The following is a 72,089-nucleotide window of genomic DNA, read 5'->3' as shown; positions in this document are numbered from 1 at the left end:
AACGTAAATATCAGTTTAATCCAAAACTTCTGTGGCTCAAGAGATTTTCAATGGTAGGCATTTCATCCCCACTATTTCCTATGGTATGATACACTTAAGCCTAAGATCTGCCTCTTTGTGGCTCATGCCTTAAAATGATCTGTAAAAATGGATGGATGGCATGGACATATATCAAGTTGGGCCACACAAAGCCTTTGGAATGATCGTACTTCTCTAGCTAGGTTCTGATGGGGGTAGTACCCAATATGTTTGTTTGGGTGTTTATTGATTTTGATGATTTGTACATCTTCATAACCAATCGGTGGGTGTAATTGTGAGGTATCATACTCTTAACTCCTTGATTAAGAAAAGATAATAGTTAGTGTTGCTAATTATCCGTTCATTTAGATTCTCATATTGGCCCATTGGATGTGGATGTGGATTGTTGAGCCCCATGTTCAAGGACTTGGATTTAGTATTTGGTAGTGTCTCTTTCAGTAACCATGTCGGTACTAGTTTGTTCGGGAAAAGCTATGTGGGTCCTATCATGATGTATACGTTTGTATTAAAATTTGTATGCACCAAATAAACGGTCCGGATTTAGCCACGTGGTACAAAAGATATTGAGAAGCATGCATCAGGGATTGGGGGATTGATTCATCTTTTTTAGGGTGTTTTCACCGGTTCGAGTTTCTCCATATAATGGCGAGCACTTATTCCAGTCACGTCAGCTCTAAAGCACATTCTAAGCATACAACGAAGATAAGGTTATGATCAATGAGATGTAACCGATCTTTTCCAAGCTGGTTGTACAAAAATGTGCCATGTGCATGGGTGGTTGTTCTTCCATCTCTCCTTAAAATGTTATAAATAGCATAAGAAAATCCAGAGAAGCTCTCGCTGAATCCAAAAACTCAACTACAAATCCAGCATAACACTATGTATCTAGGTTTAGTTCTCCCCTACTTAATAGCATCAGACCCTTAATGTAAATCTAGACTCAGTCTGTCTCTACATATATACGCTATGCCATAATTATTAGTTGTAATTCCCTTCCATTTATGCATGCGTGTCAGATCTAAAGTAAGACCTTAACTTACGAATTCATTCGCCTACACTCATACGTTAGGCTAACCTTAGTTGTAATTCTAGGCATTGTCTTTGCCTCCCTCATCAGCACGCTACTATTGAAACCACCCTAATGCTCTCACCCAGGCCGGTGATCCCGCTGTATTGGTAAGATACATACACTTTTTTTTTTCCGAAAGTCCTTCAATTTTCAAGGCAAAAAAAAAAAAGCTCATTTAGAGGAAGAGACTCAACCTATACAATTGATTGAATAATGAGCGTATGATAATTGACTAAATAAACCAATGGTCGAGCCCACAACCGCACCTCACTCTAGGGGTTGGTGGTCATGGTTTGAATCGGACTCAATTGATTCCGGCGCGCCCGCAACCCTCACACATGTTTCACGTGGCCGAAATCGAGACCAACACGGTTTTGTCATGCCCATTGGAACATGTGTGCACTTGTTAATTAAATTTTACAACAATATGAGTAGCCGATCTAGTCCAATTAGTGGGAATATTGAATAACAAGAACACTAGTAATTTTGCATTAAAAACTTTCCACAAGGCATAAAATTTTTTGATAATGTGATCTTCCCATTTTCCCTTCACGAAGGTGTGTTTGACATTATCAACAGGTTGGATGGCAAATAAACATTATTGTGGTTGTATAAAGTTTTTTACAGTGAACTTCAATCACCATGGTTGTGTGAGAGTTTGTTTAACTTAAGTTTAAAGACACGTAAAGTGAGCTGAAAAAACAAATGAAAGGTGTGGATATACAACAAATTCATCATGGTAGGCTCCATAATATAATCAAATTTCATCATCTAGCAGCCAACGTGTATGGGGCATTATGGAGCACGCTTTGGGGGATCCACCTAGGTCCATGGCCCACTCTGATTTATGTGCCTTATATCTATACTTTCATACATTTTGAAAGCTTATTTTAGGACTAGGTTTTTTTTTTTTTGGTTAGTTTATCAGTACACCCCACTGTCAGTTGACACTTCACTGTTAGCCAAATGAAGAGGTTCAAATCTTAGGTGGACCATGCCATAGGAAATCATCCTGATTGAATCTCCACCCGTTAAAGCTTCATGGGTGCCACTGGAATGTTTATTTATATTCAAAACTTTTGTGGCCTATGACAGATATTTAATGGTCGATTACCACATTTTCTTGTATTATGATCCACTTGAGATTTGGATCAGATTTATATTTGGGATCATATTCTAAGATGAGCTTTTAAAACGGATGGATGGCATGGATATAAGGCACATAGATCAAGGTGGGCCCTATGGCTATGGTCATAGATCTCACCCACCTGAGTGGCTCCCGGGATCCACAAAAGCTGTGCCCGGCTGTATCCCATCCGTCCGTGGAGGAATGGCTGGGCCTGATTCCGTTCTTCCGCCCCACGGTATATGGCGTCGGTGAAATCATTAGATTTCATAAATTATGAGTTTCCCTTCTAAAATCATCCAGATAAACCAACACACGTGCACTAGATTTGGTCCATTTTAAGATCTTGGTTGAAATCGACATTTTCCTTTTAAAATATGTAGACTGGCCCACGTGACAATTCAGCTTCTTGCTTCCCATTACTAGGAACGACAGGGAAGCGGATTGCGTGGTGTGCCTCAATGATGTGTTGATGTCACCAAGTTCTCTGGCCCACCATGATATATGTGTTATATAGACACTGCTCGTACAGTTTTTGAAAATTATTTTAGAACATGTGCTAATAAATGAGACATTCAAAGTTCAAGTGGACCACACTATAGAAAGTAAGGGAGACAATGATGTCAGACTGTTAAAACCTTTTCAGAGCTCATCATAACATTTATTTACCAACATTTATTTACCATCCGACCTGTTTATAAAGTCACATAGACCTTGACGAAGAGAAAACACAAATATAAGTTTGATCCAAGCATCCAATAAGTTTTCAATTGTTGGCATTCAATCTCCGCTGCTTCATGTGTTGTAGTCCACTTGGGCTTTGGATTTATCTCGTTTCTGGGATGAGTAGCGTCGATATAACACATGCATATGATGGGGCCTACAAAACTTGTGACGTCAACACATCACTGAGGCCAGTGGTGTGTGGGACATCACGCAATCCACTTCCAAACGACAGGACCGGTACAAAGGTGGGTCCACCGTGTCACCCATTAGTGGTTCGTTAGACCACTGACCGACCGTGGCAAGTGGCACCACCTAAGTTGGTGGTACCTATGTGGTTCGGTGGCCTTCCGTCCCTTTTCCCTTACCAGATTGCCGTGTGGTGGGCCAGCTTGGGAATAGAGTCGGTTCAGACGGATGGTATAAAATAATGTACTTATCTTTTAAGGTCACATGCAATGTGTCACATGTGCAGGAAATCTGACCCGTACAAAACGTTAACCTAGTCACGAGTATCATCAAAGATGAAAGATCATACTGATCTAAGCATCAGGTGGGCCACACTAAGAAAATGAATTAACACATGACCATCTCACCCCACAAACAAGTTCAGCCTACATAGCAAACGGATCAGCCTTATTTTCATGTTAGGTGATCTTCATGGTGGGCCCCACATGTTGAAGGGTTCAGATGAGTTAAAAATATGATACATGAGCAGAGAAAGATATGCAGTACAGTAAGCATTGGGCAGTGAAGGGTACCTGATCGTTCCGGAGACTTGCTACTAGCGCCAGCTTCAGACACAAGTGCCAAACTAGCACGTGTGTAGGTCACTTATCTGTGTATTTGGTGTTGTATTTGGTGTTCGCCCCACTATCAGGTGGGCCACTCCTGCATGGGTTAAATTCATATTTATCTAGATGTGAGGATCTACGCTGTGGGTCCCACTTGATACACGGCCTAGATGTCAAAACAAGAGTGGAGGTGCGTGTGGCAAGCAGACCTTTTTTTTTGTACATTTCCAATGATTAAAGACTGCTTGGATGCAACGCCAAAATGAACCTAAATCATTTCTACCCAAACACCTGCCTGTCGGACTAAAATAATGTCTTGCGACTGATCACTTTGGGAAAAATGACTAGATTTCATCAAGAGTTTTGGCCCACCTATACATTATTTTGTATGATTTTGGTAGAAAGAGATTCTGACCGTTGGACCTACTAGATGAACCGCTTGAAACGTTTGTCACAAGGGCGGTACTTTTAAGTGGGTTTTAATAGAAATGTGTTCCACATGGCATGACCAGTCCCACATAAGCTAATAAAAAAATGGTTACCTACTAATACAGTGGAAACTATTGCATGCTAATATTTACACTAAGTCAGACCATGGTCAGCTCAAACGTTTCTAGAGGATGTCATGTGGCAGCTACACGTGGAGAGAGTAGTTCGTAACACATGTGAGAATATTAAATAATAGAATCATGTAAAAAGTATTTCTCTACAAAGTTAGTTTATTTGTAAGCATTAAATGCTAAACTTCTACAAATAACTCTTTATAAAATAAGAGTTTCATCAAAGTTGGTTTCTAAAAGACTCTCCATAGACATTAAAGGTTAAAAGTTACCTCGAAGCATTTTTACAACAAAGCTTTTTATGTCAAAGTTTAGTAATGATAAGACTCCAGTAAAGCTTCCAAAAAGCATTGCAATACCACAATGGCAAGAGGAATATACGATACACGTTTTCATAATAAGCTACACTTATGTGGAGAACTGTGCGGCCACGGCCTCTCCAAGTTTATAAAATCAACACTCAAAAAAGAGCTCGAGTCTACATGTTGACACAATCAAACCTAACTCTGCATTTCCTCTTTTACTATCCACCATAAACATTTATTTCATTACTTTATTTTAGCTTAGCTTCCATCGTTACTTATAGTATTGGGGCTCTAATTATTTTATCCTTAGTTTATCTTTTCACCATTTATCCATAATATTTTGTTAAATCATAAAGTCGCTCAGTCTTGAACGGAAGGCTATAGGGCTTTTTCGCTAAGTACTAAGTGATTCCTCTAGCCATTTCGTCATGAAGTTTGGTACACATCAGACGAATAAATAGTCGAATCACGACTGTCTCACTACGTGTTTGATTCTCACTAAATCCATAAATAGACTTTCACACTACTAGACATCTCAACATGAAATCTAATTTTCAACCAAGCAACAAATATGTTATCAAAGATCCACCTATCAATTGTCTTGCTACAAAGTCTGTTTTTATATTGAGCAACCAACAAACAATTATCCTACACATCACAACCACCTTGATACGAAGCTTAATACATACTGTGCAACGAATGAATGGTCATCTCTCAAGCCAATCATGAGTGTTAATATTGTAAATCATTAATAAGATGTTTTCAACTTTTATCTTCTTTCTCTATTGTTCTGTTGTTTAACTACGATTGCAATCATATGAATATGTACATCCTATTAACCGAAAGTATCCCATCAAAATAATTCGCTCTACAAGCATTAAATGCTAAAATTTTATCAAAAACAATTCTATATAAAATAAGAGTCTCATTAAATATAGTATTTAAAAGATTCTCTGCAAGCATTAAAGGGTAAGAATCCCTTAAAACAATTCTCCAACAAAGTTTCTTACATAAAAGTCTAGTAACAAACAACTATCCAAATTTCTCACGTTAAGGGAACTTATGCGCTTCTTTAAGTCTATAAAAACAATACTCAAAAGATAATTCAAGTCCACATGCCAACTTAATCAAAACCAGCTTTATATTGTTTCATCTATTTGTCTACTATGGACACTTATTTCCTTAATTTATTTTAGTTTAGCCTCCATCGATACTTATATCACGAGCTTTAGTTTTTTTATTCGTAGTCAACTTCTTCACCACTCATCCACAGCATCATGTCGAATTGCAAGTTACTCAATTTGGAACAGAAAGTTATGAGACTTTTAGTTACATGCCAAGTGATCTTGCTTGGCCATCTCATTATAGAGTTTGGTCTATACTAAACAATGAACAGAGACTCAAAGCATGGCCACCTTACTATGTACTTGGTATCTAATAAGTCCACAAATAAATTATTATATCACCGACTATTTGGCCATGACATAAGGTTTTCAACCCAATGACAAACAAATTGTCAAAGATCCATGTATTATCGGTCGTCTCACCGCAACCAAACAAATCATGACCGTTTGGTTAAAGATATGCTAAATCGAAAATGGGACCACAATGTGAATGGTCTACACGTGAGGAGTTACTTTCACTTTGAAATGGGTGGTAAACTAACATGGGAGTATCGCATATAATGGAAACATGTGGACCGACTCATCGTCAGCCTTCAAAAAGGAGAATCACAACTTTTTTCATTTGTAATATCCTTGGTTACCTCAGCATTAGAATGTGACATTTCTCTCTCTCTCTCTCACATGGTCACGTGGCCTCATTGCCACCGTTGGATGGCATTCATGTCATAGATCCAGACCATTAGTCAGATAATTTACACTGTCAACACGCCCTGGTCTGCTAACCGCTCATTTTTCTCATGCAAGTGTGATTAAACCTTATCAGCAGACTGATATTGTTTAATGGTCCAGGGAATTCTCGCAGTATACACTACCTGATAAATGGTTCGGATCCTTGACACGCATCCGATCCTACGGTGCAACGTGGCCACCACTGCATGGATTCTGAGATGTGGGGGCCATACTCTCTCAGAATCCCCTGTTTGGAAACGGATTGGCTGCTCCCCTTGCAACCAGCCCGGTGGCTGATGGTCGGTGCTCTGTGGGCCCCACCATGATGTATGTGTTTCATCCATGCCGTTCATCCATTTTTACAGATCATTTTAGACTTAATCTTAAAAATGAAAGGGATATAAATCTCAGGTGAACCACACCACAGGAAAACAATAGTGATTGGATCTTCACCATTAAAATCCTCCTAAGGCCCACTGTACTGTTTCTTTGACATCCAATCTGTTGATTAGATCATACAGACCTAGATGAAGGTAAAAAAAAAACAAATTTCAGCTTGATCCAAAACTTTTATGGGCCCCAAAAAGTTTTTAATGATCGGTGTTCATTCAAAACTGTTTCCTATAATGTGGTCCACTTATGATTAATATATACCTCATTTTTGGTATTATTTCTAAAATGATCTATAAAAATATATGGAAGGAATGGATGAAACAGATACATCATTGATTCCTACGGAGCACCGATCATCAGCCATTGGCCGATGGCAGGGGGATTAGCCAATCCGTTTCCCCTTGTTTTCTCTCATCTCCAGATGGGAAAGTTCTTTCTATTTTCTTTGAGTGACGTCCGCTGTCTCTTCCCTTTTCTCTTTTCTCTGCCATACTTTTGTACCATGTAGCACAAGTTTGGTACCCTGTCGATTCCATGTCTCAACAAGTAAGGATCGTCGAGGCAAATGGATCCAGTGGCCCCATGATCTGGACCATTGGTTTACTACATCTGGTTATGCATTGATGATGCCCTAAAAATCTCCCATATTAAAAGATCATGGTCACCGATCTTGGGATTTCTTCTCAGATTTGAGTTTTTGTGTCAACCATGACACTCCACGTGAAGTATCAAATCTCTCGACGGTTAATGCTGGGACGCCTTGGACGGTTCATATTCACGAGATTCTATGCCTTTCTTCAACCGCAAGAATAGGTTTTTTTTAGTGGTCCTGAGGATCGTAGTACGCAGAGTATATTTCACGTGGGGCCCACACATTGATTAGAATCGCTGATCTGGTGGCCCCACTGCGAACCGGTTATGATGGACTCGAATTTCGTAGTGGAGCACAAGCACCGACGTCCGTACTGGTCGGTGCTGGAAAAGCTGTGTTGGTACTGATTGGTGTTGGAAAAGATCAGCGGCCCCACCGGGATGTATGTATTTTATACACGCCATCTATCCATTTTGCCAGCTAATGTTAGGTTATTATTGAAAAATGAAGCAGATCTAAATCTCCGATGGATTACACCCAATAGGAAACAGGGTTGTTTGAACGCCTACCATTAAAAACATCCTTACTCCCACCATAATGTTCAACGGCCGTTTGGCGCCATGGATTGGAGGGGATCTAAGGGACTTTCAAATCCCTTCTAGCGGTTTCAAATTCAGAGGGTTTGCAATCCACGGTGAAAGCTTAAATTACACCTAAAATCATTTCAATAGTTACACGTGAACATGTGTGTCACTGTGCTATCATTCTGTTGGGTCCTTACTCTTACTCGGGTGATAAACTTCCGGGAGTGTCAACACCCGGTCAAGGGTTTGAATACCCATAGGTGGTGAAATTCCACTAGTATGAGTGTGTGGGGTGTGTGCCCACGTGTAATTATAAAATAAAAAATAAAAAAATACAATCATTCTATTATGTAGATGGCCCACTAATGATGATCAGCACCGGCCAAACATTGTCTATATTAATCAATGATTAAAATTTGTTGTTTAGTCACTCGGACATGATTTTGTACTTGTGGCTCATTTGAGACTTTTCATTATTTCAAGCAAAGCATATATTTCAGCGAGCTTATCATAAACATTGTGTTAAAAATTATATATCTCACTAATTAGATATATTAAAGTTGATTTAGTAATTAAATTCAAACCCCCGTGTATATATATCATGCATAGGTACTTTTAGATTAAAGTTGATTCACACTCCACGGTGCCAAACACACGGGGAGGATTGCAAATCTAAGGGGTTTCAAATCCTAGGGGTTCCAAATCCACCCTTCCAAACAGGCCCTTATTTGTCATCCCACATATTGATCAGATCATACAAGCCTAAAAAAGAAAACACAAATATCAACTTGATCCAAAACTTTCGTAACCCTAAAGAAGTTTTAATGGTGGGTGTTTAGTCACCACCCTTTCCTATGGTTTGGTCTCATAAGATGTAGATCTGTCTCATTTTTTGTTTAATGCTATAAAATGAGATGGTAAAATAGATGGATGGATAATACACATGCATCATGGTTGGGCTCACATAGCCTTTACAGCACCTATGGTTACGGACTGTGTGCTCCACTTCGCAATCCTAGTGCCGTGATGATGTAAATATCTTACCCAATGGACAATCATGACCACCCAATTCATGGCCCTGATCTGAATGTAAGTTGTTGGCTTTCTTACTTTAATAATGTATCTGAAGAGAATGAAAGGGGCCCACCAAATAGTGGAGCTGGTGGGCTTTTGACGCCGCGTACCATCTATGGCCTGGCCTACTCGATGAACAGTTCCAACGAGGGTGGGCCCATGCAAGGTCGAGTTACTGAAAGCTATAATTTGGCCTTTGGAGAATTCCTGCAAATCACTTACCTTCATTTATGGGACCCTATAATGTATCAGTGGACCATTGGTGATCCAAACCGTTAATCTAGTACTCCTCATCATGGATGACCCTTCCCTGAAATTTTTCCTGATTGGAAGATCTTAACCCTTTGATCAGCCGCCCACAAATTTACGGTTGACAGAAAGAATAAGACAAGGGCCCATCATAAAAGCCGAAGATTGGATGGCAAAGATCTTCTGCAATCCAATGGGCTCTTGGCCACACTTCATCAACACTTAGGTCCGTAAATCACAAAACCGCGGGCCCCACTTAAGTCTGTCTCCTCTCTTTTAAGTCATGACATTCAGCTTTCGAATATTCAGTGTGTTACACACAAAGAGCCATCTTCGATCGAAGAAAACAAGATAGAAAAGGCAAAGAGAGGGAAAGAATGTTATCACAACTTTCGGAATCTACTTTTCTTCAAAACGAAGGAGACTTTCATGATTCTGTATACTGAGAAATACCACCGAATGTAAACTTCCAGATACAGCCCTTTGTTTCCTGCCAGTCGTGTCAGTTGTGTAGAACATCTGAGCCGTGGGAAAGGTGGACCAGAAAATGATATTCATTTGGGGCCAAATTCAGGCCAGTTCATTCATCAAACTGGATAGCAAATAGTCCGAGAGAACGTACGGTTGTGGCTCATCTAATGAGTGAATTGGCTTGATTCAAGTAAGATAATCTTCATGGTGTGAACCATGTTTTACAGGTAATCTACAGGTGTTGCATGTGAAGGTTCATATACAATGGATATGTGTGGTCATTTATGTTAAATAAATAATAATTTTCTAATATATTTAGAATGCAAATGAACTTACCGTATCAAACCCTTCTCCGAACGATTCAGATTTTATTCAATTTTCTTCACGATTAGTGTTGATTTAATTTGTTTAGTAGTATTTATAACATTTAAAAATTTTAATGTGATTAATCCACACCCTTTTTATGCTCTCTTTATGCGTGGAGTGGCACTTCTTTATTTAGATGGTTTATATTTACTTTTTGTGTATGGCCTATATCTTTTTTAAATATTTATTTTTAATTTACGTGTACATTTATATAATTTGTGTGTGAGAATATTTTCTAAGAATATTTTTTAATATTCCGCATTAAATTGATACTCCAAAGAAAGGTTGAGCATTGAAGAAGATTTGGATCACATGAAAGAAGACGTTGGTCGTGTGAAAACGAACGTGAAAAGTCTATCCTTTTGAATGATGATGATTAGTTAATGGGGTCATTTTCCGAGCATCTTAATTTTTCCTTTCTATACCATTCCTATTGCACCGAATCATTCACGACACCTTTCTAACTTTATGCTTGAACATCTGAGCTTTTATAGGTCCACCATGTTGCATGCATGAATCTAATTTAACCATTAGGTGAGAACCCTCATTTGAATTGCACGTACAAAACATCTACCCAATCACAAACAATGATAAACTAGGAAGAATGTAAATTTGCTTCTGAAGCCCATATGGTTTGGATGGCCTAGGTTTTAGATCCTAATAATTAATATATGATTAATGGGTTTAATGAAAAATACACACCATGATGATTCCATATACAAATGTCTAATTGACATCCTACCCTAATTGTTCCTTGTGGTGTGCATGGCTTACTTAAGCCATTGATATGGTTTTATTTTATTTTATTTTATCTTTTTGCCCGGGGGTTTAGATTTAAGTATAAAACGTAGTGGATTAGGTGATTTTACACATTTGGGCTTGTTTGGTCCATGGGATTAAATGGTATAGATTTGTATTAGATGGAATTAACATCATTATTGAACAATGATTACATGTCTTAAAATACCATGGTATTTTGAGTATCCAATCTTCCTGTTTAGAATAAAATTTTTGATACGAGATAAACATTAGATTAAGCAAATCTCCATTTGTTAAACCATAGAATTATAATCAATGAACCAAAGTCACATCAAATGTCAGTCGCTTGTATGTGTGTGTGTGTATAAAATGTTATGTGTAAATGATGTATATAGATGAATGGCATAGATTAAACCAACATATCAATGTGGGGCTCACATGTATAGTGAATTTTAAAATTTATCAAAAAAAAAAAAAAAATCCACATGATACCAAATACAATTCTAGCCTATCTAATCCCAACCCTTCATGTCGTCTCCAAACATCCAATGAAATATACACATCATCTCCAAACATCCCATGTTTTTGATACCATTTGTTGAGAAAACGGTGAAATCATATAAAGATGAAAAAGAAACAATGGCACAAAGTGATAGAAATTCACTATAAAAACAAAAATTACAAAGAAAAAGGAATTATTTAATTCAAATAATCTCTAATCTCACCCTTATTATAATTTTTTGAAAGTATTTAGAAATCTTTATATTGCATCCCAATTCTATTTACCCCCGATATATATAGCTTAAGAAACAAATTCCATAATTTTACAGTTTTGTGAAAATATTCGCAAAATCTAATATTTACATGGGACCAAATATAATTCCATATGACTTAGTACCGATGAGCCCACCTACCAACCAGCACGGTGGGCACCAGAGAGCCTTAAGCGGTTTCAGGCACCGCCCGTCAAATACGTGTTGCAGAGGATTCAGGTCCTTTTCCAAATATCTTCGTGCATCTCACGGGATTATCTCAATGGAGGGCAACGATTTGACAGAGACATCTCTATCTTATCACGATATGATAGTGCCACCCTACACAGTCCGCGTGCCTGTGCAGGTGGTGGATCGGGACCTCACACCTAGTGCGTAATCCATGGATGGCCCATGACTAAGATCTCATTTTATAAAGATGATCCGGACCGTTAGAATGCTGGCCTTCCAATGGACAACCATCAGGGAAAGATGGAAGAGATTTATGGATACGATTCTATTCTTCAGTACCTGTTTTTTCTCTGTGCATGGACCATTTAAGCAGAACCAAGTAAGTGGTCGGTTCCGATCCGCTCTACGCTTTGCCACATCGACGGTGGGAGGCGACTCAATGATGCCATCGTAAATGACAGCTCTATCATGCCATTTCCTGTGCATGAACTGAAACAAGGTTCGGGTTCGGATTGGTATGAACTGAAACAAGGTTCGGGTTCGGGTTCGTGTCGGTAGGCGAGGATTAGCCGCCTCTGCGGGTCTACGACCCTGCCCAGTCCACACGGTGCTTGCGTGCCAGTACAGCGCGTGTGTGAGATCCTAGCTTTTCATAGTGTGGGTCAGACTGGTAAGATCTTCCGACCTTAATCGGCACGTGCTGGGTGGGTAGTAAATCCAGACCGTACATCTGGTGGTTATTATCTGTGAATGCCTATCGATTGAAACTCGGACAAAATGGACGGGTTCAATTTAGATTGAGACCCATCCATTGACAGGTCAGCTATTGGACGGTCTCGATGTGCCATTCCACCTGCGAAACGTTGGGTATTTGCCCAAGAACTCCCTGTCGGATCCTACCCGTGCAAGGTAAGACCTCTTGGCAGACACGATCCAAGCCATTCATAAGGTGGCTTTTTATAATATAAGTACCTATTCCAGAAAGTACGCTGGCCTGCTCATCTTATAGGGCACTGCCTTTTTGGTATATATCGAGCGCATCTGATGAACCGGCATGAGTTTTGAGCCACAGGAAGTAATCAATGGACCCCTCGAGATGTACAGCTTGGATATTTCGTACGTTTGCCATTTTGGTACGTGTGTCATCTTTTTTTATTGCAGCAACCATACGCCGACATATCCATCGAAGCCGATATTAAAATGGGCTGTGGATTGACCGTAGCCCTATCCTCTTGGGGGGCCGCTGATGTATGCATTATACCTACTTTATTCATCATTTTCAGCTCATTTTAGGGCATATATAGTTTCGGTATTTGCCATTGCTCTTTGAGGGCTGTTGTGATGCATGTATTCTACCCATTTCATTCATCATTTTTAGCTCATTTTAAAGTATATAAAGTTTTAGCATTAAAGTCATGAGTTTGAGTATTCATTGTGATATATGTGGGTGTGAGATTGCATACTTTAATATATATATATATATATATATATATATATATATATATATATATATATATATATATATAATTTTACTTGAAATATAAAAAATAAAATTATCTTAAATCATGTGCAAAAGTAAAAGCACTTTGGTAGAAAAACATTATGAGCCTCATCATGATGTATGTATTATATATCTGTCATCCATTCATTTTCTCAAATCATTTTAGGATAGCAGTTTAAAGGTGAGACAAATTCAAGGCTTAAGTATACTACACATCAGAAAATAGTGGATTCTATTGTGCGAGTCATTATTCCCACTATTTCCTTTAGTGTGGTCCACTTGACCTTTGTATCTACTCTTTTTTTGGGCTCATGTATTAAAAATGATTTGGCAAAATGAATGAATGGCACAAACTAAACAAATGCCTCGTTGATGGGATAATAGAGTTATTGCACTTAGTACTATAATGACGCCATGAAGATCATGAGTGGCCTTTTGAATTACTATATCGGTCAAATTTTACAAGAGTAAATGAAAAAATAAATAATTATTACTTATTTACCTTACTTTATCACTATTTACATTTAACTAAATAGGCTCTAGGCCTCATAAATTTAAAATAATTAGATTAAAATTCCTGGATTTGAGATACCCTAGGTCATATTTGACACCTTGGATTCAAAATCTCCTATAATCCAAAAGTAATTATGCATAATATATTTACAGGGATTTGAATTTAATTACTAAATTAACTTTAATATTCTTAATTAGTGTACCTGTGTAATGTTTGACACAATGATTATAATAAGCCCGTTGAGATATATACTTTGGTTGAAAATGATGAAATTCTAAGTCTCGGATGGGCCACAAGTATACGATTATAGTTGAGTGACTAACCAACGATTTTTTATTATTAATTTACATGTACAATGTTTAAACTGTGTAGATCATCCTATTGAAATAATTTTAATGATGCAATTGATAATCGAATTATGTTGGGATATAAACAGTGGGGCATGTACTCAATAAATTAATGCCCCATTACCATACATGTTACACATGCAACTCATGAGAGTATTTTAGATGAAATCCTAACTTTCACCTTGAACTTTAAATCCCCGTTTTGAGGGGATTTGAAATCTCTAGTTACTTTATTGTGCTAAAAAGACAGAAGATTTGAAATTTACTTGAAATTTACCTAAATCCTTCCAAATCTGTGATGTCAAACAACCCTTTAAAGTATCAATACAAAAATAAGGCAAAACCAAAACATAAAGAGTTGTTTGGCACCATGGATTTGGGGGAATTTCCTAGTTGTTTAGCACCATAAAGTAATTGAGAGTTTTAAATCTAGGGAGTTTCAAATCTCCTTATACAGGAGGTTTAAAATCCACAGTGAAAGCTTGAATTACATCTAAAATCCTTTCAAAAGTTAATCTATTGGACAAATGGCCCACTAATGATATTCCAAAATAATTAGATCATCAATTGCATCATTATAATTACTTTAATATGATGATCAATGCTATCCAAACATTCTCCATGTAAATCAATTATTAAAAATCATTGGTTAGTCACTCGGAGGCAATTTGTGTTTATGGCCCATCCAAGACTTGGAATTTCATCATTTTCGGGCAAAGCATATATTTCAACAAGCTTATTACAACCATTGTGTCAAACATTACATACGTTCACTAATTAGAGATATTAAAGTTAATTTAGTAATTCAATTCGTACATTAATTAGAGATTAAAGTTGATTTAGTAATTAAATTAAAACCCCTATAAATATATCATGCATAGTTACTTTTGAATTAAAGTTGATTCTGAATCAAGGTGCCAAACACCATGAGAGGATTTGAAATCCAAGGTGTTCTTCGAAATCCACGCTCCCAATTGAGCCTTAAGCTAACCACACCATAAGAAACAAAAGAAATTGAACACCCTCACTAAAAACCTATTGGGAGCCACAGAAAGTTTGATATTTTCCTTTTTATTTCATCCAAGTGACAATCAACTTATGAACTATGAGATGAAATAAACATGATAATGGACACAAGGAAATTTCAACGATAGATGTCATTATTGTCATTGTCTTCTAAGGTGTGGTTTACTTTAGCTTTAGATCTGCCTCATGTTTGGGCTCATGACCTTAATTGAGCATGGGAAACAGATAATCATCATTAGAGCTGGGCAGAATCTGGACCGATTTGACGGATCCAACCCAATCCGATCCGAACCAAAGACCAGGATCGGCTCTGATCGAGTTGGCCCATTCAGATCCGACCGTACATCGGATTGAGTTCGGACTAGTGGTCAATCCGGACCGAACCGATCAAATTCGGTCGGGTCTACATAGGAGAGTCCTTGGTGCATGACGCAAATATCTTCTTATCCTCAAGAGAACTCCAAAACAACCGCCATTGGTGAAAAAATAAAAATAAAATAAAGAAAGGTGTAACCTTTTTGACTCTCTTTACAGCAAAATGATGAAATTTGTTGTAGATTTTTTGCCCCCTCTTTTATCTCTCTCTCTCTCTCTCTGTCGCCGTCTCCTGCAGAAACTTTATACTCTGGCCAAGTGCAATGGATGATACACAGTACTCATAGATTATTAAAAATCGCCTATATATTATGTACGATTAATTCAATTAAACTGTGTAAAATATATATCCCAGCTTAGATTTATCTTGAACCAAAAAATTCCCTTATTTGATGATTTGATAAACAAATTAGTGGATATTTATTAGACGATTAGAAATGAGAATGCCGAACGATGTTCACGAATCAGAGAGAGGATTATCCAACCAATTTCATTCTTTGAATTTATCTAAGTATTAGTCGATTCCACAGTCTAGTCAGTTTTATTTTAAGTTAATACACACTATCTATATCATTTTTAAGTGTCTGCATATCAATCTTCATAGGCAGTCAAAGTATCAAACAACTCTCTTAAAAACCATGATGACATGACTGGGCAGGGATGCGAATTTCCTGCTAAAGCCTTCCACAGGATGTTCTAGGTGGGCCCACTGTGATGTTTTTCAAAAATCCACTCCGTCCATATATTTTTTGAGTTCATTTTAGGAAAGTAAGTATACCAAAATTGAACAAGATCCAAGACTCAAGTGGACCATGGCTCATTGTTGGAATTTTTATTTTATTTTTAAAAAAAATTTCAAAAAAAAAAAAAAATAGAAGGACGGTTCCAAACTGTACCTAATTCAATCCGACTCGGTTTTCACGACCAAGTCGGACTCGGATGAGATCAGGCCAACAGTGTACCGGATCGGATCAAGTCAGATGACCCCGACTCGGTCCCAAATGAGATTAAGTTTGGGTATGTCTATGGAAATTTTGGACCGAGTCAAGTTGGACCCAATCCGGTCCGACTCGACTCGATGCCCAGCTCTAATCAGCATGAATATAACACATCCATCACGGTAGGCCCCACAGAACTTAGGGCTGTAGGAGTCCTCTCCAATGGGGCGCTGCAGGCAATCCGTGCCCATTAAAATGGCCACGGGTTTGCATGTCCTGTACGCTACTCTACACGACTTCCACACGAGGCCACGTGAAGACGTGTTCCCCGTCCAGTACGTCCATCATGGGAGTTGATTGCGGGCCGTTCATCTTTTGCTATATATGTGTCCCACGTGTGAGTTGACCGAAGGTTTCAATCCAGGCAACCTCCACCCGTTGGGTCCCATCTTGCAGTGGCCACGTAGAGAGTAGTCATAGGATTAATTGGACGTGGTTTGCCCAGTGACCCCGACACTAGCTAGCTAGATAGTGTAAAAGCTCTGTGAGCCCCACCATGATGTATATGTTTTATCCATGCAATTCATCCATTTTTCCAGCTTATTTTGGAGCATAAACCCAGAAATGAGGTAGATTCAGATTTAAGATGGACAGCACCGTAGAAAATAATGGAGATTAAATGCTTACCATTAAAAACTTTTTAAGGCTAAAGAAGTTTTGGATCAAGCTAACATTTGTATTTAACCTTTGTGACCTTGTCAATAGTTGGATGGCGAATAAACATTACAGTGGGCCCCAGGAATGTTTTAAAGGTGGATATTCAATCAATATTGTTTGTCTGTAGTGCGGTGCACTTGTTATCCTGCCTCATTTTTCTGCTCATGCTCTAGAGCTCTAAAGTAAGATGGAAAAAATGGATAGACGGCGTGGATGAAACACATACATCATGGCGGGAACCACAAGGCTTCGACACTAGCCAGGTGGCTGGTGTTGGGGTCATCATCTAAACCGCGCCCGGATTACAAGCGGTAGGGTACAGTGGCAATGAGGAATTACCGACCCTAGATGTATTGTTGTTTGCTGCAGCTCCTAATCATGTGTTTGCGTGACCCGTCGTTCCATGATCCAGACTAGTGGTCTGGATTACAGAAACATGGGTCCCGCTTGTTAGAACTAAAAACCTGGCAAGATGTGGGGCCCACATCTCAGTGATCTGAACAGTTGGTTTTTTGGGGCCAACTATGAACATTCAATCCCAAAAGCTCTTGGGAAGTTAAACGGTTAAGATGGAAATATTAAATACTTGCTTTCGAGATCCAATTAATGGATTTGGTTTTTCAATGTCCCCAATTTCAATCACCCAAAGACTCTGAGAGGAAGGGAACATCGCTATATTGACCCTGACCCAACCTTGATTTTAACCCTGACCCAATCTATAACCGGGTCACCTTGACCCAACCGATGCCACTCTAAGCCCCCATTTTTTGCTGGGTCTCATGGATCTGACCTGTGTAGACTATAGCCCCATTTCTACACCCTGACATGGCATGTTTTCTAGACAGGTTTGAAGTGGACCAAGACCTATAAAAAAACCTAATTGGGTCCATGGGCACCTGTTCCGAACACGGATTGGGTACTGCCCCGGGTCGTGTCAAGCTCCTTCTGTCACATGACATGATTTTATGGTTAGCATGCCATGTTAGAGATGGGGCTGTAAAAAACTTGTTGGAAAGTTGTTCGCTCTAATTTTGTATGCGGTGAAGTCTCATGTTTAACAATAACTTGTTGTCTAATCAAATTTTGCCACATGAAGAGTGGAGTGAGCTCATTTGAAATTAGGGCAATACTCGATCAATATCTGTCAGCAGCTCTCATCTCAACTCGAATGCAGATTGAGCGTGACCATAAGAAATTCCCGTGGCTGGAATCTAAGTGGGCCACTCAATGTTCGCAAGGATCTATCTATTTTGCCAACTTACAATAGGACGTCTGCATAAAAAAATGAGATGGATCCAAAATTTGAGTGGATGACAATAGAGGAAATAGTGGGAATTGGACAGCCACAATTGAAACATTTGTGAGGTCAAAATGTTTTTGATAAAGCTAATATCATGCGTTTTTAAGTTTATCCCAAGTATCCTTATGAGTAGTTTGAATGACTTGGAAATATCATAGTGGCATTTCTCTCTCTATTATTTTCTGTAATGCAACACACTCGAGTTTTGGATTTATTCATTTTCGTGCTAATGCACTAACATCAGCTGGCAAATGAATGAAAATGGTGGACTTCTCACAAACATCATGGTGGGCCTAACCTAACTTCCTACCACGAAGCTTCCTATGCATTGGGGTACCACGAAATCTGGTCCTCTCAACTTGAAAGAGCACCATTTGCTTACACATGCGCCGGGGCAGATCCATGTGCAGGCAAACTTTACTGTCGACCTCGCACATGCGGCCAGCATGTCATGTGCATACTGCATTTGGCCATCTAAATGGTGGGTCCCACCTTGAAGCTCACTGAACCTAAACATTAGGTGGCTCCATTATTTTGGATCGACCAAACCGTAGAAAACAATCAAATGTCAATTAGTTGACGGGCTGTACTCATGTGGGCCACCTGATGAGTGGATCGCTGTGATTTTTGTGCCCAATAATCTCAAAGACGAGGGAAGCTGAATGGGTGGTGACCCCATCACCTAGTTGTGGGGGCCACTGGGATTGTGTTTTATATCCATGCTGTCTATCAGTTTTCCAACCCAATTCATTTTAGGGCATGAGCCTAGAAATGAAGCAGATCCAAAACTTCATTAATGGCACTTGACTCGCTGCGCTCGTAGGAAACGGTGGCATTAATAGCACTGACTGTTGAAACCTTACTACGGCCCGCTTAAAGGTGTATTTGCCATAGGGAAAACGCAAATATCAGCCTCATCTATAATTTTTGCAGCCCTCGGGGAGTTTTTAATAGTGGCAGTCAATAACTACTATTTCCTATGTGCAATCCTCAAGGAGTTTTTAATAGTGGCAGTCAATAACTACTATTTCCTATGTGCAATCCTCAAGGAGTTTTTAATAGTGGCATTCAATAACTACTATTTCCTACGTGCAATCCTCTTAAGCCTTAGATATGCTACATTGAGTCACATGCCCAACAAGCTGCCAAATGAGATAGATGGCATATATAAAACACATAAGTCATGGTGGGCCCCACGGGATATATGGCTTAGATAAACACATAAGTTATGGTGGGCCCCACTGGATATATGGCTTAGATAAACATGTAAGTCGTGGTGGGCCCTACAACACCGGACTCCAATTGCTTAATGGCTCATTGAAGTGACATGGAATAAACTTATTGGTGCCCTATAAGCCCTATGTATTTTATCTATTCATTTTAGGCGCGGTAAAAAATAAAAAATAAAATTTCAAGCATATCCAAATCTCATGTGAACTGCACCACAGGAAATGGTGGTAATTGAATGCCTCTAATTAAAAACATATTAGAGGCACAAAAGTTTTGGATGAATATGATATTTGTGTTTTCCCTTCATCCTAGTCATCTTGGCATAATCAACAAGTTGGATGGCAAATAAACATTAGGAGGACCCTAAGAAATTTTTAACGGTGGCTGTTCAATCACCACTTTTTCTTACAGCGTGGTCCAATTGGGATTTGGATATTTCATTTTTGGGCTCATGCCCCCAGGTGATTTGAAAAAATAGTTGAACGGTACGTATAAAACACAAACATCCTCGCGCACGCCCCATCTAGCATCATCAGTAGCCACCTCGCTACTGGCAACTTAGTAGGCAATCCATGTCCCCCAACACCGTAGCGGTGTTCGCATTACCACCCAGTCCGCTTCCAAAATGGGGAAACCTTTTTAGAACTGGGATGTCTTAAACTCGCGAAGCGCCGGCCACAGGACTTCAGTTGGGACTTCTTTTCAACCGCCTATCGGTAGCAATCTCATATTTTCTCTTTTCAACTGCCTATCGGTAGGCTACAATTCGAAGGGTTGAAACCGTCCACGGACGGAGATTCCAGAGAAAAAGTCCATTGGGCCAACCAAGAAAACGCATTAATGGTCTGGATCCCCGAACCACAGGCCCCGCTTGTCAAACAGACAACCTGCGCATGATGTGCGAAGACGTGGGCCATTTATTATTATTTTTCGTCTCACTCAAATCCAGGAAGACCGTCCAACTTTCAGTCCAACGCCTAACCAGACAATTACAAAGATGGATATAGACTACGAGGAAAGCTAGTATCCAACTACGTAAAAGGGATAATCTATTTTATTATATCAACACACATTTTATTATAAGTATTATTATTTATAGCTTCGTTCATGCGACTTCATATACGTTGAACCTTCTTTGGGCCCACCATGATATGTGTCTACCATACGTAAAACGTGCATCATGTGTGCCGCCTCAACTTCTCTGCTCGTAGATAAATCAAAGCCGATCGAAAATTCAGGTGGCCCACGCTACATGAAACAATATAAAATCACCTCTAAAATATTTACATCCACGAACTAATGTTGGGTTGTCCCTTCATCCTGATGGGTCCCGTCTAATGACTGGAGTCGAATGGCATGAACAAAGCACAGTTGGACCCCACAAATAATCTCGATGTCAACACGGTGGCCGTCCGCCTTGTTCCATTCGACATGGGCCACCTGAGTTTTGAATTAGGCGTAGTTTTGAGATCAAGTCCTAAAATGGGGATTCTCATCTGATGGACGGTTGAGATACCACATAAACATAATGGTGGGGCCAAAAAGTTAGATCATACATGAACTAACAAATTTCGGGACATACCCGAGGATTCCCATTATTAATACGTGGACAGTTAAAAAGGGCACCGGATCGGCTACTACCCCTGCCACCAGCCAATGGCTGGTGGTCGGTGCTATGTGGGCCACACAATGATGTATGTGTTTCATCCATTCCATCCATATGTTTTTACAGATCATTTTACGGTGTAAATACAAAAATGAGATATATTCATTTCTCTAGTGGCCCACATTATAGGAAACAGTGTTGAATGAGGGTCGACCATTAAAAACATTTTGGGGGCCATAAAAGTTTTGGATCAAGCTGATATTTGTTTTTTCTCTTCATCTGGGCCTGTATGACCTAATCAACAGATTGGATGTCAAATAAACAGTATAGCGGGCCATAGGAGGATTTTAATGGTTGATATCCAATCACTATTGTTTTCATGTGGTGTGGTCCACCTGAGATTTATATCCCTCTAATTTTTAAAATCAGGAAATAAAATGATCTGTAAAAATGTATGAACAGAATGGATGAAATACATACATCATGGTGGGGCCCACAGAGCACCGACCACCAGCCACGGAGCTGGTGTCAGGGGCAGTAGCCAATCCGTTTCCGTTAAAAACACGGAGGGACTCTGAAAAGCTCTCTCCCTTTCCATTTTTCCAAACAAACGCCAAAAAGCAAAACCCTAATAACTGAAAAATCTTCCCTCCCTAAAAAAACAAAGACAAAAGGAAGCAAGAGCAGCCTCTCTCTCCCTAGTGGTGGGGTATATATAAGTCCACCCAAACGCCTCTCGTTTTTAGCACCTGGCGATATTTCCTTAAATCTCACACGCTCTTTGCAAGACGAGAGAGAGAGAGAGATAGAGAGAGAGAGAGAGGGTCCTGTCATCTCTTTCTCGTTCTTCTTCTTCTTATCACAACGGACTTCTATTAAAACCAGGTTTCTTCCGTTCTTGAAAGAAAAAAACTGATACGAATGACAATGTCTTTTTTGCCCTCGAGTTTTTCTCATTTTATCTAGCTTTTTCTTGTGATTGCTGTTGGGAATAGGTGATTTGTGTTTGGGTTGGATTGGAAAAAGGAGAAGGAAGAAGCGAGATATGAAGTACGTGTTGGTAACGGGAGGCGTCGTGAGCGGGCTTGGGAAAGGAGTGACGGCGAGTAGCATCGGAGTTGTTCTGAAAGCATGCGGCCTTCGCGTTACTTCTATCAAGATCGGTTAGTTTTCTATTCTTCTTGATTGTTTATTTATTTATTTGTTTTTGTATTTCTCTGTTTTGGATCTTTGGTTGGAATGGCAAGGGTTTTGGTTTGTTTGGATTTTTAGGGGTATTTGAGAATCGGTTCGAGATGGTAGGTTTAAGCTTGTTTTTGGAGGATTTCTGATTTTTGTTGTCTGTTTGTAATTCGTTGTATTCGATCGATATGTTTTGATTTTTCATTGAATGTTGGAATGTTGAGACGTGATAACAATGCTGGTGTTCTTAGCGTTTTGTAGATATTAATGTATGAGAAATGCTATAGAGGCTTGCTCGGAGATGGAGGCTTACTTCACTCCCATATCTCCACCGTACATGCGGTAACACATTTCTAGGGAAGTTGGAGCCGTTTATCTACTGGGTCGCTGCTTGGACTGGCCATTGCCCAAAAACCACAATCGATTGGCAATCATAGTGGTCTGATAATCAAATGCGAACCTCGGGTTTTTTTCTTTTCATTTTTTGGCCCAGCTTTTTATGAATCATCTATGTTCTGGCTCCAATCACAACGGCTGGCAACACAACAGGCTCAGGTTGAGCAAAAGACAATTTGAATATGTCCGTTTGAGCAAGAGGCCTGAAAGCGGTTCAAAAATCGGGCCTGAGGCCTTTCCATGCTGAACAATTACCACTCTACCAGTCATGTTGAATTTTGGGTTATAGCCCATTCTTGTACTGGCTCTCCAGGTCATTGGTTCTGATTGTCTTGATAGTTTGCCACGTGTAGGGTGGAGATGCTGGGGAGACTATCCTTCTTTCATAAGGCTCACAAGCCTCCTTGGAAAACCCTTTGTACACCCGAGCTACTACGTTGAGAAAACTGTTCGCCAATCTGTGGATTGTCCTCATTTCAATATGAAGCTTTGGGATGAAGAAAAATATGTTTTATGCCTTTGTTTCCTTTTGATGATACAACTGGCTCTTTTTTTATATATATATTATTATTAAAGCGAGATTGATCTGCTTCTTGTCCGTGATATTATAAATGCACAGATCCATATCTGAACACTGATGCTGGAACTATGTCTCCATTTGAACACGGGGAGGTGTTTGTCTTAGACGATGGTGGTGAGGTATGGCTCTTTCCGTATGCGCCTTTTACGATTATCCTCATTTCCATGCCATTTCATTGGTTGGATCTTTATTTTTATTTTTATTTTCCAGTTTTTGGTTATGATTCTTGCTTGCAATTTTTGAACTGATTGTTTTGGAGATATTGGGTACCCTTTCTCTTGGAATAAAAAGACATTTTGGTTCACTGATCTATTCACTTCCTTTAGAAGCCCTTTTCATTTTCCCGATGAAATATTTACCTCTCAGGAAAAAAAAAAAAAAAATCTTGATGGAATATTTACCCGGAACTATTGTTGGTTACAAAAAAATGACAACTGCTTTTGTGTTCTGAAGGTTGACTTGGATCTGGGAAACTACGAACGGTTCCTAGACATTAAGTTGACTCGCGACAACAATATCACCACGGGAAAGATTTACCAGGTAGATGCTAATTTGTCTCATGATGTGGACATCTTATGCTTATCATTGCTTTGGGACCTTGTTTTGGATTATATCTGCTCAGTCATCTGATTTCTTACATAATCTGAATTACCGATTCTCTGTTTTGGTGTGTGCAATCGATTGTACAGTCTGTTCTTGACAAGGAAAGAAGAGGAGATTATCTGGGGAAAACTGTCCAGGTGTTTGATAACATATGCTCTCTTGCTTGTTATTCCTCGTGATTGTATTTTGATTTGCCATTTTTCAACTTGATCTTGAATCTGTATCTTATTTTTCTATTTTTAGGTTGTCCCCCACATAACAGATGCTATTCAAGAATGGATTGAACGTGTGGCCATGATACCCGTGGATGGAAAAGAAGGCCCAGCTGATATTTGTGTTATAGAGTTGGGTGGAACCATAGGTAACCATGACTTGAGATGGTACTTTTATCTGTCCTTGTAAATTACATCTATGTTAAGGACATCCTATAGTTGTGTAAGTTTGCAGCATGAAATAAGTCATCTTGTGGTGCTGTAACAATGAGCGATCTTCTTCTTCTCCTTCTTCTTCTGTAAGATTAACAAGAATGAGTCTTTTTATGCAGGGGATATAGAATCAATGCCGTTTATTGAGGCTTTGGGTCAATTTTCTTATCGTGTAGGTAAGGAGGCTGTGCCTGTGATTTGTTGAACCTAAGATGTGTCCAGAGATGATTCGTCTTTTAGATCCCTCAAATAATTGGACTTATTCCTCTCTTTTTTCAGGTGCTGGAAACTTCTGCCTGGTTCATGTCAGTCTTGTACCTGTTTTGAATGTTGTTGGTGAACAGGTAGATAGCAATGAGTTTCTCATCCGTATGCACGTTTGCATCTTATAAGTGCACAATAACTTTTCTGCTGTGGGTATTTGTGGTAATCTTCACTTTCAGAAAACAAAGCCCACTCAGCATAGTGTTCGGGGACTAAGAGGACTAGGATTGACACCAAATATTCTCGCCTGTCGCAGTACTATGGTCTCTCTCTCTCTCTCTCTCTCTCTCTCTCTCTCTCTCTCTCTCTCTCTCTCTCTCACCCCAAACTTTAGCTCAATGTAGTATTGCTGGTATCTGATGTGCTGGTATCTGATGTCTATGTCCTAACTGTATTGAACAGGCACTGGAAGAAAATGTGAAGGAAAAACTCTCGCAGTTTTGCCATGTCCCGGTACAATAAATGATAACTAGTTAGTCGATGTTACTTCTTGTCCTCAAGTGTAAGCTGCAGTAGGTGTGCAAAATGCTAACTGGCTCAAAACAAATTTTTGCAGTCAGCAAACATCATCACTCTTTACGATGTCTCAAACATTTGGCACATTCCTTTGTTATTAAGGGTAGGTGATATTTTGCAGTATTGGTATAATGTAATTTGGAAATGAAGCATTTTATAGTTTAAGCCAAACTTTCCCTCGTTTAAACCATTCCAAGGTTGATGCCCAACAGCTGTTATATCTTCTTAAAACGAACATATGCTTCTTTGTTTCAATAGGATCAGAAGGCACATGAAGCAATTTTGAAAGTTCTAAACCTTACAGGGTTTGTCTAGTAAACTCATCTTATTTATAATCGTACCCTTTTGCTTCTAGATAAACTTTGTCCTGAATGCTTATCATATGATAGCCATCTTTAGTTTGTTTTGTGATCTTGTCAGTTTTTTTTTTTCCCAATTATATTGCAGTGTTAATAGGTATCCCATGTTGGAGGAGTGGACTCGTAGGGCCAAAACCTGTGACATGTTGCGCAATCCTGTAGGTCCTAAACAATTCCTGTGTGAATGAATTTTTGGCCTTCAGTTTCAGGGATTTCTGGTTGCCAATCAGCTGACATTCGTGATGTGACTTACAGGTCAGAATTGCCATGGTTGGAAAATATACTGGCCTTTCAGATTCTTACCTCTCTGTGTTAAAGGTGAACGGGTTTATCACTCAGTAAATGACAAGTATCTGTTTGCAATCATTCTTCGTGTATCGCCACTCTATACCGTCTCTCTTCCTTTGTAGTTGTTCATGCCTTATTACTCTACTTTCCATGTACCCTTACAAAGTAGTGTTCATAACTTCTATAGGTGTTTATTTATTTATTTCCTTTTAATCAATACACCTTTTGTAGATGTTGAGGAGTTGGTGAAAAAAGGAAAACTCTAGATGTTAAGGTTTTGTTAGCTTGGTGGGTGGTTGCATTTTAACTGCTGAATATAGGTGCGTGCATAAATATGCTGTGCTTACCTAAAATCATGCAGCAAACAAGAATGTGAAGTTCTGAGCCGAGCATGGCGGTGGGAAAGTGAGTCCTGAGCCCAGCATGATGGCATAAAAGTTGTTCCCAACCCAGCCCATGATAGCCAAGAATGGGCCCAGGTCTGGGCTCTGGCCAGCCCTGAATTGAAAATGTTGTTAAATCTGGGGACCTATGCCTCAGTTGAAAACAAAGTTTTTAGAGTTCAAAGCTGAGGCCGAGACTCAGTCTGCATACCCAAAAACTAAACCCAAGTCCAGCCCTTGTGGGATGGTCCTGGGAGCCCATCAGGCCAGACCTGCCCATTAACTTGCCTGATACAGACAGACATGGTGATAACCCCCCTAACTGTGAGGGTTGTTTACACAGTTTTAATCCCTGAGAAGTGACGGCAGGTGAACCCCTTGTTAGTATAATGATCAATTCAGGTTTATCTTTTAATAGCCTGGCAGTTGTTTGAATTTCTCTTACCATTTTTATCATTTTGTGGACAGAATCTCCCTAGATCTAGTTCACTAGGACTTGGGAGAGAGGGTCTTTGTGCTATTCTTCCAAAAAATGGTCCCTTATGTTATTCTGTGGGCCTTAAGTTAAAAAAGAAAGAGCATAATCTTTGACAATGAGGCAGCCTGAATGGAATCTATTAGTATAACTTTTTCGCTTGTTATAGAGTGGGGGTTGGGAAGACCACTGGAGTTGCAAGGAATATCTGGAGAAGATTTGATTCAAATGTTGGAAGGTGACGATTTCTCTCGGTGAAAAAAACTTGGAAGTGCAGTGTTACCTGGAATTCACCTACCTCAGAGTACTTGGAAGCTTAATTTCAAAGGTTCTTCTCTTGGGAACCTGTGTCCTTCCAATTTAAGGGATGTTTTTAGAAATTAAAAAACTGATGTCTTAGTGGCATTCAAGGCCTTGCAGAAAGGCAGGACCAAATGAGACAGGGATCTTAGTGCTAAGGGTATGGTTGCAGATTGTTGGATCTACTTATGAAGGGAATCTTGTCATTGGAGTGATTCACAAAACATAGTGCCATTAAGTGGGCCTGCTCTGTCAATGCTACTTAGGTTTTTGTGTGTGTGTGTGTATGAAATTCAATCCTTTTTTTTTTTTAATCAATAAGAAGATTCTATTCTCAAACATCCCTAGGTAGGTGCGGATGAACTTCTGAATTATCTCACAAAAGAGGGAGGGATGAGAGGGTCACTCAAAATCTGCTTCTTGATGCCTCTTTTTTCTTTCTTTTTTAATGCACACTTCTTTCTTTCAATAAAGTTCTGGTTAAACCTGTAAATAAGAGTTCATATCAATCATCTGGTAGACCCATTTTGGATGAGCCTCTACGACACAGTCAAAAAATATGTTTCCTAGATTCAATATCATGGACTTGATTAAAAACGAAAGATGTTTCCACAGCTTGGGACTTCTGGATGGACTCCCTGTCAATGACATCCAAAGAGTCCCCTTCCACAATCAAAGGTGGGAGGATCAAAGTTCTTAAGATCCTCCAAGGACAAGGGCCTCCATTTTCTTTCTCCAGCCCATCCTGGCTGAACAAAGGCACGTGAATCTTTCCTCATCTCTTAGGAGTTAGGACCCGTCTAGTACCATGAGGACCCAAGTTTCGGCAATGTCAAATTTTAATTTTGAACAACCAACCAGTGGTTGCACATGCTCTTTGTGGATTTTGTTCATCAAGTCAGATTTAAGTGTGCTTTTAATTTTGTTTGAATGCAAATGGGCATGTGCATTAAAGAATGGTCTATAGTATGATATATGATCTAGAATTATGTGGTGCATCAAATGCTTCTATAGAATGCTAAATGCCTCTTTAATCAAATGAACTGTATACCTGTTTGCAGGCACTCTTGCATGCTTCTATTGCTTGTTGCAGGAAACTTGTAGTGGAATGGGTTCCGGCTGCCGACCTTGAAGATACAACTGCAAAAGAGGTTTATTGACATTGACTTCAAGCCATACATTTCTGTCCATACTCTATTCTTTCTCTTGAATTTACAATGCATTCAACTTTCCACTCGCAGTCGCCTGATGTTTATGAGGCTGCATGGAATCTGTTGAAGGTGAGCCTGTTTCTGGGGAACTTACAGAATCATTCTTCCTTGGGGTTTTTCAGTGGAGCCTGTTTTCATTCCTCAAGTATGGGAATGTTATACAGCTCTCTACTAGTCCTCTTTACTAGTTTTTTTTTCAGTTCAGGGTGCAGATGGTGTTCTAGTTCCGGGGGGTTTTGGCGACAGAGGGGTGCAAGGAAAAATTCTCGCCGCAAAATATGCTCGAGAAAACAGAATACCATTTTTTGGCATTTGTCTAGGGCTGCAAATTGCTGTCATTGAGTATGCGCGATCTGTTCTTGGGCTGCATGATGCAAACAGTACAGAGTTCAATCCAAACACAAAAAACCCTTGTGTTGTTTTTATGCCAGAGGTGGATTTGTTTTTTATGCTCGCCTTTGATTTTATTTTTATTTTTTCATTTTTACTGTTTGGTTGCACTGTACAAGTACCAGATTATATATATAAAACTCGAGTCATATATACAGGGTTCAAAAACTCATATGGGAGCCACCATGCGTCTCGGATCAAGGCGAACGTACTTCCAGGTTACTGACTGCAAGTCTGCTAAGTTGTGAGGACTAAAATATCCCTTAACTGTATATGTTATTTATCTTCCTTGTATGTGCTTTGTTCGTTATCAGTATCAATCAACTGATTAGTAATTTCAAGTAATGAAATGTGGCACATCTTATTGATATCTAAAGAGAGCATCCACAATTCCCATATTTTAACTTCTGTGGGTTAACTTTGCTTTTGTTAGATATGGCAATGTCAAGTATGTAGATGAGCGGCATCGACATAGATACGAGGTTTGTGTGATTATTATCCAATAGTCTTTTTTTAAATTCCATCCTGGGCATGTTTTCTGATTTTCATTCAGATGATGTGGCATGCCATATCTTATGATTTCCTGGGCATGTTTTCTGATTTTCATTCAGATGATGTGGCATGCCATATCTTATGATTTTCTTTCTTATGAAAAATTACATATTAGCTTCACTTGGCATTGGAAAATTAATCTTCATTTTACATAGGTCAATCCTGATATGGTCTCGGAACTTGAAGCTGCTGGTCTTTCATTTGTTGGCAAGGATGAATCTGGTCAACGCATGGAGGTAAATATCCTTCAGCAGCTGAATTCCTCTTCCTCATTTTTTTTTTCTTTGTGATGATTCATTAGAGCACTGTGGTTCTTATTATTATTTTTCTGTATTTTTGCTCTGCAGATTCTTGAACTGCCAAGTCATCCTTACTTTGTTGGTGTCCAGTTTCATCCTGAATTCAAGTCGAGACCAGGAAAACCTTCCGCACTTTTCTTAGGTATCGTCTCTATTGGCTACTAATCCTTGTAGCAAGTAAATGACAGAAAATATGTTGTTTCTTCAATTTAAGCATGTATTAGTCGAACTGCATGCCTCCACCTTCAGTTTTGGCTGGTGGTATATTTAACACGGATCAATTTCAGTAACTAAAGGTGTTGTAGAGTGCAGTAGGTTTCATCCTTTTATGGCGTAGACTCAGGGTCCAGCTAAACCCAGTCAGCCCAGCCTTGTGTCTTTTTATGCAAGAGTTTCAATAATCCGAGGCACATGTGGGAAAAAGGGTGTGCACATGGCTCCTGTTGGGTTCACATAGGTGGTGGGACACACTGGTCCCTGAGAACGGGGCTCTTTTCTACTTGGCTGACCACCTTTGTGAACCAAAAAAACACACGACAGTACCCTTCACAGATGCTTGGGATGAAAAAAATAAAATAAATCATCATATGATTATGATGCTCAGAGCACAACATTTCCTATATTTTTTTTTTTCAAATCATTCTGCTGCTGTTCTGTGCTCTCATTAGATGATATTTTCCTCCTTACAGAAGTCCTGTGTGATGTCTAACAGGGTTTATAGCGGCAGCATGCGGTCAGTTGGAGGCAGTCATGCAAAATCCCAGCCATGTTAGCAATGCAACAGCAATAACCAGCCCGATTAACGGAATGGCTAAGGTCTATCAAAATGGAAACACAACTAAGCCTGCCAATGGGTCGCTGAACGGCAATGGCTTCTTACACTCCAATGGTAATGGTGTGCACATGTGATAGAGGCAAGCAGGCCTGCCCTTTTAGTGGTCTGTTTTCCTTTTCTGGTTATATAGGTTGATTTTGTGAGGGGCTTATAGATGGCCCTCCGGATTGATCTGTGATGCCATTTTGGGAAGAAAGAGGGTTTAGATGGAGGGGTTGTTACAAATGCGCAGGGCCTCAGTCCGGGCTTTTTAACATGGGACGGCACTGTTGTATTTTCAGGTGATTAATCGGGATTTTGGGTAATCTAAGTTTTTCTTTTTTGCCCCCTTTTTGATAGGGCTTTAATATCCCTTAGTCATGAGAAGAGGACCCAGTGGCTTTAGCTTTCCCCTGTACATTGGCAAAAAAACAACTTAAATGAGAGTGTGAGTGAATGAGAGTAGTGAAGAAGAAAATTAGAGCATGACTGAGTTTTTCATGGAAGTTTTGGTATTAAGTTTAATCCTTTTCTGCTTCTAATATTGCCGTGTTTGAATTGAATTGATACTCTTCTGAACTTGCTGCCGACAGTGGAAATCATCACCCCTGAACATCATCTGAGATGTGGTGCCACCTTATTATTGCAGCATATGAAATACACTGTAAGGTACAATGCTCGAATTTATGTGTGGCCCACCTTTTTTAAAGGGGCACCCGTAATCATAACCAATGGAGCAAGGGCCACCTTCTGGCAATAGATTTTGGTATGGGCCTTGCTCTAACATCTTCCCCATAGGATGAATTCTATCCTCTGTTTTTATCAGGGGTTTGCATATTTATTGGAAAGATGGAAATGGATGCGAAATCTATGTGAGGCAATGGTGACAGGTCCCACACACATGGATGGATTCTTTTTCCTTTTCCAGGCGAACATGCAATACAGTTAATAAGCCTCTTTGGAGAGCTGATGGCAGCCGATTTGAACGAGGGACTGAGAAAGCGTCTGTATGTGTTTCTAAAATTAAACCGGAACCTTTTGCGGGGACACTTCTAGATGCTGAGGCAGAGCAAATGTGGAGGATTGAGTGCCATCCCTTGACTATAAATTATCCTCTCCATCCGCAATCAATTGGGGATTCTTATCCGTCCATTGGGGTAGATGATAGCAACCACTATCATCATCTAAACCTTATCCAATCTCAAGTGTTGAAGAATTTATGGGATTTTCATAAAAATCTTCTAGAATTAAATTGACACAACTGGCTTTGGACAATAGCGAGTGAACAATCAATGGTCAATCAACTGTCGACGGAACAAACAAATTAGGCCGAATAATTAGTTCTCAATTGAACAGAATTTGAAATTTGGGTTGTTTTATATGTAAAGTGGCCAGAGTAATCTGGTTGGGGACAGCTTGCTATCTTTTTCAGCTGTCCATTTTCTGCATACAAGTGCCGCCCACGTACTGGTCCGACCAGACCGCAGACCAATCCTCTTTTACGCGTGGGTGGGATGTGATTGTACTTTCGAAAGACATATTCACTAGAGGATCTGTGGTTAGCATGTAGAGGTTGTGGAGCAGAGAAAAAGACACGTAAGTGTCACTATCTTCAAAGGATAGAGGCTGTGACGATTGAATTCCCAAATTGCGTTTATCTTTGAAAAATATTGCTAAATGTCGCAATCTTCAGAAAATGACGGCTCAAAGGATGTGAAATACACCAGATTTGAATGTACCTTCAACCCGCCCTCGAGTACAAAATTGGAGTCTCCCTCACATAATAACCGCACTAGGGAGCCTTTTTAAGCTCAAGATCAATGCCCTTCCCCTTGTCTATTTCTCTAGTACACGTTCTCTGATCAGCATGGTTAACTCAAGAGACTCGGATTGACTCATTCGGTTTCACTTGTGTATTGGCCTAACTCACTGGGGGTGTATCAGCCTCTGTTGAACCGGATCAGGTAAGAGTACCAAATGTGAGTCAACTCAGACAATGTCTCGTCTGAGTCTAAAAACCATGATTGATCACAGAACAATCCTGCTTTTCTTTATTTCCTGGGATTGACAAATCCTGTATGGATGTACCCAATCAGTAAATAGAAATGATACGATCCTTTACCAAGGATTATGCATAGTATTGTTGGGCCTTGAGTTTCAAAAACTGGGGCCCATGGTAATTGATCCATACTGTTGTTCTGAGCGACAATGTGTATACATCATACCTAAGAATCACTCCCATATGACAATTATAACATTTTGATCAGTATCCTACAATTTGAAAGTTGTGAAAAAGGTTTGGCAACAGCCCCCATTCAACACAAAAGTGGCCAATAGAGGCTTCACTAATTCCATGAGAGGGTGCATGTGTCATAATGTGACACCTGTGAAATCTGGACTTCCATCAAATGAGCTAAACAGTTTTTAAATCTTTTGGCAAAAAACAGGCATTTCACACCTCAGGGTAGGCCACAATATATCCAAAAAAGAGACACTTCAGCACGGATTTACTTTGCAGCCCACCTAAGAGTGAAATTGTCTGAAATTTTAGGCAGAAGATATAAGCATTGTTTCTAATCTTAGGGAAATCTCAGATCTCACACACATTTCATATTAGCACATGCTCCTGCATATGGATGTGTACGGCTCTACATGCATGTGGAATTAGCAAACCTGAACCAAATATATCATGGTTACTACAAGGTCGGGCTGATTGAACCAACATTGTGGATCACCAAACCATAGCTGTGTGGACTGATAGCCTGAAAACATAAAAAAATAATAATAATAAATAAATAAATCATTTTATAGTTACCATGTAATTACACTCTTCAATGTTACTATTACACTCGGGATGAAATGCAATGTGATTTATCTTGCATCAGTAAAACATGTCACAGTGTAAAGATCTATAGTTAATCATTCATTGAACTACATGTTAGCACATCATTGATAGAGAGGCTCGCACAGTGATATGGTACAGAGGAAAAACTCATGTTCAGAGAACAACAGTATGGTGAAAATGACAAAACTACCCATATCTTAAAACAATGGACATGAAGACCTGTAAAAAGGCAAATATGGATAGAAGGGTCCCACCCAAAAGACAAACTTGTAGGATGTGCCGCCGCCGCCTCAGGCTCAGCCAAGTGATGCAGCAGAGAATCACCTCCACAATGGATTCACCATCCAGAAAAAAGACCTGAAGAAAATAACCAAGTACAGTTTAGTGAATGGTATCAACCCTAAAAACCCTTGATTGCAGCAATTCGGCAATTGATTGGGACTGTCCAATTGGCAGGATCCATAGCCAAATATCAGACCAACTCAAAAGATCACATCTCTACCCGATCCATCACCCACTTTCAGGTGGTCGTGAAAGTGTGCTAGAGACCAAAAAGGGTGCATGGATCAATAAATGAATGAACAGCAATATTGACACCATAAAATAATGAAATGCATGCTATAAGGATTGAAGCAGTTTGACCCAAATGGTCAGACCAGATGGACCGATTCAACTGTCCAGTTCAAACAGTTGCATTCCCAAACAGGTATTCGAGGGACCTAAGCCGTTTTAGTGAACGTACATGTTCCGGATTTAAACACACCGCCACCATCTAAACCACTATGTGGAATCATCCGATCGAGGATCCAATCAGATACACACTGACACCATTGAAAAAGAGTGATGACATGTGGGTTCGAGACCACATAGTGAAATAGCACAGGATGTTTTGAATCTGTGCTCCTGATGTATGCATGCATGTGCAAATTAGTTTCTAAAATCTTAAAGAAGACATCAATAGCATGAGAACATACCGGCAGACTGTTGAGAAGAGCCAGTGTTGCAGAGACATGGTAGGTGTAGGCCAGCATCTTCTCTAACATATTTGGGAGATGCAAACCTAAATTGAACTCCCAACGAGGCCGATATGCGGTTAATTGAACAGAATGCGCCTCAGAGAGCACATCTCCAACAAAAACAAAAGTTCCTCCGCAGTCTGTTGATCTGGACTCACGGTTCTCGAAATCCGCGGACAAAGTTCTGTCAGGATGTGAGCATTTAGATGAATAAGGGCTTGAATATGTGATCTCAACCCATGTCAAACCCGGCTTCTGAAGAGGTGATAGGCAGGTTTCATCCTATTCAAGATGGTCACAGATGGTACTTAAATCAAAATTCCACTAGATAGAATGTTGAAACAAGAAAACCGATTATTTTTTTCTGGTAAGCACACATGACCCTGGGGTATGAAGTGCACGGGCCGAGAGTTTATGCAATCATCCAAATAATTGATCATGCAGGGCCCAAACGATGAACCAAAAGCCCCCTGAATGGAAAACTTTTGATTGGTAGCCAAGAAATAGACAGTTAAGAAAGAAAATACAGCACAGCTCCACATTTCAACAAGAAAAAGGCCAAATATTTGATGGCTTGGATCTTCTAATTTGTGTGATTTTTGGTTCATAGGCAATCCTCTGCGTGACAGATCATAACAAAAGTTTGAAACTTGAATCACTGAACAATGGGCCCCACTTGTACAAAATGAAAGTCTAAACTATCAAACAACTTCTTAGCCAGAGCACGGAGCACTATAATACCTCACTAACCTATCCTGCCTTTAACTTTCTTAAGAGACAAATGCATGCAATTGGCACTGGTCAACGACTCAACATGCATTTGATGCTGAAAAACAGAATGCAATTTCTCCTACTTTGGCAAAAGATGATCCATATTCAAATTTCTACCTGCGAACATGGGCAGCTGCTACTGTTGGTTCCAGTTGTTTTCCATCCATCACCACATTTTTTAAGTTTGACAACATCCTTAGCAGGTAAGCAGTGCATGCTTCCAGTTAAGTTTTGGTCACTTCTGTGAATGCTATCGGTCAAACTCAAACCGAGGCAGGGCCAACTCTTGAATGCCATAAGTTCACCTGGACAAGCAAACCATTCATCTAATGGTTGAACCTTCCTGCTTTCTTCTACCCAATAACTAGGGACACAATACCCTTTTCTGCTACTGAATGCCTGCACACTTCGAGAATCTTCTAAGTTGTCAGATCCTTTCACTGTCTGATCATCCATCAGAACCATCTTCTCTATCCATTCTTGAGGATTGTGGATGTGGGACCCATCTAATGAAACAATTAGATCACCATACGATAAACTCCCTGACAATGGTGACTTAGGGGAGACGCTCAGAACCTGTCACAGCAAAGCAAAGTAGAATGAAATAAGAATGAGGAATGCTGTCAAGTTAAGAGTGAAGAACAGCACGGAAAAAATAAAAAATAAATAAATAATCTAAGAATAATGCATATCTTATTACCATGGGGTTTTCACCATGTATGTAAACAGGATACAGGATTAAAGGCAGGAGGAACAATGCTAACCCACAAACTGCACAACACTAGAAGAAGCAGTAGGTAATCAGTTCCAGGTCAAAGAATTAAAAATAAGAATGTATAATCATATCTGCCAAACAGTAAGCAGATCAGCATGTTTCCTTATCAATAAAGAAATCGGTATGAAAGAATCAGGCCCATGCTATCTAACCAAGAGGAATTGTTGTTCAAACTTCAAACGGCTTGCACTGCTACCATGCAGGTAGGCAAATCAAATGCTACAACAATATGGTTTCTAGTCTAGGTAGAACCACAGACGATGGAGCAGGACTGAATAGAACCTTTTAGTAGATGGGTTTTGTACAGAAAAATGACTACAGCTTCCGTCGTCCAAGTTGGCCTCACGGACAGGTTCTATCACAGAAAGATAAAGCAGAAAAGAAAGAAGACTGTTGCTGGCAGCATGGAAGTTGAACCAAGCATGTCAGCTGAAGGACTAAAAAGGAACTATGGAAAGGGAGGCGGAAACAAATGAACTAAATGGGATCTGTAATCCTTCTCTCTAGGGTTTCTATATTCTCTAGTCATGTTGGATCAGTTGTTGACTCCTTATCCAGGTGTGTAGATGTTGGCAAATCCTTATAATGTGGAAGTTGAACGCCAGACGTGAATCAGAAACCACCCAATCTTCTCGAGTCGAGGTATGCCCATAATAGCAACTGAACCGGCAGTCTGGATGGATGGTGCCAAAAATGGTAACTAGATTGGTAATCAGGCTGTGCTGTGCGCAAAATGGGAACTGGATCAACCACCTGGCTGGATAGCAAAATCTTAGATCTTCTAGGATCTGCAGAAATTCCTCTGACGGCTGAAGCTTTAAGGCAATGGTAGGCACATCCTTGGTCTGATGAAGCAAGCTATTGATTTATCCATGATCAGGTCCCAAGAACATGAGGGCTATCGGTGAAGGCTAAAAGATCAGGATGACAACTAACTTCACAGGAAACTGCTGAAATACTTGGAATTTCAGCTTCTGGGCAGCCCAAAACCCCTCTAGAGTCTAGCCGCACCCCAAACAACCTTGGCACAGATTGTGCCTCAAATAATAAACAATAGCAGCTCCTACAAGCAATCCAACAAATTCCAAAACAAGTCAATGTCTTCTTCGCAGCAATTCCTCAACAAAATGGACTATGCTGCCTTGCCCCCCTGACCCCAGCACCCCATCCATGTGTGGCTCCCAAAGCATGCACCAACACTTGTGACTCTCTTCTTTATTTGGTACAAAACAAACCAAAATGGAGAAACTAACACCAAAGACTTCCCTTGCCAAAACCCTTCCAAGAAGGTAATTCCATATCCCAACCCCATGTCTTCCTAAAGTCACCAACCAACCACCTCCAAGACCATTACTCCTAGTAGATGCCATAGAATTCGCATATGCCCTCCAGCCAACAACAAGCTAATGATTTCACGCACCAAACACCTTCCATAGATAAACAATTGACAAATACCTTCGAAACTTTAAGCTTATATTCATAGTGATAGATTGTGGTGGCTCCTTTTTTATTCAAAATTGTCAAATCCAGTTCAGTTTAATCATTCCAAGTGTTTAATTCAGAGAGAAACCTCACAATAGTTGCACCTAACATCAACCCATAACATTCCAAAAGAAACCAACTCACTCAAATGGTAAGCACTAAACCCAACCTAATCGCGTTGATCATTTTGGAGCTCAATTATTACCATGATTTTCACGTATTTTTGCTCATATTCAAAGGTCGGAAGTTGTCAATGCAGAAAGCGACACATGGGCTTGAGGTGATCAACAAAGTATTGGAGAAGGACGAGAAGGAGGTGGGGGGTGAGAATAGGAAGGTGAAGGGAGACAAGAAAAATGAGGAAACTAGGGGCGTGTGAAGGATGGGAAGGGTGGGAATCTCGTAGACGGATGTGGTGGCTACGGGCGATGATAGGGTAGAACAGGAAGGTGGAAAGGATAATAGGAAGGAGGAGAAGGCACAAGAAGGAGGTGAGAGATGGCTGTGGCGTGAGGATGAAATAGGAGGGCTAATGATTAGAGTCCATTTGTTAGTGGTGGAAAATACATGGAACTAGATACAATGGAGTCTGGTTGCATACGTGAAACCTGGGACCTCCATGGCTAAGGGGATGACGTGGCCATCTGAGTGTAGGGGTGCAGATGAAGGGGCATGCGTCCTAAATTCCCTATCTAAAGAAGAGGTTTGGATCTCTTTCAGATAGGAGGATGTGGAGAGATTGCTAGCAGTGGGGGCCATGTGGGGTAGGGGGGCAATGGTGAGCCTCTGCAAATGGGTTGACTGGTCTCCGCTCGAGGTGGGAGGAGGCATGGTTCCACGAGAGGAGATTGTCGGTCGATTTGTGGTTTACGGAAGTTTTCCTGTAGGTGGGATCCCGTCTCAGTGAAGTGATGGGGATCGATCCGGCGATAGAAAGAGGGGAGGAGATGAGAGTTGCTCACATTCAGGTAGGGAAGAGGTTGGCTATGGCATCAGAGAAGATGTCAATCATGGTGGGGGAGGAGAGGCTGACACTCGAGGTAAGGAGTTACAAGGGCCTTGCGGAGAGAAGTGGCTACAATCGGAGCTCTCGGTCATGGACAAAAGGAGGTGGGATCGGATGATGGAGCTTCAGAACCTTAGTAGTCCTGCGGAGCAACAAAAGAAGGGCAGGATGCATGGTGTGTGCTTATCGATCGGTTGGGGGCAAATGGTACGGAGAAAGATTTCATGGAGACGTGGCTTGGCAACTGTCTCCCTAGCAGAGGTGTCAGGCAATGGGCATTCGTAAGCAATGTAGAGGGTGTTGTGTGGCTATTTGAATCATTGGTGAGACCAAGACTCAAGGTTTGGAGGTGATATTCAGAAGATAGGTAGAGGTTCCAGAGAGAGGCTCAGAGATGCAAGGGTAGAGATGATAGGTGCATCTCTTGGCTCGGGGCGTGAAACATTTATTGCATCTATCGAAGTAGCAGATGTCCCCCCACATAACAAGACGTATGCGAGCACTCCTACGGATGCCATTATATCCCCTGTTCTATTACAAGTGGCAGGCTTGAGTGGTCATACGTGTGAATTCTCTCTCCATTTTATAGGAGCTAGAGAATTTCCTACTCCAGTTGAAGCAGAGTCGAGATACATGTTGGAAGGTTGCTTGAAGCTTGTGTTAGTGATGGTGGAGCATGAGCATCTAAGGCCTTCTACAACCATCATCACGAAGGTAGGCATCATAGATGAGCAAGTAGCCTCGATCAACGATGTAAGGGCGAGCACTGAAGCTGCCATAATGCTTGAGGGAGAGCAATTCTAAGCCATCCAGAGCAATGGCGATGTCTTGCGGGAGGGGTCCTAGTGGAGCCGCTACAAGTGGCTGCCGAGAATGCCACAGGAAGAGACGATAGTCATGAGATTCCAGGCATCATATGCTTGGGAGTGAACAGTAGCGTAGAAGGTTTCATATCGGTGGCTAGAGGGAAGAGGCAGATTAGGGAAGCACTATTGCACATGGGGTAAGAGTCACATTTGGTGATTGCGATGAGCAATGTTGTCATATTGCATATGCGATCGCATATGCCTGTGCGCATATGCGGTCACATTTTTTTTTTAATTCGAAAAACTTTAAAAAAAAAAAAATCAGAAAAATAGGGGGAAATAAGGAAAAATTGATATATATATATATATATATATATATATATATATATAAATATAAAACATTTGGTGATTGCGATGAGCAATGTTGTCATATTGCATATGCGATCGCATATGCCTGTGCGCATATGCGGTCGCATTTTTTTTTTTTATTCGAAAAACTGAAAGGAAAAAAAAAATCAGAAAAATAGGGGGAAATAAGGAAAAAATGATATATATATATATATAAAAGAAAGTAGTGGGAACTTTCGTAAGTTAATGGATAACTAATTTTATATGTTTAAAATACATTTGAGTGAAATAAAACCAATTAAACAATGAATTAAACATCAAGTCATCAACGTTCGACAATATAGTTAATAAATATCAATTAACACTTAGTAAGTAAGAAAAATGAAGAAGCAATTTATTTATTATTAATCGTAGAAAATGGAAATATAATTTACAAGTCAATAAGTCATACACTAAGTCATTAACAATATAATACTAAATGGTAAATGCTACTATATACATTGAACTATTTGCCATTATGGCATTTGATCACCACCACCATCGTCATCAATTCAGTGTTGTCATGTGTGGTCCTTACTCTTGCTTTGGTGGTAGACTCTCAGGAGTTTCAACACCTGGTCAAGGGTTCGAGTACCCATAGGTGGTGAAATCCCGGTATCGTGTGAGTGTGTGGGGTGTGTGTGTGTTAAAAAAAAAAAAAAGTGTGGTCACATATGCGAACATGTGATCAAATATGCGCATATTTATCCATTGATTGCATATGCGGTCATGGCATATGCAATCAAAGCATATATGCGATTGCATATATTGCATACGCGAGAATATGTGGTCGCATATGCGATGTGTACAATCGCACATTCGCCGAACAGTAAAAAATTTGACCGTTGGGAACTTTTTTTTCTTGTTGCAAAATCCAGAATTTTTGCCTATAAAAGGGCTTTCAAGTCCCCTCTATATGCAAATTTCATTCACTCAAAACTCTCATCTACTCTCATCCTTTCAAATCTCTCAATCTTTTTTACATTCTCCATATTTCAACTCTCAAGTTCCAAGTCTCCAAGGTCCAAGCTACAACTTCTTTCAAGTTTCAATCAAGATTCAAGATTCAAGATAAAAGAAGCAAGAAGATATCGAATTCCAAAGTCTAACATTACATAGTTCTACATTCTCTCATTTCATTTTCTTCATTCTCATTTCATTCATTTCATTTTCTACATTCTCCTACTAATTACTATTAGTTATTAGTACAATTTAGTAATTTACATTCTCTCATTTCATTTTTTACTAATTACTATTAGTTATTAGTACAATTTAACAATTTACACTCTCATTTCATTTTCTATTTTTAAGTTTCTAGATACGTTCTCTCATTTCATTTTCTAGTTCTAAATCTATCTATTCTCATTCATTTCACTTTCTACATTCTCTTATTAGTTACATACTTACATTTTCTCATTTCATTTTCTAGTTTTAACTTTTAAGTTTCCAAAACTAGATCCATTCTCTCATTTCATTTTCTAATTCTACATCTACCTCATATTTTCATTCATTTCATTTTCTAGTTCTACATCTAGATTCTCATTTCTACAATCTACATTCATTCATTCTCATTTCTTCAGCCTACAATTCTACATTCATTTATTCTCATTCTTTATAATCTATACATTCATTTGATCATTTCTATTAAAATTAGAATCTATATCTCTTTCTATCTCTCTTTCTCTACATTTAAATCAAGAGACGAGTCAAGCAAGACATTGTTTTATTTTTACATTTTACAAGTTACAAGTCAAGATTCAAGATTCAAATTTCAAGGATCAAACAAGAGTTCAAAGAAGGCAAGAATCTACATTACACTACAAGTCTATAACATTCAAGAGTCAAGACAAGAATATATTTCCAATTTTTTTTTGTGTAATCTCTCTCTCTCTCTCTCTCTCTCTCTCTCTCTCTCTCTCTCTCTCTCTCCTCTTCTACTACAAGTGTAAATCTAACTCCCTTTCTCCTTTTCTTCTCTCCCTTTCTACTAATACTAGTGTAACTATAACTCTCTCTCCCTCCTCTTATACTACAAGTGTTAATCAAACTTTCTCCTTTTCTTTTCTCTCCCTTTCTACTACTACTAGTGTAAGTGTGTAAGTGTAACTCTCTCTCTCCCCCCTCTCACTCTCTCTATCTCTATTCTCCCTCTCCCATCTCATTAGTCTTGACTCTTTAGTTTAGTTTTTAGTTTTTACAACTGACAAATTATAACAAGAAAAATCAACACACATACACACACACCATGCTTTCTTCTCAATCTTCCTCTTCGAAACACAAGTCAAATAACTCAGGAAGTATGTGCAATATCATAGTGCTACGAATAAGACACATGATATGTGAGTTATGTGGGTATGTGGGTTCCGGTGGCATTGCGGGCCATAAGCAACACTTTGCACATTTACCAAGATCAAATGCAAAAAAGTATGCGACAAAATTACTCCAGAAATCCAAAGGGAGATAATGGAGTATATGGATAAACAATCGAGAAAGAGATGTGATATTACCCTACGTCAAGAGGAACATATGCAACAAGATGCGTACGAGGAGATAAACGTAGTTGATGTAGATGAAGTTAGCACTACCCCCTACTTTGATAGGCCTGTCTAGACTAACAACGGCCTCGAAAAGAGCTCCAGGGTGTGGGCCCATGGATAGATAGTGTAGACCACACCTCAAGGATGTGGTTGACCAAAGAGCCGGCTCAAACAATTTTAGAAAACCGGTATGAACAAAAAGATGGGAAAACCACTATTCAGTACATTGCTAAAGGGTTTTACCAAACTGGCATTGCTTTCAACGCAATTAAATTGAGAAGCTTCAAAGTTATGGTTGAGGCTGTATGTCAATTTGGACCTAGGCTTAAACCTCCTTCATATCATGAAATGAGGGAGACGTGCTTCAAAGTCGAAGTTGATTATACACGATCTTTTATAACCGAATATAAGAAATTGTGGAAAACGTACGAGTGTTCACTCATGGCCAATGGATGGACCGATAGATCCAGTCAATCTCTCATTAACTTTCTGGTGAATTGTCCAGCTGGGACAATGTTCTTGAAGTTTGTCGATGAATCGGGTCATTCACATACTAGAGATTACTTGTTTAAATTACTAGATAGTGTAGTTGAGGAAATGAGTGAAGAATATGTTGTTCAAGTAATTACAGACCATGCAACCTCATATGTAGCCGTCGGTCATCTTCTTATGGAGAAGAGATGTCGTTTATTTTAGACTCCATGTGTGGCCCATTATATTGATATGATGTTAGGAGATATAGATAGGTTATTTTTAAAAGTGATTGCAATGGCTAAAAGAATTATGGTCTTTAGGTACAAACACATCATTCTTCTTAGTCGAATGAGAAAACACATTGAGACATCCGACAGTCACCCGTTTCGCTACAATCTTCTTAACACTACAAAGATTATATGCAAAATAAAAAATAAAAAAAATAAAATCAGAACTTATAAGCTTTGTAGTGTCGATCGATTTTACAAGTGGGCATCGGTCAAAGAAAGCTGAAGGAAAACATGTTCAAAAGCAATCTTTTTACAAAGTTTTTGGACTCAAAAGGTAAAGGCACTAAAAGCATTTTGTAATTGGTGGACAGGGATGAGAAGCCTCCAATAAATTACATTTATTATGCGATGGAGAGGGCGAGAAATGAGATCATGGACTATTTTAACTATAGAGAGCGTGATTACAAGCTCATTATAGATATTATAGATAGAAGATGGGGCAACCAAATATCATCTCCATTGTATTCGGCTACGTACATCCTTAACCCAGCCTGTTTATTCACTTTTCCCGATCCAGCAGAAGCACTTACTATACATATGGTTAGATTTATTGATATGTTGGAAAGTGATTCCAAATAGAGAAGAACAGTTATTCAAGATCTCAGCTCGACTGGACTTCTATACAAAGAGTAATGGCATATTCTCAAGGGATATCATCATCAGGCATCGAATAATAAAATTGCCCAATAAGTAGTATGAATGTCTCAGCTCTCTTACAAATAGTTTTTTACAATCTAATCTACAAAGTCTAACCTACTTAAACTGTTTTTCTCAGCTAACCGATGGGTTGCTTATGGACTGAACCCGGACATGAAGGATTCAACTCTAAAAAAGCTAGCCACGAGGATTCTTGAACTCACGTATTCTGTCAATGGTTGCAAGCGCAACTGGAGCACATTCGAAGCAGTAAGTTTGGAATGAAAATGTCAATATATTACAAACTTATAGTTTCGTAATTGTAACTTCAACTTGTAAGTGTAAGCTAATTAGCTAAATAGCTGATGTCAAATGTACTTTCTTTCATATAGATTCACACCAAGAAAAGGAATCTTCTTGAGCAAAAGAAACTCAATGACTTAGTCTTCGTCCAATACAATCAGAAATTGCAATAACGATTTCAAACTAGGAAAGAAAAGTCCGGTATCTTTAACCTTATCTGCTTAGATGAGCTAAATGCAGATAACGAGTGGACCGTAGAAACGGAGGACCCGGTATTTACTGGCAAGGACTTGACATGAGCGCAAGTTAAAGATGCCGCATTCGGATAGACACCTAGAAAAAGTACTTTTGCTTCCTCTCGAAGGCTAAGGAGGAGGGGTGGGGACAAGTAGTAAGAGTCAACCCATGAAAGAGATTGAGGAGATAATGATTAGGCTGAAGATCCGCCGTTAGATATTGATGAAGTATTAGTACATACAAATGATGAAAAAACAAAGGAAGAAATGTATGTGGAAGAAGGAGATGACTCATACGATGATGATGATGATAACTTAATGTATGACTTATTGACTTGTAAATTATATTTCTATTTACTACAATCAATAATAAATAAATAGCTTATTCATTTTGTTTACTTACTAAGTGTTAATTGATATTTGTTAACTATATTATCGAACGTTGATGACTTGATATTTAATTGGTTTTATTTCACTCAAATGTATTTCAAACATATAAAATTTGTTATCTATTGACTTAGGTAAGTTTTCCCTACTTTCTTATATATTTTTTCTTAATTTTTCCTTATTTTTTTGATTTTTTTTTTTTAAATCAAAAAAAGTATATGCAACCGCATATGCAAATATGACAGCATTGGTCATCATCTGAATCATTTCCTTCTTCCACATACACTTCTTCTTTCGTTTCTTTATTATCTATATGCATTAATACTTCATCAATATCCAACGGTAGATCTTCAGCCTGATCATCTTACCATCTTTCTTCTATCTCCTCAATCTCTTCCACAGGTTGACTGCTACTACTCGCCCCCCTCTCATTCGCCTTCCAGCAGAAGTAAAAGTACCTTATCCAGGAGTCGATCCGTATGCAGCATCTTCAACTTGTGCCCATGTTAGGTCCTTACCAGGGTGTGCCGAATCGGTTACGTATCGGCCGTATCGGCCGATACGTAACGGTAACGGTGTGAACCGTTACCCGTTTCGGGGCCGTATCGGCCGATACGATTTTTTGTACCCGTATCGGCTTTTTTTTTTTTTTCATTTTTAGCTCATTTTTTGCTGTTTTTTTGAAACTTTTTGCTTCCAAACTGTTTTTCACTCCTTCTACTACTAATTTCGACCAACCTTAGCTAGGTATTTGAGATAAAAACACATTATATCACAGATTTTTTTGAATCAAAGCTCGGTGGGCCATTTTTCAGAAATTCGTCAAAAATAGGTATTTATACTTTTTTTAATATGTTTTGTTGTTTTAATCATGTCATATGATGTGTTAATCATAGTAGAACATGTTAATGTACATTTTACAGATTTTGGGTGCCATTTAATAATTTTTTAATATTTTTTTCTATTTACGCATGAATTTTGGCCCCTTTTTTTAAAATTCGAAAAATCAAATTTTAATGGTTGTTTTGCTGTTTTAATCATGCCATTTGATGTGTTAATCATAGTAGAACATGTTAATGTGCATTTTACAGATTTGGGGTGCCATTTTATATTTTTTTAATATTTTTTTCTATTTACGCATTTATTTTGGCCCTTTTTTTGAAAATTCGAAAAATCATTTTTAATGATTCTTTTGTTGTTTTAATGACGTCATATGATGTGTTAATCATAGTAGAACATGTTAATGTGCATTTTACAGATTTGGGGTGCCATTTTATATATTTTTTATATTTTTTTCTATTTACGCATTTATTTTGGCCCTTTTTTTAAAATTCGAAAAATCAATTTTTAATGTTTCTTTTGCTGTTTTAATGACTTCATATGATGTGTTAATCATAGTAGAACATGTTAATGTGCATTTTACAGATTTGGGGTGCCATTTTATATATTTTTTATATTTTTTTCTATTTACGCATTTATTTTGGCCCTTTTTTTGAAAATTCGAAAAATCATTTTTTAATGATTCTTTTGCTGTTTTAATGACATCATATGATGTGTTAATCATAGTAGAACATGTTAATGTGCATTTTACAGATTTGGGGTGCCATTTTATATTTTTTTATATTTTTTTCTATTTACGCATTTATTTTGGCCCTTTTTTTGAAAATTCGAAAAATCATTTTTTAATGATTCTTTTGCTGTTTTAATGACATCATATGATGTGTTAATCATAGTAGAACATGTTAATGTGCATTTTACAGATTTGGGGTGCCATTTTATATATTTTATATATTTTTTTCTATTTACGCATTTATTTTGGCCCTTTTTTTGAAAATTCGAAAAATCATTTTTTAATGATTCTTTTGCTGTTTTAATGACATCATATGATGTGTTAATCATAGTAGAACATGTTAATGTGCATTTTACAGATTTGGGGTGCCATTTTATATTTTTTTTATATTTTTTTCTATTTACGCATTTATTTCGGCCCTTTTTTTGAAAATTCGAAAAATCATTTTTTAATGATTCTTTTGCTGTTTTAATGATGTCATATGATGTGTTAATCATAGTAGAACATGTTAATGTGCAATTTACATATTTGGGGTGCCATTTTATATTTTTTTATATTTTTTTCTATTTACGCATTTATTTCGGCCCTTTTTTTGAAAATTCGAAAAATCATTTTTTAATGATTCTTTTGCTGTTTTAATGATGTCATATGATGTGTTAATCATAGTAGAACATGTTAATGTGCATTTTACATATTTGGGGTGCCATTTTATTTTTATTTTTTTTATTTTTTTCTATTTACGCATGAATTTTGGAACTCAAAAATAATTGCAAACACCTAAATGTAAGATATTTTCATATTACATTCATTCTAATATATCTATCATTGATAGTAGATAGTTAGAAAATTAAATATATGAATTTTGTAGTCAAATTCAGGTTATCTGGTTCATAAATTCATCAGATAGTCCGATACAACTTCTCACCAAAGAGTGGACCGTTACACCACCATAAACATGTTCCAATTTATAAATGAATGCATATTTGGAATGCTTAGAATATTCCGGATTTAATCCATATTTTTTCATATTTTTTTGACAAAAAAAAATTTTTGCACCGTTACGGGCCGTTACGCCCCCGTATCACCGTTACGCCCCCGTATCCGTATCGGTTTTGAAGGTCACCGTTACGCCAACCGATACCGATACGGGACACCTTGGTCCTTACTAGCAAATATTAGGTCGTCCATCTCCACGAGCTATTCATTATTTGCATTCAGTTCATTTAAGCAAATAGAGTCAAAGAAACTAGGCTTTTCTTTCTTAGTCTGGAATCGTTCTCGCAATTTCTGATTGTATTAGATGGAGACTAAGTCATTGAGCTTCTTTTGCTTAAGGAGATTCATTTTTGTTAGTGTGAATCTACATGAAAGAAAATGTATTTGGCATTAGCTATTTAACTAATTCGCTTACACTTACAAATTACAATTACCAAACGGTAAGTCAGTAACATACTAACATATTAACATTTTCATTCCAAACTTATCATCTCGAACGTGCTCCAGTTGCGCTCACAACTACTAGCAGAACATGTGAGTCCAAGAATCCCCATGACCAGCTTCTTTAGAACCGGATCCTTCCTGTTCGAGTCCACTCCATAGGCAACCCACCAGTCAACTAAGAAAAACAGTTTAAGTAGGTTAGACTTTGTAAATTATATTGTAAAAAAACTATTTGTATGAGAGCTTAGACATACTACTTAATGGGCAATTTCATTGTTCGATATTTGATGACGATATCTCTTGAGAATATGGCATCACTCTTTATATAGAAATTCCAGTAAAACTGAAATCTTGAACAACTGTTCTTCTCTATCTGGAATCATTCTTTTCAACATGTCAATAAATCTAACCATATGTATAGTAAGTGTTTCTGCCGGATCAAGAGAAGCGAATAAACAGGCTGGGTTAAGAATGTACGCATCCGAATACAATGGAGATGATATTTGGTTGCCCCATCTTCTATCTATAATATCTATAATGGGCTTGTAATCGCATTCTCTATAGTTAAAATGGTCCATGATCTTATTTCTTGTCATCTCAATCGCATCATATATGTAACCCATTAGAAGCGTCTCATCCATGTCCACCAATCGCAACACAATGGCAAAGGACTCGGATTCTTTTAGCGCCTTTACCACTTTTGTCCAAAAACTTTGCGAAATGATTATTTGTTGAACATGTTTCCCTTCAGCTTTCTTTGACTAATGCTAACTTGTAAAATCGGTCGACACTACAAAGCTTATAAATTTCGATTTTTTACATATAATTTTTATAGTGTTAAGAAGATTGTAGTGAAACAGGTGACTGTTGGATGTAGCAAATTACCCCCAATGTGTTTCCTCATTCACTAAGAAGAATGGCATGTTTATACATAAGGATCATAACTCTTCTAGTCCTTGCAATCACTTTAAAAATTAACCTACATATATCTTATAATATCATATTAACATAATGGGCCGTACAAGAGGGTCCAAAATAAATGGCGCCTCTTCTCCATGAGAAGACGACTAGCGGCTACATATGAGGCTACGTTGTCTGTAATTACCTGAAAAATGTATTCCTCGCCTATTTGCTTAATTACACTATCTAGTAATTTAAACAAGTAATCTCCAGTATGTAAATGGCCCAATGCATCTGCGGACTTTAAGAACATTGTCTCAGCTGGACAATTCACTAGAAAGTTAATAAGAGACCGATCGGATTTATCGGTCCATCCATCGGCTATGCGTGAACACCCAAACGTTTTCTACAATTCCTTATATTCGGCTCTAAAGGATCATGTATAATCAACTTCAACTTTGAGGCACATCTCCCTTATTTCATGATATGAATAAGGTTTAAGCCCAGGTCCAAATTGACCTATAGCCTCAACTATAACTTTGAATATTCTCGATTTAACTGCGTTGAAAGCAATGCTAGCTTAGTAAACCATGTAGCAATATATTGAATAGTGGTTTTCCATTTTTTGTTTATACCGGCTTTCTAAAGTTATTTGAGCCGACCCTTTGCCCTGACCCTTTTGGTCGACCACACCCTCAGGGTGTGGTCTACATCATCTATCCATGGGCGCATGCCCTCAGGCTCTTTTCGAAGTCATTGGTGGTCTAGACTAGCCTATCAGAGTAGGGGAGTAGCGCTAGCTTCATTTACATTAACTACATTTATATCTTCGTACGCATCTTGTTCCATATATTCCTCTTGACGTAGGGCATTATCACATCTCTTTCTCGATTGTTTATCCACATACTCCATGATCTCCCTTCGGATTTCTGAAATAATTTTGTCACATGTTTTGCATTTGACCTCGGTAAATATTCAAGTTGTTGCATGTGCCGCACAATGCCACCGGAACCCACGTACCTACATAACTCACATACTATGTGAATCTTATCCATAGCACTCCGATAGTGCTCATACTTCTAACCCGGGTCATTTGACTTGGGTTTCAAAGAGGAAGATTGGGAACAAGATATGATTTTGTGTGTGTGTGTGTGCGTGTGTTGATTCTTCTTATTATAACTTGTAAGTTGGAAACTTGTAAAAACTAAAAACTAAAATAAAGTAACGAGTCAAGACTAGAAAGATGGGAGAGGGTGAGAGAGAATGAGAGATGGGGAGGGAGAGAGAGAATAAAGATAGCGAGAGGAGAGGGGGAGAGGTAGAGAGTTATACTTACACACTTAAACAAGTAATAGTAGAAAGGGAGAAAAAAGAAAAGGAGAAAGAGAGGGAGTTAGAGTTACACTTGTAGGAAAAGACGAAAAAGAGGGGGGGGGGGAAGAGAGAGAGAGAGTTACACAATTACAAAATCTAAAATTCGGAAATATATTCTTGTCTTGACTCTTGAATGTTGTAGACTTGTAGCTATAGTCTTGTACTCTTGTTGCTCTTGTATAATATAAATTCTTGCCTTCTTTGAACTATTACTTGATTCTTAAAAGTTGAAAATCATAAATCTTCTTGTAAGTTATAACAAACTAAGAATAAATAATGTCTCGAGTCTCTTGACTCTTGAATGTAGAGAGAGAGAGAGAGAGAGAGAGAGAGAGAGGAATGTAGAGATTAGAGAATGATGAATGAATGTAGATTGGTAAAATAGAAATGAGAATGCAGAGAATGATTAAAGAGATAGAGAAATGAGAATAAAGATTAATGAATAATGACTAACGTAATGAGTGACTAAAGAGATATAGAAATGAGAATGATGATTGATAAATGAATGTAGATTGTAGAATAGAAATGATGATAATGTAGAGATTAAAGAGATACGGAAATGAAATTAGAATAGAAATTAATGAATAATGAGTGACTAAAGAGAGAGAGTAGAAATGAGAATGACAAATGAATGTAGACGTAGTTACTACCTGTTAGTTATGTAGATTGTAGATTGTAGATTGTAGAAATGAGAATCTACGAAGATATAAAAATGAAATGAGAAGGAATGTAGAGAAAATGTAAAATGTAGAGAAAGAGAGAGAATGTATCATTATGAATGAATATTATGTAACTAGAGAATGAATATGATAAATAAGAGAATGTACAAAATGAAACGAATGAGAATTATGAGATGTGGAAAATGAAATGATATCTAGAAACTAAAAAGAGATAGATGTGGAAAATAAAATGTGAGACTTGACTTGGAATTCGATTTTGATGTATTCTTGCTTCTACTTTCTTGAATCTTGATTGAAACTTGAAAGAAGATGGATCTTGAGCCTTAGAGACTTCGAATTTTAGAGTTAAGGGATGGAGAATGTAATTAGTAAGAGAGAATGCAAGATTTGAGACTTTGAAAGTGTATGAGAGTAGAGAGAGAGTTTGAGTGCATGTAGAATGAATGCCTTTTTATAGGGAAAAAGGCTGGATTTTGAAATGAAAAAAATAAAAAGAAAATAAGTTTCAAAAGGTCAGATTTCTTACCGTTGGGCAAATATATGATTGCATACATCGCATATTGTTGCACATTACAACATGCGATCACATATGTGCAGGGATCGCATATGCGATTTTCCTTGAACTGTGCACATATGCAAATGTGCAGTCACACATTACAACACTGGCGATGAAGACTACTACACTCTGATCCAGTTTGTAGAGCATCGTTGAAGCCAAAAGGAAGATCTCATGCCTTGGAGGAAGCCACAACCATCTCTAAAAGGGCAGCAAGAGTTGATCAATCTTGTTCAGTGGTGAACTAGAACTCATGGGGAGTATGAGAGGGAGTAGAAAGGGTAGAAGAGCTAGATCAGTTTTCATATGAGTCATCAGCAACAATGTCCGAGGGCAGGGGGACCAACTGAGGAGATGGCAGATTAAAGAAGTGTGTTGTAAATCGAAAGCTCATATCATCTCGCCACAAGAGACTGAGCTGGCTAACTGTGATAGGAAGATGTTGGATTCAGTATGGGGTTACAAAACCAAAGAGTGGGTATTTTTTAATGCGGTGGGAACTGCCGAAGGAATTGTGGTAGTCTGGGATTTGAAGTATTTGGTAGAGGAATGGTGGGGAAGGATTACTTTGCATCAGTATTTCTAAAGGATGCATCAGGGAATTTCATATGACTATTTACTGTTGTTTATGGGCCGACATTTTGGGCTGGATTGAATGAGCAGGAAAGAAGCAACTTTCCAGGGTGTGTGTGGGGTGATTTTTAAGGTGACAAGATTCACATTTAAAAAATCTAGAGTGGGCAGAATCACCGGCAGTGTAAGGTACTTCTCGGAGTGGGTGACTTCTCACGAATTACTTCAGCTTGCAACAGGGCAGTTAAACATATGTTGTTGAATGGGCAGGAAAATCTTATCATGTCCAAGATCGACGTGCTCTTTGTTTCGTGGAGGTGGGTGGAAAAATACCCATTGGTGTCCCCCGAAGTCAGTGTCTAATCATTGCCCTATTGTGCTCGAGGTGGAGGTTGAGAATCGGGGGCCAAGGCCGTTTAGATTCGAGCTATCTTGGTTAGAAGTGGAAGGCGTCCCGGGGCTAGTGAAGGAGGGGTGGAGGTCTTTGGAGGTGGAGGGTTTTGCGGGCTTCAGGGTATGCCAAAAGTTGAGCATGTTGAAAAGCAAAATTAATTATTGGAAAGGGGGGGTCTTGGGGAATTGGGAAACCGAAGTGGGAGCTATACTCGAGGGCATCCAGGAGATTGACATGAAGAGACGGAACTATCAAAGGACAATACATCATTAAGGTTGAAGCTAATCCAAGATTGTTTGAACTGACTGGGGGAGGAAGAAATCAAGTGGCGTCAATAATCGATGGTAGTTTGGCTCAAGGAGGGGGACAAAAGCACAATTCTTCCAGTGTTGCAAGTGCTCGGACTAGGAGCAACAAGATTGGCAGTGTGGTAGTGGATGGGAGAAGAATAGAAAGGAGAGATCAATTGTGCGAGGCAATAGTACAATTCTATGAAAGAATGCTAACTGAGAAAGGATGGGTTAAGTGGTGGTTAGATAACTTGGAATTCAGTAGTCTATCAAATGATGAAGTTGAAGCCTTGGAGAATCCCTTCACTGAGGAGAAGTTAAGGCAGCTGTGGATTCATTAGAAAAGGATAAGGCACCAGGGCCAAATGGTTTTCCAGTAGCTTTCTTTCAGCTGTTTTGGGATACATCATAGGGTTCATGATAGAATTTTTTTTAAAATGAATTGGCTGTTGGCTAACATATGAGTGTCATTTATTGCGATTATCCCAAAAGTAATTGGCGCAAAAAGCATAAGGATTATAGGCCAATACATATGATAGAGAGGTCCTATGAGATACTTGCAAAAACTTTAGCTACAAAATTTAAGGCAGTGCTTGATTATAGTTTTTCCCACTCCTGTTGTAATCGATGACGTCCTCGCAACATACTCTTGAATGGACTGTATGCTAACTCATCGCAACTCTTTTGGTAACAAGTCCTTCCAAGTAATTTCTGTCCTGTCCTTCGTAATTTTTTCAACTATCACAAGTCCTCTCTCTCTCTCTCTCTCTCTCTCTCTCTCTCTCTCTCTCTCTCTCTCTCTAAAAATTTAAAAAAAAAAAAATCATGACCTGCTTAGGGTCGCATCATCAAAGTCCTTTTAGAATTTTGATAATTTTCAGTTCTCCAACAGTGAACCGACCCTAGTTGGTATAAGGCTTAGATGAAGATGATCTTTCTCCAACAGTGCCCTTCTTTTAACAACTCAAGAGTGCCCCTTTTGTCTCATATTTCTCTGACATTCTCCAAAAATGCACTTTTCTGTCTCATTTTTTCTACAATGATGTCCTTTCCTATATTCCTTTTTATCCAATGATATTATTGCCTCCCTATTTCAGCCATAATTTAGTCACTTCAATTCTGTTTTCACCATTCAATTTGTGTAGGAAAGAAGACTTCATCACCTACTCAGGTGAAAATATGAGTATGAATGGACGAAAATCATGGAGGAAATTGAGCTCCAAAATGGTAACAAGATTAGGTTGGGATAGTAATTCAAGTTTGAGATGTGTTGGATATCTTTCAGAGAGGCATATTAATATTATCGATGAACATTAGGTGCAAAATAGTCCGAATGTGAGGTTTCTCTATAAATTATAGACATTAGGATCCATTAGCTTGAACCAGATATGGCGGCTTTAAATCGAAAGATCTGCCGAGGTTTTGAATTCTACCACACCTAGTATAAGCTTAAAGATGCTCAATCACAATTTTCAGAGATGCATGCCATATTTGAGAAGTACACACCTTCCCACAACTGAAATCTCTCTCCAACCCTAAATCAATGATTCAAGAACCAGACAATGCAGATGTTGAACCAGAACTGGACACGAAAACAATTCTTTTGAGACAGGTCAAGTGGTGGTTACCCATTTCGAAGCTGACAGTTCAGATAAGCCTGGTGTCCTCAAATACGCAATCAAAGTTGCTCATGCCCAGGGTTTCTAGATGATTCCTTATGTTGAGGAATGCTCACCTACACGCCAGTTCTCACGAGAACTCGTGAGAACTTTTTCGGAACTCATCACACGTAATGTGGGTCCAAAATCTGAACTGTCCATGTGATGCAACACCCCATGAAACCCCTAGGGCCCAACTTTCCCTCCGATCCAAAACTTTGGTGGGCCATGAAAAAAGGAAATAGTTTCCTCCCTTGATTTGTCTCTCTGTTTTGCCATGGCCCACTAAAGTTTTGGATAAGGGTAAAAGGTCGGGCCCCGGGGGTTTCATGGCGTGCTGCATCACATGGACGGTTCAGATTTTGGGCCCACATCACGTGTGATGAGTTCTGAAAAAGTTCACACCAGTTCTCGTGAGAACTAGTGCGCAGGTGAGCATTCCTCCCTCATGTTTATTATGAGCCCTGTGTTTGGGAAGTTTCCCGTTGTTTAGGGATGAGCTGTTTTGCTCTTTGTATTTGCATTTCCTTTTGGTGTTCACTGCTGCCTTTTTTCAATAAACTACCATTCTTCAGAAGAAGTAGTTGTTACCCATTTCCTTCAAACATTCATGCACTTCCATCAAAAATGAGCCCATGATCTCCCTTCAAATGTCAAAGGAATTATCCACTTTGTCAAAGGCATTTTGGATGTTTAACCTGTTCATTTTGTGTTTATTTGCTTATTGTATTTTAAGTAGATGCACAATGTTGGAAAACATTTGACCCAGTTACATTGTACAAACAGCTAACAAAAATGAATTGATGTGCACTCGAGTTTGTAAAACATTTCCACAAACCTAAACCTAAGACCTTTTTGAAAACTACACCCTCACAACCAAACACGATTCAAGACCATTGCTGCTCCAAGTAGCTTCCCTTGCTTCCCTATCTGCTCTCTATTTAGCTAGCTAAAAACATATATTACAATGAAAAAGGAAGCTATACAAACTGAAAGCAAGAATGTTCTTTTCTTTTATCGGCTCAAAAGCAAGGATGGTTTACACTAATTATGAGATAGAAAAAGCAAAGTGAGTTCCAATTTAAGCCATCGAAAAGGAAATTCTTGTTATCTAGAATATCCTACTTTGCATTGACAAGAAAAGATTAAAACTCACCACGGCATTATGCCATATGCCTGCACAATATATACGAAGGGCGGTGAAGGGAGGTAGACTCTGCAGCAGTTCATAGTTGAAAGCAACCAAAGCCCCCGGAAACAGGATTGCTAGAAATATGGCTATGTATTCAATGTGCATGCCCTCACTGTTTTTTGTAGCAGCGGTGCCTACAGCACCAGCAATGAGAATCCAGCATTGCAATTTTCAAAATCTGAAATCCCAGATCCTCAATTTGCCCATAGCTTTTTCACTGTCATATGCTGATGATACTAATCACTTATGAGCATAACAAATATCATGAAACAAAAAATTCAGTCCTTCAATTCACGGTGATTATGAGCAAACAAATAAAAGGTTAATGCACTTGCAGATTAATCAAACTCAGGAGAAAAAACCTACAATGTTCAGATGACTCCCTTTGAGTTCATTACTGTCATCATCATCAAAGCCTTATCCCAACTAACTGGGGTCAGCTTTACGAATCCTGTTACGGTGACTCCCACTGGGATCATTAGAGCCCAGAAAGACTTGCTAATGGGATAAAGTTCTTCCCCTTCTAATGAATATATTGCAAACCCATGGAATAAGCATTCAAAATGGAGTCATAAAAGCATTTTTAAAAAATGCTATGGTGTTTATCATCATTTTTTTAAATGCCCTTTCGAAGGCTTAGATCTCTATCTAGAAATCAGATAGATGCCCTATTATTGGATGTGAATAAATAGTTAGGAGAGGGGATATGTTAAGTCTCTCCATCACTTCTTTTAATGGTAAGTGAAATTTTATTAAGAAAGCAATGAAAACAAAACAAACACTCCAGGGTGCTGCCTTGAAGGGGCTGATGATGAGAGATCATTGATTCCATTACAAGAATCACTGCCACCAAATTTCCTTGATTCGATCATGTCTACATCTGAGAAAAGGCTTTTAAATCCACAGCTCAATTAATCTCTACTCCTAGCCTTTTGGAATATCTCGGTATGCGTTTCATATATGTTACCAAACATTCTATTATGGTATTCCTTCCAGATACCCAAGCCCAACTAACAAAGCAAGATGCCACAATAGGTTCCTCCTTGTACGCGAGCAGCCCCATGCAATGCCTGGATAAAGGCTTCAATATTCCATGGCATCACCCAAACCATCCCAATTCCATTACATAAATAAGTAATATCTTTAATATGACATTTATCATTTATGAATTGGAACAATTTCCAACATTTTGGAGAATCTAGGCACAAATTTATGTTTTATTATTCCATCAAGCAAGAATACTATAATCCCACCAATCATCTGGTAACAGTTCTATGAGCAAGGAACCACAAATGTTTCCAGTAAGATTGGCATGAACGAAATCAGCAGAATCTTCAAGAAATACAAGACAGCAATCCCAACATTTCAGTATCTACCAAGTCAGTCACACTTATCAGTGCATGCCATACCATTGTCACCTTAATCACCCATCCCCCACATTTCCAGTCCAAATCACGCATCCAGATTATGGTTCTACACTCTTAGTGTTCATTAAGTTGTAATGTAAATGTATAAGGTAGTGTTTTATATTGATCTATGGAGCAGCATGCATACATAATAACACCGTGAATGTGGGAATTATAGTAGAAACATTCATTATTTTATATATAAAGTACAATATTAATTCACATATAGAGCTTTATTGATGCAGCCATGCAGGACATGAGATCTACTATGATGAATTGTTGAACTTAGCCAATTAATTATGTAAGCAATTAAAGTATAAAATGAAGGCAGTTCAATCACAAATTGAAGGAATCCCAAACAGTAACTATGCTCAAATTCAGGGTCTAAGGATAATCCCGCAATCCAAAACTATAAAATAAAGCTCAACAAGGACCCATGGTAGTTAAGACTACCATCTAGCATAGGGTATTAGCATCAATTGAATGTAGATTTGATCAATTTGAGACTTGGGGCTCAATTAGGAAACATGGGGTTTTTTAATTTGGGGAAATTTGGAATTAGGGTTAAGGGTTTTGGAATTAGGGTTCTAAGTTAGGGAATTAGGGTGTCCGCAAGGATTAGATGGGGGGAGAAGGGGAAGGAAGAATCACAAGAGGGAAGAGGAAGGATGGCCATACGAACAGGACGGACTGGTCCGTACGATTTGGGTTGATTGTATGGTCAAGCCTAAGGTGGGTTTGAGTTGGAGAGAATTAGGGTTGTGAGATGGGTTAGGGTTGGTGTTGATGGGTTGGGTATGGGATGAGATAAGAAGAAGAAGAAGAAGAAGAAGCTAAGAAAAGAAAAGAGAAGCAGGTCAATACCTTGTTGTTGAAGAAAAAGGGACAAAAGCATAGCTTGTGGCTTCACACTACCTTGGAATCACACCAAGAGATCTCTAATCACAAGAGATTTCCATGAATCATACATGGGAAAGAGATAAGAGCTCTTTTCTTTTTTCACAAAGAATATCATTAAAATAAAATTAAAATTAAAAAAAAAAAAAAAAACCTCTTAAGGCTGGAAGTCCGAGCCTTAAATAGGCTTTTGGGCTGCCAAATTACAATTTTGCCCTCTCAGTTTCTTTTTTGTTCCATATATGTCTCAAACTTCTCAATACATAAAATAAGTGTACCAAATATGAAATAACACCTAATCTATGCTGAAAAAATTGAAATCCTAAAGTATATAATATCCAAGGATGTCCGATGGTGATGGCCCACGATCAACGGTTCGATCAAGTTGTCAACACGATCCAACAATCCGATCATCGTATCGTTGCAATCCAACGGTCCAAATCTCCCAACTAAGCAACCCACATGCATCTTTCTAGTGTAGGGCCTTTGAAGATGCACGTGCATGTGGGGACTTCTACAATGGCTAAAAATTCGATCCAGGCCCAACTGTGAATCCCACCTGAAAATCACCTAGCCACAACGAAGCCACTAGGGCTCTCCTCCTCCTCTGGTGTACTCTATGGGCTCGGATATCCTCATCATTTATTGCATAGACAGGAGCGATCCATATGATCCTGCTCCTTCGATAACAGACATTGGAGTAGCGTACCACATACTAGAGCAATCAGTCATCCATGTAACCATGTGTCATACACCATATGCCACGCTCCCTCAGGCGGTCAAAGATTCCTTGAAATATAATAAGTTGGACATTGCGTTCGACACTGGAAATCATCTAATGTTTTACTGATTACAATTACTTTTGTGCCTAAGCATTAGGCAGATAATTTATGCTTGAGCACAATTTAGCACTAAACTCAGTAAATATGCCAGCATTGTTTTTCACTCTCCTTTCAAGTGCACAGACCCTTACCCTTGTCTTTGACAGGACAACAGAGAATCATCTTAAGCAGGCATACAGCAATATAAACAAAATATAAACACAAATGGATGCCATATATAAAGCAATACCAAAATAATAGTTTGAATGAAACTGTAGACATATATGAGAAAATATAAATGCCAAAGAGGCAAGCTCGAATCTGACCGACGAATGGTATTAAGTTCAAATTTCAAACCATCAAAGACCAGATGTAAGATTTATTATTTCTTTTGTCAAGGTAGCAGCAACTAAGAACTGACCTTGCAGCAGCAACAGCATGACCAAACTCATGAACAGCTATGGATATCAAGGTTGAGATGATCATGTATCCAGCATCGGTGATCGATATTCTCAAACCAGGAACCTGTGTAGCAAATAAATGAAAACTTGACGGATTCATGAATGATCCCAATACCATAGAACCCAGGAAAAGTAAAGGCCACCAACCAAAGGAGAAAGTCCAAACAACATGCCCGTTGAAGCATTCCCATTGTGCACATATAAAGCTCCAACAGATTCCTTCAGTAGGATCTGTCAATTGTGGGAGCGGCCAATCCATCATGCAGTTAGTATCTGATGCATGTAGAGCTCGAATATAGCAAATAAATATAACGTTGAAGGAAAATCAAGGCACTGGGACTTGGGAGAGCATTTATGCATTATATATACACATAAAGTATCACCAAGGTCTCAGGTTCGAACCAATGTTACCTTTCAAAAAAAGGGGGGGGGGGGGGGGGGGGAATTGGGAGAATGTAAATAAAGCAATGTCCGTGCAAGAAAATAGACGCCCGAGGGAACAGTATAATTGTGAACAATTGAGATCATACTTAACCAGAGGCAGGAATGATTGATCTGGCCATTGAGTCATGTGACTGAAACATGTGTAATACAGCAGACAATGAAACATCCAAATTGTGTTAAGTCAAGAATTTGGATGGCAGGGTTATTGATACAATCCTTATCTAATTTATTACCACACAATTCAAAAGACAATGATATGTTGACCAAAGGAAAATAAATAATAATGCTCTTAGAAATGACAGGCAAACAATAACATGACAGCATCCAATGCATATAGATGAGAAATAGCGTATATTTTTCTAACCACAGTAGCTCCAATTAATGCGATGATGCTAAATCCAACCCCGATTGCAAACCAAACTCGTAAAAACCTGTGGGCAATAGAAAATCCTCAAAGTTTCAGTAAATTTGACAAGCTTGTGCATTGAAAAAAAAAATAGCAACAAAAAGGGGAACAAAGTGCTTCAGAAAAGGAGGTTTTTTTTTTTAAGGAATAGTGTAAATGATGTTGAATAGTCACTATAAACGTGATATAGCAAAACCATCCAGGACAGCTTTTAAGTCTATTTCATGGGGAAGCAGTGCGAGCTAACAATCTATGTTAGGATCCCACGAAGAGAAATGGGGCCACAGAACATGAGCTAATGGCATTTTCTGTGATTCCGAAAGCCAGAGACTGAATATTTGGATAAGTTTGACAATCATGCCAGCAGGTTGCATGCCAGCATGCAGTCATGCACCATATCTCTAACATCCAAGCTGTTTATCAGGCAAACCAATCGATTTAAGTAGTGGTTTCCGAGTGTGAGTCACCTGGGTCCGCACCAATGTCATGACTCATATCGATTTGCACTAGAACCAAGTCATATCGGATGATTTCTCAAACTATGGGCAAAACCCATCATGTAGATTCCAGGCATACAAAACAGGCCAGCACACTCATCAGGTAGGCCACAAGTGAAGGCCACCTTATGAACGGCTCAAATTTAGCACACGTGTAGATAGGTGCGCGGATCAAGATGTGAGGAAAAGATTGGCAACGTCGTTTTTTTTTTTTTTTTTTGCATTGTTTAGTAAAAGCTTCTAACAGCCAGCATACATAATTGTCCATATGAGCAGTCCAAAATATTTGATGTATGACAATTAATATGAGATGAGGTTCTGACACTTGAATAATTTCTTGGTGAAATGTGTTTTTCATGTGCTATATAGTCCTTTAAATGGATTGCAAAGCTCGTACTAACGAGCAGATGCTGGTATCTTTCCTCTAATGAGGTTATAATTCGAGTTACGATGCACATGTAGTATTCCACCAAATGTGTCTCACTTTTGCCAAATCCAAGCCTCATATCAAGTAGGCCACATATTGTAGATGCCTTTTTAAAAGAGGGACGATCCATCCAGTGCACCACATGTGTGTGAAGGAATGGACAAATGAGGAGAGACTAACCAGTGGCTCACACTCACTATACATGTGGTCCACCTGACTTTGGATCAACTTGACTTTCTGGAAAAGAAATCTATAGACCGGAATATAGGTGGTGGACTGGTTTTATGGATTCTAACCTCCAAAAGTGGCCGGCTAGAGATGCTTCCACGCTGAAGCATGTGTGGTTGCTTGCATCCTAGAGTACTTCCTTGATGCAGGTGTTCATAGAGAAATGAGCCTAGGGGTGCAGCTGGCCAGGTGCACCAAATGGGTAACCGAGCTAGGTATGGGTGTAGCTAAACAGGTGTGAGTGTGTGTTTTTTTAGCCTAATTAATAAATGGGCCGGGTGTGGGTATACACCAACCCATACCCAAACCCGAGTATATATAAATAAATAAATAAATAAAAAATTATATATGTATGTATTCCATTCAAACTAAAAGGGAAATTTTTTACAACAGCGGTAAGACTAGACATGCTTTATGGAAGAAAATATTGGGTAGTTTGATGGGGACACCACGCGCATACACACGCCCCCCTACGCACGTACGCAAGGAAGAGGAGGGCCCCACCATCGATCTGGATCGATGACAACGTCCAAGGAGGACCTCCTAACTAGAGGACTACGTTTTTGTTCATTGGAGTAGACTTGATAGCCATGTAAAGCCCACCATGGGTTCTCATGATCGTGGCCCACTGATCTAATTAATCTCGTATTTTATGTTTTGTTTATTATTGTCATTAAAAGTATCATGGATAGTTTAGATTACTTTGATTAGTTATTATTTTTAATTACTTCATCGCCAAGTAATAGGCTGCGCAAATGGCGCGAGTTTTGGGGTATAGGATTTTATTATAAATAGGCACCCCTTGTAGTCTTTTTTTCTCATTGAATATTAATAAAAATTCTTGCGTTTTTCTACTCCTCTGAGCTTCTGAGTTGTGGAAATCAAATTGGGTGTGAAACCCTCCCTTCCTCGAAGAGCTGACTACCGTGGTGCGAAGCCACATTTATCCCGATTCACTCCCATCTTCTACCATCCATACTTCTCATCCCCTACAACTATCTACGCTTCAAATTCGTCCTTTATTGCAACAATTTTCTCCTCTACAGCAGAATTCCAAAATCTGACCCTGCAAGATGGCTGAAACTTCGGCGGAGCACCACGCATAGACCGCACATCGGATTGGCCCGAAAATCGGAGGTTTTGGAACCCACCCCTAGCCAACCAGACTCAAGGAGTTGGTTTCTGGATTCAAGGCCCTCTCACACGTGCGGCCAGGCCCCTGCACATGTGCGTCAAGTCTGGCCCACTGTCCGCGCGCGTGGACTGTCGCCAGGTTCAGATTTCCCACCTCTTTCATCCCTCTTGTACTTGCTTTCCATAACACTAACCCTATATTGCATTATTTTCAATTTATTTGCCCATTTTTCCAATCCTAGGGTTCTCTAAATTGAAACCTGTGAATCCCTTCGATTAAGGACAGATTGTTGTGCATGTGTGGATGAATTTACTTCCCTTTGAGTATCGTTTGGTTCATAATTTTTATTGATCCAACCCTAACATGTGTAGGTCTGGACCCACATAGATTCCCCTTGATTGAATGTTTGAGCTTTTGTGTGCGATATGGAATTTGTATAATTGTTTCTAAACTAACGTGATCTTAAGCCTGAAAGTCTTGCACATCATATTTGAATTTCATGTCCTGCATCATAGTTAAGGAACAACGCATTCATAGGATGAGCGCAGCTAAAATGGGGATGCTAAGGTGGATGAGTGGCAAGATGAGGAAGGATAGAATTAAAAATGAATGCATTTGAAGGAACTTAGGAGTTGCACTAATGGGTAATAACATGAGGGAAAGTAGTCTTAAATGGTTTGATCATGTCCAATGGAGACCAAGAACAGCGTTGGTCAGAAGGAGTGAGTTGGTACAAAAAATAAAAATTGCAAAACAAAAAAGAATCAATGTGTCGATTCCAGCCCTTTATAGCAGGGTTTTTCTTAACGAATGGGTTTTTTCTTCCATTTTTCAAGAAACATGAGTTTTAACTTAACTTGCTTACCTAGAATTCACTGAACTTATCGAACTAACTTCTCATTAATGTATTGCTTCATCGAGATCCAAATCACGATGTAATTTTCTTGTTCCTGAATGGGCCTCTTCAATTCTTTTAGGTTTATGCTCTACTCCGGGTTAAATGCTCTAAAAGGGCAAGGGGAAGGCCTAAATGGGTGTGGATGGGGTAGTGAGAAAAGGTTTTAATGACTTATAGTATAAGTGAAGGTCTAGCCCTTGATGGAGTGGAATGGCAGAACAGGGAACAGGGAACAGGGAACAGGGAACGGGGAACAGGATTCATGTAGCCAACCCCAATTAATTGGGATAAATCTTAGATGATGTTGATAAATGTATGTGAACCGCCTAGATCAAACCTACCAACCATCAATTTTGATATGGACATGTGGCTCACTAGAGGTGTGAAATGGCTTGTGGTGCACGTGCCAACATGTAGGATATGTGTAGAATTTATATGCCAAATCAAAAGTCTTCATGTAATATTTATACACCAAATCAAGAGTTGTACTAAAATGGGGAGTTACTTGGTATTTGGGTTGTGTATGATGCTTGATGCACATGCACTCAAATTGTACACATGGCAAACAATATCTCTAATTAAACCAAGAAAATGTGGGAACCATTGTCACTAAGTAACAGTCCCAAAATCAAATTGGTTGAACAAACCTAAGCTGTGATTCAGGCCACTTATTTGTTGAAATAGGGCCATCATATTTAGAGTTGGGCATCGTGTCAAGTCGGAACGAGATAGGGCTGACCCGAATTGATCCGGTTTTGAAATAGACTTGTCCCGAACTCAACCCGACTCGGTACCAAGTCCAATATGCCTGACCCAATCCGAGTTCGAGTCTGGCCTAGACTAATCCGGACCAAGTATGACCTGGTCACAGGTACCGAGTCGGGTCGAGTCAGCACTGAGTCGGGTCAAGTACAGCAAGTATCCACAGTGCACCTATCGGAATTGCAGCCTCTTCATCAGCTACACGGTGTCTCAGATCTAAAACATCAAATCTGGGGTCATATATATATATATATATATGTGTGTGTGTGTGTGTGTGTGTGTGTGTGTGTGTGTGTGTACAGGTCGGGTTTCGAATCGAGTCGAGTCAATACTGAGTTGGATTTCGGGTTGACTCGAGTCGAGTTACTGGGTGACCCGAACTCAACTCGGTTTGAGTTCGGATTGGATGAAGTCTACTCGGTTTGGATCGACTCACCCACTCGGTTCGGGTCGAGTCGGGTCAAGTCTAAACGAGTTGGACGAGTCAAGACTCAAGTCTGCTAAATCGAGTTGTTTTGTGCCCAGCTCTAATCATATTTTTCATTTTTTGACTATCCAAAAACCTTTAGTCAATCCAATAAACATATAATCAAACAAGCTTAACTTTCGGTTCATTCTACATCTAATCTATAGCCAACAATTAAACAATTTATATTCTAACTCGTACTCCAAGTATGTAGTTTCACTGAGATAGTTTTTATCTTTTGATCATGTGATGGTTTAAAAACAACATGAAGTTACTTATCTATTTTTAATCCAAAATAACGTGTTGTAATGCTATATTTTATTTTATTTTATCAAAAAACTTTAGTTTCTTTATTTCATTATAAAATTTTGATCTTTTGAGTTAACGGTACATGTGTGTTTTCTTAATCTCAAATCATACATCAGTACTAATACACTAATGGCCCAACAACACCCTGGAGAGTACCGGTATAGGTGCCCATTTTAGGCCCAACAAAGTTACAGTTATAGGTATGGGTGCAATGCCCACTGGTGGGTATGGGTATGGGTATGGATACCCCTGTATCTGGCCCAAAGCCAGCCCATTGACACCCCTATATGAACCATGGTAACTTGCTCTAGGTATATAATAAGGGTTGTTTCCACAAACCTAGAGCCATGCGGATCAATCCTTCATGATATTCATCATGTCCATCAGGAACAATACCCCATTTTAACCATTGAACCTAAAAGTCATGATCATCCAAAACTTGGGTAGGCAACGCCACAGGAAAATAGTTCGGATGGAATGCCCACCCTTAGTTTTGTGTAGGATGGTTTTGTGTAGGACCCACAGTGGTGTTCATATGCCATCCAATCTATTCATCTAGTGCGCCTCATCAGGATGAAAGAATTACCCAAAAATCACAGTATTCCAAAAATCAGGGGGCCATAAAAATGTGAACTTAAAAGGGGTTTTTTTTTTCACTTAAGTGTTGAATCATCCTGAATTTTGGAATCAAGGGCCAAAACAGGGGTATGTACCTAGCATGAGGTACCCAAGTGTTTTCCCAGAGAAATGAACACCTACGACCAGTTATAGTTTAACATACAGACCTTTGATACAAGCCTTACTCCCTTCAAAATATGTGGTATTTTCAGGTGGAAGATTGGAAATCAACGTTATGAATGCATGAAGCAACAAAAGAGGAGCAAAGGTTGTACCCTACAACCGCTTGTAAGTGATCAGTACTCAATTGTATGCATCTGTGTAGCTGTAGAAGAGATACCTTGCATGTTTACGCCCTAAAGAAAACAGAAGTTCGTTGAAGGTAGAAATCTTGAAGTCGCAGTACCTGAAATAGAGAGGAAGAGATGCATTCAACCAGTCGGCAAGATTAAGGGCTGCGATTGCACGATAGAAGAGGAGGTCGAGAGAGAGATACCAGCAGGAGGTGGTGTGGGAAAGGTGAGTTGTACGGAGAGGGAGCAGGGTTTGTGCCCTTGCGGACCTTCGCCATCGCCCGCCTGCCATGCTTGCTTCTCTTGCTTTTCCCTTCCGAGATATCTCGCTGCTTTACAGCCGCGATGGAGATCGCGGATTTCATCCAACCCCCGCCGTCTCTAGCTTGCGCAGTTGCGTGGCGGGCTCACCGTAATGTATCTTTATGTATGCCGTCCGTTCCTTTTCTCAAATCATTTCAGGGCCTGTTTGATTTTTCGGCTCAACTGTAATTCGCATGTAAATGTAAATGGGTAATAATTATTTACCCAGGTTATTACCACGAATGTGACAACTTACTGTTTTTTACACTTAAAGTGAGAAATTTACAACATCAATGTGAGGCTATCATAATGTATGTTACTTATCCACGCCGCTCATTTGTTGTGCCAGCTGAATTTATGGCATGAGCAAAACAATGAGGCAGATCCAAAGCTCAAATGCACCACACCACAAGAAACAAGGGGAATCGAACACATACCATTAAAAACTTCTTGGGGCCCGTAAAAATTTTGGATCAAGCTGATATTTGTGTTTTCCCCTTAACCATGTCTGTGTGACCCTATGAACAGGTTAGATGATGAAAAAACCTTAATGTGGGCCTACTAAAGAAAATAACTTTCAATGGTGAACGAATTAAGGCCACTGCTTCCTTTTGTGTGAGTCATTTGAGTGTTGGATCTGCCTCATTTTTTTATTCATGTTCCAAAATGTTTTAATAAAATAAATAGACAGTACAGATATATCATATACATTATGGTGGGGTCCACATATTAAAGTGGACACTTTTGTTTCAATTTTTGAGGACGAATTACTCACATATTTTCTAACAAGGTGAAAAGGTAATAATTACCTATTTATCATGATATACATGTATTATGGATAATTAAACAGGCCCTCAATGTATGAGTACAAAAGTAAGGTAGATACAACGCTAAAGTAGAACAGGCCCTCAATGTACGAGTACAAAAATAAGGTAGATACAACACTAAAGTAGACCACATCAAATAACAAGCGTGGTTGCAGAGATTTGGACGTGACTCGTTTTGTACTCATACCTTAAAATAATCAGAAAAGGGATGGACGGCAAGATAACCAGATAGATCATGATGAGCCCGCCCATAAAACTGCCCGTTTGATGGGCCACGTCCTTCCTGATTAAGTATGCATTTATCAGATTAAGTAAACTTTGTTAGTCCACTTTGAATGTATATGGTTTGTCCACGCTATCCATCCATTTTCCAGTTCATTATAGGTGTTAAGCCTAAAATTGAAGCATATTTAAAGCTCAAGTATACCACATCATAGAATACCATGGGAATGATGATCTCGACTGTTGAAACCTTTTTGGAGCCCACGGTGATATTTATTTGTTGTCTTTATAAGATGACACATAAATGGATAAAGAGCAAACACATACACCAGCTTGATCTAAAATTTCTATTGCCCTTGTAAATTTTTCAACCAATCTCGGTTCACGGGTCTCACGTTGAGAGCATCACTTCATTATTTTAATTTTTTATCTTTTTTTTCAAAAAAAATGAAGAAAAATAAAAAGGAAGATTTTTTTAAAAAAATTTTGTTTTATTTATTAGACGATATTATTTTCATTTTCTTTTTAATTTATAGTGAATAATAAAAATAAAAATAATAAAAGTGTATTTTTCATGATTTATTTGTCTTTTTATTGAAAAAAAAAACACAGAAATGAAAGAAGAAGAGCGAGAGAGAATAAGATATATTTTCAAAAAAATTAAGAAAATGAAGTAGAGAAGAAGAATAATAAGAAAATGAAACTATATATATATATATATATATATATATATATATATGGATTCAGATTTTCTTCTCTTTTTTTTAAAAAAATAATGAAGAAGAAAAATAATTATAACGAGTAGGGGCATTTTCATCCAAAAAAAAATCTATTGCTATTGTCGAAGGTCCAAAAAATTACTTCAAATGCATACCTAATTATATAGTTAGTGTTGGGGATTTATGTCGTGGAATCACACAGATATATATCTAGGATAGCAATCCAGGAGCAATAAGCAATCACAAGAAAATATAACGATTTAATGTGGAAAATCCCTGCGGGAAAAAATCACTGCACAAAGCGATAGAAATCCACTATGAAATAGAAATTATAAGAGAGAGGACTTACCCGATTCAAACAATCTTGAATCTCACTATTGCTACACCCCTTGAAAACCTTAAAACCCTTTTAGAAACCCCTTTAGAAAGCCTTAGAATATCTTTGGAATAGCCCTAGGGACCCCTATTCATATATTAAGAAACACCCCTTTCCGCACCTTTGCGAAATCACATCAAATTTACGCAGTCCGCACAAATTCCCCGCAGAATCTACATAACCCTCGACTAGTCGAGCTAGGTCTTTGACTGGTCGAAGCACCCCCTCGATCGGTCGAGCCTGACCCTCGACTGGTCGACACCAAAAAATACTGCTTGTTGGACTTTGAGTCGAGCAACGCAAAAGACTTGAATACTTTTCTTTTGACAGCAATCTCCACCAAGTCTTTAATCTTCAACCGTGTAGCTTATAGACCTTTTCTCTTCTCTTTGCACCACATCATAACTTCAATCAACGCTTCTCGTGCACACTCTGTCATTCTTTTGCGACATCATCAAGCCCAAAGAAGTTGCACAGGACTTAAACTTCTCTGTAGAAATGACCTTGGTGAGCATGTCTGCTGGATTCATGCTGGTGTGAATCTTCTCCAGTGTTACGCCTCCTTCATCAAGTACTTATCGGATAAAGTGGTGACGAACATCAATGTGTTTAGTACGTGAGTGATAAAACAGAGTTTTTAGCCATATTGATAGCACTCTCGCTATCACAGTTAACCAGCACAGCCTCCTACTGAATTCTCAACTGATCTATCATGCCTCTGAGCCAAACACCTTATTTAAACGCTTCCGTCACTGCCATATATTCTACTTCGGCTGTGGAAATAGCCACCACAAACTGAAGCTTCGACATCCAACTGCTTGCTCCATCCGATAGTACAAACGAGTATCGTGAAGTAGACTTCTTGAATTTATACTGCCTGCGTAGTCAGAATCCATAAACCCTACCAACTTTGTCCATGTTTTCTCAAAAGTTAAGACATAGTCTTTCGTACCTGAAATGTATCGAAGTAGCCATTTCACCGCTTCTCAATGTTGTTTACCAGGGTTTGACATGTATCTACTCACAACACCAATTGCCTGTGAAATATCTTGTCTTGTACAGACCATGGCATACATTAAACTGTCAACCGCATTCGAATAAGGCATATGAGACATAACTTGCTTTTCCTCATCTGATTTAGGACATTGTTCCGAGGAAAGCTTGGAGTGAGCCGCATGGGGAATGTTTATCGGTTTTGCTTGGTCCAACCCATACTTGATCAACACTTTTTCAAGGTATTCTACCCGTGATATCTAAAGCATGTTCTTCTTCCTGTCTTTATGAATATATATATGTCGAGAACCCTCTTTACAGCCCTCAGATCTTTCATCTCGAATGTCCTTGATAAATTAGCCTTCAGTACGTTGATTTCATACATATCATGATAGACGATTAACATGTCATTAACATACAATACTAAGATGATGAAATTTTCATAACTCAGTGTCTTGTAATAGACGCAGTGATCGTATTCACTCCGAGTAAATTTTTGACTCATCATGAAAGAATCAAATTTTTTATATCACTGCCAATGCGACTGTTTCAGGTCATACAACGAGCTCATTAGCCTGCAAACCTTTTTCTATGTCACTTTAACTTCGTAGCCATCTGGTTGCTTCATATAGATATGTTCTTCCAATTCCCCGTGCAGGAATGCAGTCTTCACATCCATCTATTCCAGCTCGAGATCGTATTAAGCAACTAGCGTCAACATGAATATGATAGATACCTTGTAACGCCCTGAAAATCGGGTGTCGAGTAAAAGTCCAACTCCCGAGTTCCAACGCATCACTTATGCAACATATTTGATGATGATTAAATGTTGTCTGTGTTAGTGCATTAATCATGAGTGAGATTATACTAAAACAATAATTCATACTCCAGATCAATTCATATAACGCAAGCGGAAGACTGAAAAATATATATAGACGTGTATGAACCAAAAAGATCAGATCGGTCTCCAAAGTATGAATACATCACTGAGTCATCATATACCTGTAATAGTTCAAAATAGTTCAACTACAAAAATAAACCCTGTACCCCCGTCGATCCGGCTGGCCTAAGCGAAACCACCGGAGAATTGCATATATGAGAATTCATCCTGATCATCATAGTAATCGGGCTCCACCTCCTGAGTCGCATCGTCATCTGCAACTAAGACAGAGTCTGGTAGGTGTTCAGAACACCGTCCCAGAACATGGGAGTGAGTGATCAACTCAGTGGAACAATAAAACAAAGGTTAACATGTTCTCAATTCAGTCAAGCAGTAATGATAAAGCGATACAATCAAACATCCCTAAGTACTCTGATTAATACAAGGATGAAATGTAAGCATGATGCATGCCCTCACCTACACTCCCTCGTGCGACACCATCTTACGGTCGCGGCATGCTTTCTTCCCTCTGTGCTCTTCAACCCGAGGCACATGCAGTGCGATGTAATGAGCGTGATTACCAAGTTATTATTAGTCCCTTTTATACAGCAGGATTGGGAAGCTAAGGTACCTCCCTTATATCAATTCTTAAACAATGATCCATTTTAGGGTCATCAATCCTAGTAAATCTCATACAATGTTATGGTTCTAGATCACTGCAAAGGGCTCGTCACCTTATCAGTGCAAGCCTAGTGTACTCTTGTTGCTACGTAAGGGCTCGTCGCCTCTACGCAGTCTTAGTGTACGCTCAAGGTCACTACAAAGGGCTCGTCACTTTATCAGTGTAAGCCGACAGCTCGACCGCGGTGTCTCATACCACCATGCCCAGCTCATAAGTCTTAGCGGATCGAGGTACCAAGGTTTAAAAGGATTTTCACTGGTGAGTTTGGTACCTTAGATTCAAGCAGTAGCGTCCATACATGGTGAACATACATCGGACCAATCGGGTTACTTGACGAGCTCGACTAGTACGAGCGCACGTTGAGTTAATCGACATGAAGTGCGTAAGCACTCCGTGTGGCCTAACCACTGCCGACATCCCAAGTACGGCTCGGATTCATCGATCACGTCCTATGTGGCGAGACAACCTCAGCCACCTATTCAGTGTCTGTTACCGATTGCCTGAACTATTTCGTAGTACCAAACTCATTCAATTATAACAGATAATCATACAAGCAAATCAGAACAATAATGAATCAACAATTCCATTTATACAAGCATGTGAGCATTTGATGGACTTCAACTTAAACATGAATTCACACATAAGCAGTGTCTAAGTAAAACAGTCAAAGAATGTAAGTTACATGGAGGAAATCATACACATCGTTAAAGTAGTTGAGAATCTCTTCTCAACGCCCATATAAAATACAATATATTACACACTTGTTCATTCAGACATTTCTACAAACACTTATACTACATATTCCAGCATACATGATGTATGTTGGTGATAGCACATATTAGGACAAATCCTTTCGTCAAGGAGTTGTTACACATACAACTAACACAAACACACGACAATTAATCATGGCAAACACATGTTCAAATTTCATATGTATACGATACTTTCTACATATACATGGAATACACTAAACTCAATATAGTTCATATATATCAGAAACACGATACAAACATCGCATTTAGCATGTGAATTTGCACCCACATCAGTAATAAACCATTAATCGACATTGAAAGCCTTGAAAACCATAATCTATACGTTTATAGTCCGCACCTTTCGCCGGTAGACTTGTAACGAACTCAGTTTTAAAACTAAGTCTTTGTCTGCGGCAGTTTGGCAACCTATAGCATATATTAGGTTAGCTATTTCATAACTTGCACTATCTGAAACCCTAAAATAGATTAGGGTTAGGTTTTCTTACCCAAGTACGTTGTCGAAAATGCTGGATTTGTGATACAGAGGGGGTGGCTAAATGCGTGGAGTAACGGGATCGAATCTCAAGAAGATCTTCCAACTCACTCTCTCACTTCCTCTCTTTTCCTTTCTCTTTTCTCTTCTCTCTCACCTAGGGTTTCTCAAATTCGTATGAGGTGAGACAGAGAGGGTTTAAGGTCCTTATATAGGCCCAGGTTTGATGGGAATGGCCCCAGGGCCAAGGTATACTTAAGTTATATCTAAATATGGGCCGTTTCGGTCCAACGGAGCACTTCTAGTGGCCCCTTTTCCACGTGTGATCGGACTTAAGTTCCCTGACCATGGATCTAGGTCAGGCGGAGTTTTCATTCCGATCAGATTTACAGATCAGCCGTGGCGGACCAATTTCAGTTCAACGATCACGGTCACTCGATCAGGGCCACAAGTACATCGACATGTGTGGGGCATTTCTCCTGATCCGAGGGTGTATTTGGGTCAGATTCTGATGGTCTGAATCCTTATATTTGGCCTGCAAGCGACACGACTCAGATTACTTAAATTCGGATTTTATTTCTAAATATTTTCACGTTTCTCACACTCTTCGCTCCGGGCTCAAGTTGTGCAGTTCTAGACACAATCAAGACTTGATTTCCGAGGCGGTCGTCAAGTCCAGTAATGCGGTCATATCCGTATAGTTT

The 72,089-nt window shown here is 39.0% G+C and overlaps 2 protein-coding genes across 8 annotated transcripts; one reads left to right on the top strand and one right to left on the bottom strand.

Annotated features, from left to right (window-relative positions):
• Nucleotides 1–22,054: 22,054 nt before the first annotated feature.
• On the top strand, nucleotides 22,055–30,998 carry LOC131245549 (uncharacterized). Of its 3 annotated transcripts, XM_058245082.1 has the most exons (22): nucleotides 22,059–22,340; nucleotides 22,451–22,618; nucleotides 23,653–23,732; nucleotides 24,067–24,153; nucleotides 24,303–24,353; nucleotides 24,460–24,577; nucleotides 24,761–24,817; nucleotides 24,921–24,985; nucleotides 25,085–25,168; nucleotides 25,308–25,358; nucleotides 25,462–25,524; nucleotides 25,680–25,726; nucleotides 25,869–25,938; nucleotides 26,036–26,098; nucleotides 28,288–28,377; nucleotides 28,468–28,506; nucleotides 28,643–28,870; nucleotides 28,986–29,071; nucleotides 29,261–29,309; nucleotides 29,535–29,615; nucleotides 29,727–29,820; nucleotides 30,391–30,998. In XM_058245082.1, the coding sequence occupies exons 2-22, from the start codon at nucleotides 22,501–22,503 to the stop codon at nucleotides 30,585–30,587; spliced, it is 1,818 nt and encodes a 605-aa protein (XP_058101065.1). In that variant the 5' UTR covers nucleotides 22,059–22,340; nucleotides 22,451–22,500; the 3' UTR covers nucleotides 30,588–30,998. The 3 variants fall into 3 exon arrangements, 2 of the variants coding, with proteins under 2 accessions (XP_058101065.1, XP_058101067.1); XR_009170908.1 differs by lacking the exon at nucleotides 30,391–30,998 and having other exon boundaries at nucleotides 22,055–22,340; nucleotides 28,986–29,045; nucleotides 29,727–29,786; XM_058245084.1 differs by lacking the exons at nucleotides 25,680–25,726; nucleotides 25,869–25,938; nucleotides 26,036–26,098.
• A 2,276-nt stretch (nucleotides 30,999–33,274) lies between these two features.
• On the bottom strand, nucleotides 33,275–65,566 carry LOC131245547 (membrane-bound transcription factor site-2 protease homolog). 5 transcript variants are annotated; one of them, XM_058245077.1, is made up of 10 exons: nucleotides 65,342–65,560; nucleotides 65,186–65,251; nucleotides 59,464–59,530; nucleotides 58,803–58,886; nucleotides 58,616–58,719; nucleotides 55,035–55,182; nucleotides 35,825–35,905; nucleotides 35,242–35,700; nucleotides 34,312–34,635; nucleotides 33,275–33,694 (listed from the first exon to the last, which is right to left on the bottom strand). In XM_058245077.1, the coding sequence occupies exons 1-10, from the start codon at nucleotides 65,428–65,430 to the stop codon at nucleotides 33,524–33,526; spliced, it is 1,593 nt and encodes a 530-aa protein (XP_058101060.1). In that variant the 5' UTR covers nucleotides 65,431–65,560; the 3' UTR covers nucleotides 33,275–33,523. The 5 variants fall into 5 exon arrangements, with proteins under 5 accessions (XP_058101060.1, XP_058101063.1, XP_058101061.1 ...); XM_058245080.1 differs by lacking the exon at nucleotides 34,312–34,635 and having other exon boundaries at nucleotides 65,342–65,564; XM_058245078.1 differs by lacking the exon at nucleotides 35,825–35,905 and having other exon boundaries at nucleotides 65,342–65,561.
• Between the last annotated feature and the right edge of the window lie 6,523 nt (nucleotides 65,567–72,089).

Source organism: Magnolia sinica, chromosome 5 (assembly GCF_029962835.1).
Source record: "Magnolia sinica isolate HGM2019 chromosome 5, MsV1, whole genome shotgun sequence".
Lineage (NCBI taxonomy): Eukaryota > Viridiplantae > Streptophyta > Magnoliopsida > Magnoliales > Magnoliaceae > Magnolia > Magnolia sinica.
This window is presented reverse-complemented; position numbering and strand designations above follow the sequence as displayed.

Excerpts from the sequence above, each read along its gene's own strand:
- LOC131245549 (XM_058245082.1), top strand. The coding sequence starts at position 22,501 with ATGAAGTACGTGTTGGTAACGGGAGGCGTCGTGAGCGGGCTTGGGAAA. Across the intron at positions 28,378-28,467 it reads AAGATACAACTGCAAAAGAG|TCGCCTGATGTTTATGAGGC; the intron begins GTTTATTGACAT and ends TTCCACTCGCAG. Across the intron at positions 28,871-28,985 it reads GTGTTGTTTTTATGCCAGAG|GGTTCAAAAACTCATATGGG; the intron begins GTGGATTTGTTT and ends TCATATATACAG.
- LOC131245547 (XM_058245077.1), bottom strand. The coding sequence starts at position 65,430 with ATGGCAGGCGGGCGATGGCGAAGGTCCGCAAGGGCACAAACCCTGCTC. Across the intron at positions 55,183-58,615 it reads CATGCTGTTGCTGCTGCAAG|TGAGGGCATGCACATTGAAT; the intron begins GTCAGTTCTTAG and ends TACAAAAAACAG. Across the intron at positions 35,701-35,824 it reads TACATGGTGAAAACCCCATG|GTTCTGAGCGTCTCCCCTAA; the intron begins GTAATAAGATAT and ends TTGCTGTGACAG.